General features: G+C 40.4%; 4 protein-coding genes across 10 annotated transcripts; 1 reads left to right on the top strand and 3 right to left on the bottom strand.

Annotated features, from left to right (window-relative positions):
• The first annotated feature begins 8,986 nt into the window (after positions 1-8,986).
• PNRC2 (proline rich nuclear receptor coactivator 2) lies at positions 8,987-13,516 on the top strand. Its single transcript, XM_082494005.1, has 3 exons — positions 8,987-9,129; positions 10,179-10,383; positions 11,153-13,516. Exon 3 carries the CDS (start codon positions 11,171-11,173, stop codon positions 11,591-11,593), a length of 423 nt encoding a protein of 140 aa, XP_082350131.1. The 5' UTR covers positions 8,987-9,129; positions 10,179-10,383; positions 11,153-11,170; the 3' UTR covers positions 11,594-13,516.
• A 470-nt stretch (positions 13,517-13,986) lies between these two features.
• On the bottom strand, positions 13,987-25,058 carry SRSF10 (serine and arginine rich splicing factor 10). 7 transcript variants are annotated; one of them, XM_082494016.1, is made up of 7 exons: positions 24,876-25,058; positions 22,618-22,722; positions 20,769-20,872; positions 18,936-19,098; positions 18,593-18,646; positions 18,313-18,414; positions 13,987-15,206 (listed from the first exon to the last, which is right to left on the bottom strand). In XM_082494016.1, the coding sequence occupies exons 1-7, from the start codon at positions 24,938-24,940 to the stop codon at positions 15,188-15,190; spliced, it is 612 nt and encodes a 203-aa protein (XP_082350142.1). In that variant the 5' UTR covers positions 24,941-25,058; the 3' UTR covers positions 13,987-15,187. The 7 variants fall into 7 exon arrangements, with proteins under 7 accessions (XP_082350142.1, XP_082350145.1, XP_082350146.1 ...); XM_082494019.1 differs by having other exon boundaries at positions 13,987-18,414; positions 20,769-20,864; positions 22,592-22,722; XM_082494020.1 differs by having other exon boundaries at positions 13,987-18,414; positions 18,593-18,643; positions 20,769-20,864; positions 22,592-22,722.
• A 3,483-nt stretch (positions 25,059-28,541) lies between these two features.
• Positions 28,542-31,539, bottom strand: LOC309680611 (fatty acid-binding protein, liver; the record flags this gene model as incomplete). Its single annotated transcript, XM_082494270.1, has 4 exons — positions 28,542-28,652; positions 29,728-29,817; positions 30,106-30,278; positions 31,407-31,539. The coding sequence occupies 4 exons, from the start codon at positions 31,537-31,539 to the stop codon at positions 28,602-28,604; spliced, it is 447 nt and encodes a 148-aa protein (XP_082350396.1). The 3' UTR covers positions 28,542-28,601.
• A 1,864-nt stretch (positions 31,540-33,403) lies between these two features.
• On the bottom strand, positions 33,404-60,717 carry MYOM3 (myomesin 3). The gene is made up of 36 exons (XM_082494197.1): positions 60,591-60,717; positions 60,364-60,438; positions 59,530-59,689; positions 59,129-59,286; positions 57,910-58,005; positions 57,170-57,258; positions 54,168-54,212; positions 53,815-53,955; positions 52,653-52,814; positions 52,220-52,361; positions 51,928-52,127; positions 51,549-51,602; positions 51,113-51,240; positions 50,094-50,277; positions 49,045-49,219; positions 48,295-48,416; positions 47,446-47,633; positions 47,146-47,272; positions 46,486-46,664; positions 46,295-46,409; positions 45,864-46,020; positions 45,366-45,475; positions 44,823-44,867; positions 44,555-44,691; positions 42,812-42,956; positions 41,507-41,566; positions 40,467-40,534; positions 40,072-40,182; positions 38,931-39,018; positions 37,808-37,846; positions 37,173-37,278; positions 36,190-36,353; positions 35,514-35,550; positions 35,376-35,398; positions 35,230-35,285; positions 33,404-34,501 (listed from the first exon to the last, which is right to left on the bottom strand). Exons 1-36 carry the CDS (start codon positions 60,695-60,697, stop codon positions 34,202-34,204), a joined length of 4,293 nt encoding a protein of 1,430 aa, XP_082350323.1. The 5' UTR covers positions 60,698-60,717; the 3' UTR covers positions 33,404-34,201.
• Between the last annotated feature and the right edge of the window lie 7,282 nt (positions 60,718-67,999).

Here is a 67,999-nt window from a genome sequence, read left to right as displayed (position 1 = left end):
CGGGTCCCTGGGAGCCGCAGGAGCTGAGCGGGGATTTCCTGGGCCTCTGCACAGGATTAACTCTCCTCCCAGCACAGCAAAGCGTCTCCTGCCAGAAGGATCTCCCAGGGTGGGGAATATTCTGCAAAATAAAGCAATGGAAACCCTGTCTCTTGCAATGGAGAAACCCCCAGACAGTGCCAATAACAACAGTCCCAGGAGGCAGAAATGGAAGCAACACACTGGATGAAAAAGCAGCCCAGCTCTTAGGAACAAAATGCGGATAAGACATTTTGGGAATGCAATATAGTTCTGATACAACCTCACTGACTGCAAAGTCTACTCAGAAGCAGCAGAGAAACCTTTCCCCTGTTAGATCTGCTTGTAAGCCCACTCACTCCAGCCTAATAACTCTGCTGGCTTTGGCTGAAATTAAATCTACAAGTGAAAAAGTCCTTTTCCATTGCAGTGCATTGCTGCGATTGATTTCAGCTGTCAGACTTACGCTGCCTTGAACGCAGCAGCACCATTTCTGATATCACTTGGGATGCTTTCTTCATTTACAGGGACATCTCAGAATCCTTGTGATTAATAAGTCAACATACCGGTTGCTTAGATAACGTAAAATTAAATTTTCCTGCTGCAATCAGCCAGTGCAATGTGCCTGCAGCACTCTGAAAGCGCTGATCTTTAATATTTTTGCCATCAGAATTTCTGGGATATTTGATCTTTACAATAAAATAAAATGTCTTAAATCATCACCTAGTATCAACAAATGAAGTTACTTATGCAAAAATTGTCATTAATGCTTGCAAATTTCACTTGCTGAAAAAGCAAAATATCTTTTGCTTTACAAATATTTCAGTTTGTACATGATTTCTTGTTCTAGTTGCAAGAGAAGTTTTGCCATTATTTTGGAAATAGCTGTTTATCCCAGTTTGTCCCTCTGACTATATTAAATAATGCTGAGCAGAGTTGCCTCCCTGCTGCAAGAACTGTCTGTCACAAATGCCACACTGAAGATTATACGCTTTATTTCTATTCAGAGTCCAGTTCTGTTCATGTGTGACTGCTCGGGGTGACAGCGTTTGAAGTACAGAGGTGTGTGGGTGCAGAGCAGCACTGCGAATGACAGTTTGGGTGCAAAGAATGGCAAAACAGAGCTTCTCTCACTCCACCAAAACCACCACAGTTGGAGTGATAATACACACCAACTCGTGCAGAACACTCAGCCTGAGAGCTCAGTATCGTACTCATGCTTGCGAGACATTTGGAAATACCTCTGACATATCCAACGTTAGTATTTCCTAAAATCAGCTGTAAAGAGTTAGTCCCCAGTCTGCTACTTAAACGCTTACCTTCTGTGTTCTCCTTAAGGAAGCATTCATCCTAAAAACAATTTTCCCACCCTTTGTTACATATTGCGTTGCAGTTTATCCTCAATAACGCCGGGAATCTCCTCATGACAAACCCTGCATGGCAGAGTCTCCCCAGTCTGCCTGAATGCATGTCAGCACCGTGGGCTCAAAGGTACGATGTGTTTTACTGCGAGAAAAAGGATCCTTGGCTGCAGGATCTCCCCATGGATTAGCAAACACAAACCACTCACCTCCTCTGGCTCGTGCCGCGGGCTGGGGACGCCTGGGGGCTTCCCATCCCTCCAGCTCTCAGGGCAGTTCGTGCAGCTGCAGACGGCGCCTGCTTCCCTCTGCTTTCACATCACTTCTGGTTTCATCTGGGTTTCTCGTACCATTCTGTTTTATTCCCCTGGGCTGGAAATTCATCAGTGCAGATTCTTCCTCTGGTTTCTTGCTCTCTTATGCATTCTTTTGGTGAATGTTTGTCAGGTTTTCTTTCTTTCTCCACTTCCCCTCTGGGTCTTGTGTTCTCCTTCTGGCTGCTAGTGCCACATCTCACAACCAACCTAACCCTCCGACTCGCTGAAATAATTTGCTCAGTCCCTCTGATTACTCCACTCACCTGCAGTGTTTGAGGCAAGAGACATTCAGAGTCTCTTCCTGGTTTCTCTGGGGAAGTGGAAGAGGAGGGGAAGGAAAAGAGCTAGAAGGTAGACATGGAAAAATCTGGATATACCTAGCTGTGTGCAGGTCTAAGGACAAGCTCAGAAATCTGCTATCTCTGTGCTTGCCTGACACCATTAGCAGCAAGAACCTCACCTGTCTGTGCCCTAGAAAGTGAGCAAGCCACTTCTCTGGACACAAATGTGCTCTGCTAATGCCTGAAGAGTAAGATGATTTTTTCTTTGCAAGTGGAAAGGAAAGGAAATGGCTTAAAGTCTGAAGTTACACAATCACACCCCTGTGGTCATGATGGCCCAGGGCTGCAGAGGCTGAGATCTCTGCTCTACCTGCTCTCAGCTATCCTCTTCCTCTCGGCTCGGCAGCAGCAGTCTGTTGATGGTTATTTGCAGGTTGTGCTGTTGCTGCTGGAAAGCAGGGACACCTGGCAGGTGACACCAGAGCACTGTGGTGGGAGAGTATCTCCTGTTACTCGAGGCTCCATGTCGGTGTGTAGAGTCAAGTTTGCCCCACATCCCAAAGGAACTGGCCACATTATGGTTGGGTAAAGACCATACAACCTGTACTGGGGAGCACATGCTGTGCTGGCTGCAAAGGAAATGCTGTGCTGCTTAGCCCCCAGATGCACCCTGCTCCACAGCACGTCCCGCTCTCCCATCCTACAGAGCAGCTGCAACCTCCTCCCAGCACCATCAACCTATCTTCTCCCGAGCAAGAACTCAACCTTCCCTCCTGCTGGGATCCCAGTTCCCTCCATTCGGTGGACTCATGGTGGTTTTGAACAGCAGGTACATCTCCTGCTCTCCAAACCTTTGCTTCACATATTTCCCCTCTGCCATTATTTATGGCTCAGGAGTTTCCCAGCAGCTGCTGGAGCTCAGCTGTGCGCCCGCGTTCAGCAATGCTCGGCTGCCCTCTCCAGGGGAGCCTATGACACTCGCGAGGACATCAGCCTGCAGATGCTTGAGAAATAGGCAGAATTGGGAACCCAGCGCTTTTCCTCTGGGACCTGTCTGACCCTTTTGATGCTGCTCAGGGCTGGGTGTTTTTGAAAGCCTGGTGCATAACGGGTCCTTTTCTATACCTCTCTGGATCACATTGTGGTTTGGAAACCACAATAAAGATGAAAGGCATCACAGACTATTATATAAGCAAATGGGAACAGGCAGTTTATCAGCTCTGTCTCAAATAATGCCTTCCATTTCAGCTCCTGACAAATTTTCCTTTGCAAGAACAAATCTGAGACTGTAAAGAGCTTGCGAAAAGCAGAAAGATACTTTATACTAGTCCTGAGTTAGAAAAGCAGCACTCAGCCCCAAACTATTCCCTGCTTTGTCACAGCTTCATGTCCAGCAGGAGCCAGTGAAATATAGGGCCAAGTTTTCTCTATCTGCAATGAGAGCTGCTGTTCTGTCAAAGGAGCGTGTGCTATAAAGAAAGAAACATTACTAGCGTAGCACAGCTACAGGCTTGTAATTTGGTTTCTGGATACTCTTTTGTAGCAAAATTGTCCTGCCAGCATAAAAGGAAACTCTTAAAAGCTGACTTCTGTAATGTAAGGATTTTTTGTTCCCCTCTAGCTTGGATTTTTCCCTTTTTCGGCTGCAGCTAATGCAGCTGTTAATAGCCCAGCTTTGGGAAACCCCCCATACCCAGGGCCAACAGCTGGGAGCAACGATCAGTGGTATATTCACATAAAGGTCATGTTCTGCTTTTGTCTTTTTGCCCACTGAGCAGAAGTAGTCAAGTCAGGAATACCAGGAACTAAAGGAGCACCATCACTCTAAGAGACTGCCTTGGCTGGGTGGGCTTTAAATGCTCCCTCCCCTCTCAATTGGGTGGGGTTGTGTGAATTCAGTGCACCTGATTTTATGGTATTTAAGCCAGAAGCATAATAAAGTACAACTATAGTGGTGCAGGATTTTGGTGAGCTCTTCAGAACAGCCACGGCCGTTTGCATTTCTTGCTTTCCCACATCTCTCTAAGTGAGTGAGGCTGAGCAGAACTGGCAAGCTGGGGAGATGACCTTGGAAGGGATGCTTTCCCTGCAGCCCTCGCACAGGTACTAGCTCTGGCTGTGGAGGTGGCTGGCGGGCACCTCAGCTTGCTGGGGCTGGGTGAGCTGCTAGCTCTGGTCCTGCAGTATGCTGGAGGCAGGGCTCAAAGAAAAGCTGTGTGGGCAATGTGGAAAATGGCTTATGAGCTTGGTCATAGAATTATAGAACGGTTAGAGTTGGAAGGAACTTTAAAGCTCATCCGGTTCCACCCCCCTGCCCTGGGCAGGGACGCCTCCCACCAGACCAGGTTGCTCCAAGCCCTGTCTAACCTGGCCTTGAACACCTCCAGGGATGGGGCACCCACAGACAGTGCCTCACCACCCTCACAGTCAAGAACTTCTTCCTAATATCTCATCTAAATGTCCCCTCTTTCAGTTTGAAGCCATTACCCCTTGTTCTGCTCAGTAGTAGTCTCTCTGTCCCTGGAGCAGTAGGGAACAACCCCTGGGGCTGCTATTAGGACATAGCTCATGTGATGAGGCACTTAGTCACCAGCACTTGCAGAAAGCCTGGCTGTGCTTTGTGGGAAGACAGTGACTTGCTTGTATTTCTCTGACTTTGGTGTGTGCTGGAGCTAAATTTGAAAACTGAGTGGCCCAGACAGTGCAGAGGGTGGAGGCACTATTCATGTTGATAAGGTGAGAATCAAAGAGAGGCAGTGTGACTTTATACTGCACTCTTTGAGGAAACACTCAGAAAAAACACCCTTATTTTTTCCCGTGTAGCATAGCTCAGGTCACTGGAACAGGGCTCATCTGAGGAGTTTGCCCTCTGTCCTTGTAAGGCAGTGCCTGTGCCCTGGGTGAGCTGTCCTGCTGGAGAACCACCTCTGCTCACTCTCCTGTTGTGAGGTGGGTTGCAGGTGGAAATGCTTTTCCTGTTGATATGAACCAGGCACATTGATTTGGACAGGCTGGCGGTTCCTGCATGCTTTTGTGACTCAGCGCTGGTGTGGATTTGAACAGGGAGCTGTTGAGACAGAAAACCTACAGGGTGTGACTTGGGAGTCACACCTGGGTGTGCTTTTACTTACACAGTTCAGACATCAGCTGTAATGAAGCTGCTTCAGCACCGGCCTTTTAAAGCCCCTTCCTGAGCTGTGAGGTTCAGGGCTTGGATAACTGATTTTCCATTAGCTGTGTGTGTCCATGGTGTTTTCACTGAGTTTGGTTGTTCTGTGCATATGTGTGCACACACCAATGTGCATGCTGTGGTTACACGTAGGAAATGTGTTCTCAGAGACACTCCTGAGCATGTAACTGGCTTCAGCAGCGCAGAGGAGGAAACTTATTCTGGAGATGATGCAACTTGGTGGACACTGACTTAATTCATCTCTATGGGTTATATAGAAAGTGTTGTTAGGGATCCTGCCTCTGCTTTATTTAACAACAAACTTAGGAGCTTTAAGCAATTAAAGTACACTGTTCTGTTGAACTGCTGGGGTGCTTGCCTTGTACCTCTTCTCTGTTTACTCTGGAGAGATTCAAATACCCAGCTAGTTCCTGTAGATCACTGCTGTGGATTTCCTGAGCTTTACTTGATTGAGACACAGGGGTCCTCTGCCAAACAGAATAAAGGAGATTCTAAATGTTACTGTATATTCAGTGGGGTATAGAGATTGGAGTATGCAGATTTTTAAGAAAATACAACTTCAACACCTCTCCCACACAAGGAAAACTTACGTAGATTGCTACCCTGGTTAATGTTTGGCTCAGATGGAAACATCTAACCAGTTTCAAGTGTGTCATGGGACTCTTAGTAACCCCAAGGCATTTACTTTTTATGGCTGTAAGACTCAAGTACCTCCGGAGGCTCCGTCACCTGTGGAATAAAACTGGGGCAATGGTTCACTATTGACTTAACAAATGATTCATCTGTGCTGCTTACTTCCTGCAGCATCCATCAGTGGGTATTTCCACTGAAATGCTCTGGCATGAATGTGTCCATCTCGATCACAGCTGGAAGCATCTCAGTTTGGGGCTAATGAAGCTCTGAGGACTTTGTCTTCACTAGAACTTCTATGCAAATCACTAGTTGTTGCAGTGCCAGCACAGATGGAGCTGCTTCCCTGAGTTGGTATTAACACTTGCTTTGAGAGGGAATGGAGATGCTGAACAGAAAATAATAGTGGCTAGGGAAAACCTCGAGTTGTTGTCACTGCGACAGCACAAGGATGCTCGAGGGCCAAGAGGAGGATTTGAGTAATGTAGATTGTACTGAAGAAACTGGCTCGCAGGGAACGTGAGGAAACTCAGTAATTATTGCAGTCAGCCTCATTACCTGGAGGAAGCAGAATAATCCAGACTGAGCAGACACTTGCACAATAAAAAAAAAACCCACGTACAATAGGTTACAAGAATATGTAGCAAAGGTGTACTGGAGCTGAGGTCACTGAGTCTGTGTTGCCACGTGGCAATGCACAGCAAAGCCAGGTTTGGAGGTTCAAGCAGCGTGTTGGAGGGCACTGCCCCTTGGACCTGGTCTTTAGCAGATGGAGGGCTGTATGGCATGAGTGCTCCTGGAGGCAGCTTACATCCCACTGCAACCCAGACAGTCTGCACGAGTAACTGAGGTGCATACAGTGCCATACGCTTTGGAACAGCAAGTCTAGTGTTGGTGCCATGGACAAAGAGGGTTTAAAACCCCTTATTTTAGGGAGTGGAGCAGCTTCTCTTGAAGGGACCTCAGATCTTGGTAATAAGGGATCAAATACTGAGCCCTGGGACTGAGTCTGTGCTGTGTTTTCAGGATACGGCAGGCACTTGAGGCGCTTTTGTATGCGTTAGGGTTTCCATAGCTCTGGAAATATCTCCTTGTCTTCTGCTGCAGGAGAGGGGATCAGCCCAAGGTTTTAGCAGCTCAAGTATGAAGCATGAGTAACTTTCTCTTTGCTTGCAAGTTGGGCATTGTGGTGTTTTGGATATTCTGGATGACCTTCCCTTTTGATGTAAAAATACCCCTTGTGTTCCTGCCTGAACTCTGAATGGCACAATTTACTGTAGCATTCAGTTGTTTTCTGGGTGTGCTTCAGTGAGTTTCTGCACAAGTACAGGATTGGTTTATCAGGGATATTTCCTGCTTTCCTGTAGCTCTGGCTAAATGTGTCAGCCTGACCCCAAAACCAATTCTGAAAGACAAGATGTATTTTGAAATATCAGGAAAAACTGCCAGACCTTGTGTCATCCTTGATCTGGATTGAAAAGTACATGGCTGTTCTGTTCCCCAGACAAGAGAGCACATGTGCAGCCAGTAAAATGCTATTTCTAAATAGCAGTGACATGTCCTGACTTAAAAGCATCTGCACACTGAGATAAGATGATGTCTTAGAAGATATAAATAGACTAAAGATAGAACAAAAGCAAAAATCTGCTGCTGTGTGCTGGAAGAGAGTTGTTTTAAGATAACTGGTGGAATTTCAAGGCTTAAGTGTTTGGTTACAGCAGATACTGTTGTCTTCTATCTAAATAAAAGCTACTAGAAGGATCTTGGACATAACATTAAGTGCCAAGAAATACAGAGCAAAGGGATGAAAACAAATTAATTTCAGCTTGGTTTGTGCAAACATACAATAAAGAACATAAACAAATGTCTGGGCTTGATTATGTCAACACATTTTGTATATTAAAACATAGCATGGGGTTGTTTTTTCAGTAACACTGCATATTGAAATACAAACTTCTTAAAGGTGCAGCAGGAGTATTTACATTTGTCTCATTAATGCCTGAAGACCCTGTGATGGGCACAGCCCTGAAAAAAACAGGTGCTAGTCAGTAAGAAAACATCTCCTTTATCTGTAAACCACTTAAAAAAGAGGAAAGACTAATTTTTCCATTTTGTAGCTATAAATGTGAAGTACCTCAGTGAACTCTTCAAGGTATCTATACCTGAAAAGCAAAACTCTGAATCCTCATGTGGTGTTTATAAATACTTTTCCTCTGCCCCGGAGTTGATTAAACTGCATTAGTTGCTTTCCATTTTCTTTTGAAATTCCCTTTTTCTTTTGGTCCTTCATGCAGCGTGCAGTGCTTGACTGGCCCCTCAGCGGTGACAGGGAGCCGGAGCTCTCTCCAGTGCAGGTTTCCTGTCTTTATGTCATTTCCATTCAGCCTGTACAGGTGAAATCTCGTGGGTTTCAGTGTACACGATCCCTTGAGGCGAAATTTGAGTATGTGAAGATAAACCCAAAGACCAGGCGGGGCCAGGGGCTCGGCAGCTTTCAACCCCTTCCCACAACGGCACTTTAAAACCGTGGAAGCGTTCCCCGTCACGCGTTTCCTTACATTTTGACACTAAAAGTACCTCTAAATTCTTATTTTAGTAATTTAAAATTATTTAATTAAAGTAAATGCAGGTGTGTGGGGCGGGCTCGACGAACCCCTTCCTCGGGGATACTCCTTAAGGCGATGCAAAAGCCGCGGGGGGGTCTCTGCGGGGTTGGCTTTCGCTCTTTGTTGGACGAACGCCCGCTCCCGGGGACTCTCTTAGAGCCGGAGGAGTGTTTATTTGTTAATTATTTTACCTCTTTGAAGCCCCAAGCAGCAGCTGGCGCGGCCACCCCCCTCCTTTTGTTGTGTTAATTCCCGGGGGGAGGGCGTGGGGGGAAGCTAGTTGCGTGGCCGGGGGGTTGAGGAGCGGGGCTCGGGGACCCTCGGGCCGTGCCCGGCAGAATCCCCAGTCCCGGCCCCGGGGCGGCCGCGGTCCCGAGCTGCCCTGCGTTGAGGAGATTCAAACGGCGGCCGGTCTGCCCCGTCCCCACCCGGCAACAGGCGGGGCTTGGCTCGGATTGGCGGAGGGAGCAAGCGGCGCTCTCCTATTGGTTGGAGTAAGGTGGTCTGGGGAGGGGGGAGGAGGAAGAGGGTGTTATACGGCGTAGGGGAGCGGCCGCCATTTTGTGTGGGAGATAGAGGGGCAGCGGCCGGTGTCGGTGGAGCGGTTTGGGCTGTGCTTTGTGGGGGGGGGGTGTCGGAGAGTGACGGCGGAGGAGCAGCGGGGTCGATTCCTAAAGGCACGTGTGCGTGCGTCTGCTTTTGGGCGAAAGAGACGGACAGAAGTCGGTAAGGGAGGAGCGCTGCGGGAAGGGTCGGGCGCTGTCGCCGCCATGTTGTGCTCGCCGGGCTGCTCCATTGTTGGGGAAGTGGGGACGGGGGTTCCCGGCTCGACGAGGGACCGGGGGGGCGTAGGCAACATAAGAAGAGAGAAAGTTTGAAGACGAGGTGACGGAGGGGCTCTGGCAAGCGCCAAGCCTGTGAGGGCCGCTCCGATGGGAGCGAACATCAGCTTGGTTTGTGCTAATGACGTTACCTCGGCCCTTAGTTTTAGTCACAACAAGGCGAAAGCTGGAAATGAAGATGGGCGTCTCTCCCTGGAGCTTTTGGGGAGGGATGGACTGGGGGCGCTGATGACTGTGGAGAGTGACACGTCGATTAGCGGGAGGTGAACAGGTTGGAGTGCCTTAAGATTAAAATCTTAAAAAGGATTTCGGGAGAGGATGGGCTAAACAGGAAATTATTTTAAGAGTTAATAAGTAATTACTTTGCTAACGAAGGGGAAAAAAACAGCTGACATTAGAAATGGAGCTGCGTTGTAATGGCTGGAGGAGAGTTTGGGGTGCGATTGGTTTCGATGGAAGTGTTGGGACACTTGGGGACAGTTCTGTGCACAGTAACTCTGTCTCGGTCCCACCGGGTTAGGCGGGTGAGTTCTCAAGGGATAGTTTTTGGGGAGGGTTTCTTTGTGTTCAGGAGTGATGCACTGGAGCTCTAGTTGCCGAAGAGTTCATCACAAAGTATTTTCCCGTTTTATTTGACTTTTTCACCCCATTAAAAAAGGATAAGGTTTTTGCCTGCTTTCCCTTCATTAAAATATTTGATACATATATGTCGTGATAAAAATGCTCCTCTTTGTGAATTGCTAAGTAGAATTGTGACGTTTGTATAAATACTACCTTTTTTTTGTTTGAAGCATATTGTCATCTTTTGCAAGTACGAGACACAACTGACCTTATGAATTCTCTGAATTATTTCATCTTATTTTGATAAGTTTTTTAGTTTGAGAAGGAAACAATTGTCTCCTTAACCTGAGCTCAAATTTCTCATTTACGTAGTGGGACTTCTCCCTTGGAGCTTCGGTGCCGAGAATCCGATGTTGGGCTCGGCTACTTGGCTGAATACAGCAGATCAGCCCATGAAAACTTCCATTCCTAGCCAAAGGAAGGAGTCCAGCAAAAGGCAGCACCTACTCTTTCAGGCTTGGAAGCAAGAAAGGGGGCAAGAGTTGGAGAGTGTGGAATCTGAGAAGACAACCGAAAGGTAAATGGGGGGGTGGGAGGGGAATCTTGTACTGAAGGAGAGTCGGCATGAAGGTGCCATGTTCCACGTGATAGCATCTGGCTGTCTGCTTTGGAAGTTCAGTTACAAATCGCTGCTTTTCATTTCAGATTGTTTTCAGTTCATGTTCGGTTTATTGGAGTAATTTTTGGACTTACCAGAAAGACTGGGGAGTGGCTTTATCAGTGCAAACTTTGCCCAGATCTTTAGGTGTAACAAGCTTGGTTTAAATGTCTTCAGGATTAAATACTAACACCTTAAACTTGGCACGGTATTTAGTGAGCAACATGTCTCTTACATTCTTCCAGTAACCCATTTTGCTGAGAAGGAAGGAAGTGGCATATTTAGGAGTTGGGCTGCGTGGAGAACCAGCGTTTTCCTAACTAGGCAGACAAAGCTGTGACTTGATGAGGGGGCTAGGGAGGAGTTCCCGAGGGATGGATTGGTATGTGACATGCTGGTCAGCCTGCAGCAGCAGCAGAATTAAGAGAAGCCATTGTAGAGTCCGTAATCTCCCACTCAGAAGATATTCTGCATTATAATTCAGTTCTTGTGAGCATCAGCTAAGTTCTTGGATATTAGTGAAGTGGTGTCCAGTAAAGGAGAAAAAACACTACTTTTAATTGATATAAGTTTTGGTTAGATTGATTTCAGTCCCCTTGCTTAGAACCTAAAAATTCTGATTATTTTTTTTTTTTTAATAAAAAAGGTTGTAATGCAAACTCCACTGACTTTTCTCCCTGTTTTATAGGTGACATTTAAGTTGAAGATGGGTGGTGGAGAAAGATTCAACATTCCAGCTCCCCAATCTAGAAATATCACCAAGAACCATCAACAACTTAAAAACAGGCAGAAGAATAAAGACCAGAATTCACAGATGAAGACCTATATGAAGAAAGAAAGAGGACATGGATGTAACTCATCATCTGGTGCATGGCAGGCCATGCAAAAAGGGGGAAAGAACAATGTTCATTACCCCAGTAATCAAAATTGGAGTCCTACTTTATCGAATCGCAACCTGTTTTTCACACCTCAAACCAATCAGAACTATGCTGGAGCAAAATTTAGTGAGCCGCCGTCACCAAGTGTTCTTCCTAAGCCACCAAGCCACTGGGTACCTGTTTCTTTTAAACCTTCTGATAAAGAAATAATGACATTTCAGCTTAAAACGTTACTTAAAGTCCAGGCTTGAGATGTAACTTTCACGTTTTTAAAGTTATTTAAATTTACAGGGTTTCAAATTTGAGAATTTTTGTCCTTAACTCCAGATGCACAGGTGTACAGAAGTAGATGTCCTTGCTGCACGTAGATAGTCACTTGGAAGAGAAAGGGGTGGAAGTTTACATTCCCCTTATGTTTTACCTCAAGAGTTGTGTGCTGTGTTCACTACACTGTGAAATAGGTATTTTCTCTATAGTCAATCTAATCAAATCCTCAACAGTCACCATGTATGTATTTATTGTAAGAGTAAACAGGACTGTCTCTCCAAATTGGAATTGTGATTACTTTTTGTTACGGTGTTAGAAAGACAGCTTTTACCTAACTTAATGCAGCATTGACAGGAAAAAGATGCACTGCAAGCTTGAGGCAGGTACTTGGCTGCCTTTCAGACCTGCGTAAAATTTTCTTGTTAAATAAAAACTCTGCAGAGCAGACTGGCTGAGCAGAGGAGATCTCCACCTGGGTACGAGGTAGAACACAGATTATTCTCTTGTGAGCTCGATTTGGCGCTCTTGAATTGGTAGGTGAGCGTTTCAAGCCTGTGACTAAAATTTAGAACTAGGATACATCCTGTGTCCTTGCAAGGAGAGAAGCACAGATCAGGCAGATCTGTTGCTGCTCTTCAGCTCTGGGGATACTTTATGGGAATCCCAACAAGTTGCACTGTGCCAACTGATGACACTGTGTTGCCACATGACTGCCAAAAAACTTAAAAAAAAAAAAAAACAAAACCAACCAACCAAAAAAAAAAAAAAACACAAAAAACCCCCCAACTGAAAACCAGCCAACCCCTGTTGTATACCAATTGCACTGATGGGTTCTAAAATAGATTTTTGTACCAGTTTTTAAAATTGTGACAAAAAGGTGGAGTAGCTCCTTAGCCTGGTCTGAAATTGGTTACCCTGTAAGAATTGTTGTAAGTTACAGTAGCTTGTGGCAGGTATTGAAAGGTTTTTGTAGGGAAGACAGAGCCATGTAAATAAATGTAAAACTTTGTAGCATATGTAAATTTATGCTGGGCTTTCCTGCACAGAAGTATTTTTAGTACAAAACTGCTGAATGTATGATGACCATGTTGACTACGTGGCCTGACTTATATTTTGTTAAAAAAAATTGTGGCTGTGCCCTTGCACTTAACGTACAGTGAATATGCACGTTTTACTTGGTTGTGAGCTCATTTATAAAGTAAACTCAGTGCAAAAGAGGCTTATTCAGAATTTTTTAATAAAATAAAAAAAATTAAAAAAAAATTAAAAAAAAGCTGCTCAAGTTTAAGATACTCATGTTCTGAATGTATAGGAGAAGTGCGTATTAAGTGATGAGAAAACACTAAGGTGTTCAAAATCAAATTGGATGTTTCACAAAAAATGCAAATAGCTGAGTTTGGATGTTTAATGAAATATTAAAACTGTGTTTCTGTTTCTAAAATGAATCAATGCTATAATATTATTTTGCCCCAATATTTGCTAAAATCCATCAGGTACGGGGGCAGTTGCCAGTGCGCAGCTTTCAGCACTGTCACAATTCAGTTGATCCTGTAACGGAAACAACTGAATTGTTGTAACAGACTAGATGGTTATTTAAAAATACAGTAATTATTTAAAAAGTGCTTTAACTGGAAAGGGAGTTTTGCAGATTGGGAAATGTTCTTTGAGATGGCTTTCTGTACATTCAAAATGCATTGGCAGCTGGTTGAATGTTTACAAATCTATTGCTCCAAATAAGATGGAATTGGCGGCCTTTAAACTGAATGACTTTGTGACCCGGACCTTCACCAGCAAGTGAGCTGTATCCCAGTTACGACTGTGTATCCTCGACTTCAAATTGTCAATTACTAACTGTATATGTACAAATTGGAAACAACAAAAATTTAAATAAACTCAACTTTTCACCCCCCAAAGCATCTATTTATTTTAAGATGGTAATGGAGAAAAGTGGGATTTTTTTGGCAGCTCAGAGAGTCCAAGATAAAGCTCTTGATACTTCAGTGTACTGACTGATGTATTTAGGTATCCCCCTTCCTATCCTTAACGGGCAAGGAACTCTACAATTAGCTTTTTCTGCTAAGAGTCATCAGCCTGAGAGCCCCGTGTGTGTTGTGTGTGTCTCTTGAGGCCGAGTGTCAGAACAAGCTGGATGCAGGAGTTTCTTCAACTACAGGCCTTTGTGAACGCAGGGCTTGACAATGAACGCCAGCGTCCCTCGCCAGACAAAAGGAAGCCTACTGGGGGGGTCTGCACTGTGATGGGGCTCTGCTGGCCAAGCGCTCTGGGCTTAGAAGGACCCTCCTGGGGCGGTTTGGGGCTCAATCTCCAACAGGCTACAGCTGCAGTAATTAACTCAGAAGGTGCTCTCAAGTTATAGTCAAAACTTGTACATTTTATTCCCAATTCACAGGGTTATTTGCACAGATGGAACACAAAACTCAAGAAGAAAGGATGTGTATGAATAAAACATTAGCATCTTTTGATCAAACACACTACAGGGTACATAGTCTTCCCTTCCTAGAATAGTCTCATCAGTAAGAGCATCTTTAGACAAATATTATAGCAATGGACTACAGACTTTTTAAGCAAGTTACAAGATAAATGGAGAAAACCAGCAATTATTAATGGGTGATTATGTCCTAAAAATGTGTCAATTTATCCCTTTGTACTTCAAAACGTTAATCTGCAACATCCCTGTCAAAAAAATCAAGTAGCAGTGCTGCGATGTGTAGCAATCCAATTGCCCTTCTCTGAACATATTTCAAGCTGTTACCCCAGACTAAACAGTAAAGAAAAAAAAAAGCTCTTTCCAAGAAGAGAGCTCAAAATAACATTTGAATTGAAAATTTCCACTTTGAATAAAGCCATTATACTGTACATTTAAACATCTTTAAAAGACATAGAAAGGATAACATTGCGCTTTCAGAGACCAGTCTATTATAGTCCCTAATTTAAACACCCAGCTACTTAACCACTAAATTTAAGATTTATAATTATCAGTTGGGTGCATGGACTTTTGGTGAAAAAGAAGTTCCAATAGAGCCTTCTATTACTGCTGAGATAAATCAATACGCTGCAGATATTGTGGAGCACAGCCGTTACTTTCAGCAGAATTTTTAACACACTACTTCAATTCTACAAATTTTGCAGGAATGACAAAATCTAGTTTTACCACAGAAAAACATAATTCCCACCGTTCTTGAGACTCCAAAAGAAAGATGCCTATACATGATCTTTTGTAGCCTGCGTATGTTCTTGCATTCCAGCTGTGCATAACCTGCAGGTAGCTTGCGCAAGACAGGCTACTGCTTTTTTTTAGAGCAGGACTGGGACACCTGCATCAAGGAAGGGAGATGTTATCTAGATGGGCTGTGGCTTGACTTGCATGAATGCGTAAACATTCCCTGCCCTTTTGGCCACATCCTGCTAACTCGTCCCCAACTGAAAGGCCCACAGAACAGCTTCTTCACAATTTTTCCATGGGAGCAAGAACTAGGACAACATCTTTATTCATGCACTCTTGAAACATCGTGGGTTTGTGTTCGGCTTTTCTGGCTTGTTCATATACACAAGTCAAGTCAAAGTTTAGTCCTACCTCTGGGAGAGAAAGAAAGAACCATCAGAACTGTCAGATACTACATTATACTTGCAATGAATTGGATTTTCAAAACAAAAAAAAAATTAAACTGTGCTATACATAAATGTTGAGGCACAAAATATAAGGACATGCTGACAACACAGTTAAGGTATAGTTACTGTTACTCTGCAGTCTCACATTAGAACCTCAGCCTGGACACAGAGATGTTCTCCTCCCTCCTCCCCACCCATCCAGCTAGAGCTCTGGCTGGACTAACGTGAACATTAACGCCAGCAACGCCTGGCAGGCTGCCGACAAAAACATATAACTGCACCTTCCCACGACAGAGTCAGGTGGACGCTTGTAAGCGGGATTTTAGTCTTGAAGACTATATTCATTTAAGCAAGCTGAGAAAGTGTGGGCTTTTCTGCTCTTACAAGCCATTTTTATGGACAGCTACAAGATAATCACAGCTCCAACTTACAAAGTATAAGAGTGAGTTTATCAAAGCAATTAAGTGCTTTTCAGAGTTGGTTTTGTTCAGTGGCAGAAGAAGAACCAGTTGTAAATACCATGAGTGCCAGGAGGCAGCTCGAATTCTGAACATAGCCAGCAAAGTTTTACCACCTTCTAGAGAACCACTGCTGGCACAATTTTTGATATGGCAAATATAAAATGGTAAGATGATCCTAGAAATTTGGTTCTCTAGAAATTTTCAATTGATGATTTCAAGTAGCTTATAACCTTGATAATAATATCCAAACTATAACCATAGGGCAGTCCGTCCAGCAATAATGAAAGTTAATGGAAAAGAAATGTCAATATATTAAACTAAAACATATGCTTGTCATTCTTATTTTGTCTAGTACCCCTTTAAAAATGTGAAATGATACTTATTCAGACATTAAATGATAAATTCCTGACTTTACTGAAATACCATAGTAAGGATTTTACTCCATAAGGGATGCATAGCTCTACTCCTAACCATGCTCTGGAGTCAAATTCTAAAGCTACAATAATTCCAGTGGATCAGTATTTCCTTCATTTTTTTATTACAGCATGTGTGCTAAATTTACAGCAAGCAGAAAATAAGCTGGGTCTTTAGTTATTTTGATCAAAACATTGATGTTTTAAAGGTAGTACACAATATTCGTTAAAAAGAACATATAAAAATACCTTTTTAGAAGCCTCTATAAGAAAGGAAATACAAAGTTTAATCCCACAACTTTCCTCTGCTAGAGCTGCACGCTACTGCTACAGTTTTAAATAGACTTTTTGCTGTTTTTAAACTATACATCCAGGAAAGTCTACAAAATTAAAGGAACGTGCATATAAATGATTGCATAGCAGAACATGAACATTAACTGCAAACAGTAAAGAAAAAGTTAGAAATACTATCAAATGTACAAAGATTCTAGAATCAACCCCCTAAGCACGTTCCACCGCCAGTATTTAAAAGCCATCTGGGTTTCTTCAAAGGCCCTGCTGAAAACACTAAAACCAAAACCTAAAATATTTCTCTAAAAAGGAACTTTGTGAAATCAATGTCTTTATACGCTACTACATAAGACAGCAAGGAACACTAGGTGTTTGAGGCTGGCTTTGGAAGGTAAATAGAAAAAACAACGCCAAAAGCCATTTTCATAACAAAGTATCTTGCCTTCTAGAGAAATACTGGTAAGATTACACACTGGTTTTGTTATTTTTCACATTCAATTTACTAAATATACTGTATTAGTGATAAACTAAATAGCTAGAGATGCAGCTCTTGTTCATATCCAACTTCAAACACTTGTTCTTAAGTAAAATGAAATCTTGTAACCGAACCACTATCCATTCTGAGGAAGCAGTGATTCAGACTTGCTTGACCAAATACTTTTTGATGTGTAAAAGCAAGCCTTTGTTACTCAGGAAGAGAGATGGCTACAGTTTTACACCTATGAATACACCAACTAACCACAGGAGTCATTGGCATAAAAGTTTAGTTCTTATATACTGTACACACACAACTCGAAACAATCTACTTGTATCTAACAGCAGGAAAACTAAGCAATTTTATGGTTAACTGCTCACTAAAATTTAGAATAGATACAAAAACTGCATAAAATGTACACACAACCTAATATTTAGTTGCTCTGACATTTGCTGAAATCGAAATTTAATTTTCCATTTCAATGTGGTTTTCTTTCCTTGCACATTTAGTACTAGCAGCCAGGTCAAAAGCTGTGAAGCCTCTATCCTGACAGGTCACGACACTGCACAGTCTGTGACTGAGCTTCCAAGACCAACTCTCTCCCCATGTAGTACATGCAATGTTAGTACCATCCCTCCAGATGGCAGGGTTAAAGAGAAATCTCAAAACCATCTCTCCATCGAGCTCCATTTACCAACCTACTTGTGTCAGTGGGCATGGAGAACACGGAAACCTGCCTTTGAACAATGGAAACATAGAATTGCCAGTCTGCATTTCACAGCAGTCAGTGTTGCGCTACAGCTGTCCAGTTTTCCGTTTTATCACAAAGTCTAGCCTTAAAGAACAAGTTAAACAGTTGGTTTAACTGTTCAGCACAAACTGATACCAATTTCTCTATGGGTGTGACATTTTTTAATAGGACAATGTTGCAAGTTACGATCAATCAAGTCATCACCAATATCTAAGCATTAAAAATGCAAATCTTTACAAAAATATACATAGAGACACCACAACCAAATCAGTAGCTGCCCATGACATTTAACCAAGTGGACACACTCTCTCTCTCTCTCTCAGTGGCTTCTCAACACTGTTTTAATTTTAACCATTGTCGGCTACAGGGAAAACTGACAAAGAAATATTTTTTAGCACTGTTGCAACATCATATTCCTGATAATTTAAGTAAACTGAACTGTGTGTAAATGAATCTTACATGCCTAAAAACAACATGGATACACTGTTAGTGGCCACTGGACTTGGGACTAGTCCACGACCTTGATCTGGATTTTGACCTAGATCTAGAGTGTGATCTTGACTGTGATTTGGATCTAGCTGGTTCTTTTTTTCTCGACTCCTTTTCATATCTTGAGCTGGACTTATAGTGTGTTTTAGAATCTGTTTTAGAGGTGCCTCTAGATTTGGTGTGAGATGCAGACCTAGACCGTGATTTAGCCTTCATTTCTTTCTTGGGCTGTGACTTGGATCGTGATCTTGAATTGGACTTAGATCTTGAAAAAGATCGATTGCGGTGTTTGAACCTATCAGAATAAAGGGGAGAGAGGAGATTTGAATGTAAAAACACTATTCTTAGACATCTAGTACATTAAAATTGTTTACCGTTTTTTTTTTTTTTTCAGGAGAAACTTTTTTTAAACCTATAGTTAAAGGAATACAGTCATCTAGTTTTCAATTTAAAGGGTGTAAAAAGTAGTTTACCTATCATTGTCCGAATGGCTTCTGCTACGACGAGGTCTTCCAGTAGGTCTACTGCTAAAAAGGTATATCAGAAAAAGTGAACGGTGACAAATACCTATGTATACAAATGCTTAATAAATTATTTTTTAAGCTGTGCATTTGCTTTTAGTTATTTTTCAAAGCAGCACAGAATCATTTCAATATTGCCGACCTGATGTAGCATGCAAGATACGTAACTCCCGCAAGTAATTACAAAGTGAATATAGAAAAAGATTATTCAAAATTTAAAACAATTAAAGTCAATGTGGTGTTCTTCCTCCCACAGACTGCTGTGCAGTTGAAGCCAAACACACACTACACTTACTTTCTCGGACTATACGATCTTCTATAGCTGTAATCAAAAGAACGACTTCTAGACCGTCTCCTTTCGTAACTCCGACTTCTAGATCGCCTATATCTGTCATAGTCATCGTAACGAGAAGAACTGTATAAGTTTCTCCCTTCCTTGGCTTTCATTTGATTTGGTGCTGTAAAAAATAGCAATATTTAATGTTTTAAGTTAAAAAAGACACCCCACTTTTCTTTCAGTGACACTACAAATCCATATACTTGATACTGAGCAGAAAGCCTAATTCATGATTCTTGCAGAGATGTTTATGAAAAGGACAGGTGAGAGATTGCTGTGTGCCATTTGCTTTTTGCTGCTTTAACCACTGAACAAAAATTAACGAAGTCTTGTGAACATTACAAATCTAGGGGAAAAAAAACAAACCAAAACAACCCCACAAAAACAGTAAGAAAGGACTAATGCTCCACACAACCAGAACAGAGAACTGGCTAAGGTGATTTCAGGCCACCTGGCAGCTGGTGTGACAGGCCAAACCCATGACTGAAACGTTCTAACATTCCTGAATTTACTCTGACAGTGAAAGCTAACAGGGAATTAATTCAACACCCACTTTCTTGACTACACAGCGCCGTGCATTACATCCGATCCACAGTCATCTTTAATGATTAAAAGACAACATGCTTATACAGAGGCAGCAATGGATGCCGCACAAAGAGAAGTTTGATTCTGAAAGTACTCCCCCTGTCAGTACAACATTGCACATTCATTCTGTAGCTTAGTTATCAAAATAATTAAGAATGATGAATGAAATTATTAGTCTTCTGTTGTATTTTCACTAAGCAGCACAGCTATCTTTCCTTTACATTAAATCCCATTCTCATTCAAACCCAAAGACCATGCTCAAAGTATTTTAAATATATTGTGCTGTGATGAACACTACCTGTCCTGAACAGCTACAATTTTTATGTTTTAAGAGCTGTTGTTTACAACACTAAGGTAGATTTAGTTAATTTTAGTTCAGAAATTGGAAGAAATCCCAATGTTTATATACAGGACAGAAGCTTGTCCTTCAGAGCGTATAATTTCCGTTAACTTCAGTAAAAGTTAAATGTGCGCATTTGAAGGAAACCTGGACAGTTAGGTTGTTTCTTTTATAGCTTTAACTGCAAGATCTTTAAGGCGCTTTTACTCCCAAGCTGCACATAAGTATTACAGTCACGTTTTAGATCAAGTAGTGTTAGGTTTACCAACTCCATGATTTATTTTTATATCATATCTATATCTAACTATATATTAAGAATATGTATACGGATTACAGATAGAAGAGATGCAAGTTCTCCTTACAATTATCTGTTCAGAAAATAAGACTTCTGTTCCAGGTTGAATCGAGATACCTTGAGATTTACTTTTATCTTGAAGCCAAATTAAAATGAAGACATTACCTCAATCCTGGAAATTGGACTGCACTGGGAAATGTCAACACAGAATCACTAATCCGCTTCCAACACAATATAAACATTGCAATACATTAAAACTGGGCTACTCATTTTGACAGGGGGAATTTTCAACAGTGTGTTTCTGGAAAGAAAGCTTGGTAGAGCTGCACAGAAAGGTCTTAAGAATTTTCAGCTAGCAGCAAGAATCAGATTGTGGTGACTGTTACACTTAGTTATCTGTTTTTAATTAAAATGAGTCATTAATAGTTACTGAATAAAAAACAAAACATCCACATACTATTTATATAAAAGTAAGAACACATCACAACAATTAATAACACATGTAATGTTGCCTGGCACTAAACATTAAGGCTAAAATCATAGTCTGATGAAACATATGCAAGGCACTTACTCTTCCGATCCCCCTGTGCAAACTGGATTTCTATTTGCCGACCACAAATCCACTTTCGATCCAAATTATGGAGAGCATCTTCTGCATCACGGACATCTTCAAATGTGGTGAGTGTTAAGGTACTTGGGAATTTGAGTAGTTTACAGATTTGGTAGTTAAAATAATAAAAAAAAAGAAGTTATTTCCTAATTTTACTTTTTTTTTTTTAAAGTTGTTTTGGTCAAGGTACAGTATACACTAGTAAATTTATTTTTTAAATTAACCACCAGCTATCTGAGAACTCCTATAATAAAATTAAAATCTCATATTATGACTGTGAACTTATCCATCAGCAAGCATTTGCTATGTGATACTCTAACTTTTTCCTTCTCCCACTTGTACTTATGCAAGGAAAAAAAAAAAAAGAGGTATCCTTTTCAAAATACACTTGTTAATGGTCATTCAGTTCTCTTCACTACACTGACTTTACTAAAATTAAACCCTAGTTCTTAAATTATGTTCAGCATACCAACAGTAAATTCAACATGTGTCTATTAATTTTAGAATTGGGATAAAGCTTTCCTTTTTTTCCACCAACTGATTTTAAGTTATATAATGCCATGGACATGTATACAGACCTTCAAAAGCCTGAGATAAAAAGCATACACTAAAACCCCTACGCTCTCAGTCAGGTCAGCTGTTCAGTAACACAGACATTACTAGTTTTAATCTGCGAGATTGACCACCACTGTAATTCACACACCTTCTTTCAGCTATGTGACCTGAAAGAATGAATTGCCTTTCTCCTTGTAGCAACTCAGTTCATCATCAGCACCACCTATGCAGAAAATAAACTATCACGTTGCAGGTATATATCCTGATAAACCAAGAACGAATGCATTTTCATTCAAGACCACAGTTACAGTAGCACTCACAAAAGAAATATTACAGGTTTTGTCAATGGACTAAACCAGAATCATTCATCAAATTACTGCTTACGTGACAAACAGAAGAAAAGCTGTTATTCTGTAGGATACATCAGGTATGACTCCTTTAATCTTGGCCACCATTCAACTTCATCTTGACCTTTAACTCTTTAAGTGCTTGTCAGAAGGACTTGTCATGAGATGCTTGGCCAAAAATGACAGATGGCTTTATCTTTTACTTTGAAAAACAACCTTTTCCCCCTTTTGTAGATAAAGCGAAGCTTTGTCTCCCATTATGGCTTGTCCTTCTTCCAGCTTTTCTTTATTTTTTCTTTTCCCAAACTCTCCCTTCTCTTCAAGCCTGATCCTTAAGAGGTCTTTGGCTTGTCTACTTGCCTTAATTGTTGAACTCTACTCTAAAGGTTCTTTCATGCTTTCTCTTTGGGGTCGCCATTACTGTACAGCTTTACATTCTGAGGCAACAACAGAGGACAGTAAATTAGGGGACAATATTAAAGAAAGAAGTTCACCTCATTTTTTATACAATCTGATTTTGATCAAGTGATTCCAATTTCCGTTTGTTAAATTAACAATGAATACCAGCCACAGTTTGCTAAGCACAAGTTTACTTACAAACCAGTGATAATAAACACGTGCTAGACAATTTTGAGTCAGCGATAAATTTTCATTTAAATCATACAGTATTAATTTCAGTGACATAAGCAAGCTTTTATATTACTAGACTAGATTTAAGTTTTGCAAAAAGGCAAAGAACAATTGAGAGAAGTTAATCTTCAAAAATAATGAAACACCACAATATAAGACACTTATTAGATACAACACAAAAGTAAACTGCTTTTTCATTTAGATTTGTTACCTCTTACACAAACTTGAATTTCAAACTTCAACACCCCTCACTAATCAGCCATCTGAAGAAAGGATATTGAACATAAGCAAATCCTCTGGGACGACGAGTGTAGAAGTCAAGTGGAACGTATACATCAACTATAGGCCCATAACGACCAAATTCACGGCGCAAGTCTTCAGACCTAGAATATTAGAAATATCTTATATGTTTTTTCACTATTTAAGGTGTTAAAAAAAAGTCCACCAAATAAAAATTAATAATAATTTAACAAATTTAAAAATCTACAATCAATACGGCCACCCAACTCTTTGGAAGCAGTTGGTAGAGGATGCATGTAGCAAAACATTTTTGGGAAAAAAAAAAGTGTTTGAGCAGTTCATTGTTAAGCAACACAAGAGGTTTTTCCAAAACACTCAAGACTCAGGATGCTTAAGATATACCCTGACACTTGGAAACCGGTGTTCATCGTATTGTAACTCTACAATAGAAGTGTAAACTGAGAAGTGATGCATATTAGTGAATACAATACAGGATGTACTAGCAAAGGTGTGCAGAAAGTGAAAAGAAAACCCTAAGATATATTGTTATTCAAGTACCTCATGTAACTCTTGACAATGATTTTGCAACACGCAGACATCAACTGTAAGATCCAAATAAACAGTACGAGAATAAACTAGTCACACAAACTCATTTCCATAGAATAATCAATACTTACAACCACATCAAATAGAAGAAAACTTGAGTGAGCAACCATTCATGCCCTTAGGATAGCTTTTCCAAAGAGGTGGCTTTAAGAGAGCTGAGCACAAAAACTGTTGAACAGATCTGTAACTATACTCGGAACAACTACTGTCTCCTCAACAGAGAGGTTTCTTAATCACATCAGCATCTTTACATGTATTTTTGTGTCATTTGAGGACAATAAGCTGTATGAGAAAGACTGATGTAATACCATATTTATGTGGTATGAAAGAGTTACTACTATTCGTTTCTCTTTCTCATCAGTTGAGAATGACAATATGCACTGCAGATTCTGTGACAGCAGAAGGCAACTACGACAACCAACATGAACATCTCACAATGAAACCATCTCCAAGAAGGATGTACTGTCTAATCACAAGCTTATGGTGAAAGCCTGAATAAGACCCATGTTATTTTAAAAAGTTTGGAAGCAACAGTCCTCCCTGACTGTTCTTACAATAAAATAAACTACCAGAAAAAGGCCAGAAAAATTCACACACACACACACACAAATTAATTTGAAGCTATTTACATTTTTGACTACAATAAGGTTCTTAATTCATTCCATTGTGCCAACGGTACTGTTATTTGTTGAACAACTTTGGTGCACGCTGCCCTGGCAGCAAGTTCAAAAAACTCATCCTTGCATTTTATACAACTAGACCTTACAGGGACTTCCATAAAAATTAGACAGTAATTAGCAACATAAGAGTGCTCTAACTCACACACGCATTCTATACCGATATGCTCTATAAGTGTTTCACAGCTGATAAACACAAAACGGACCCGATAAACTGCAAAACCGAAATGAAGAAATCTAGCAGTTTATTAAAAATACCCAAACAATAAGTAAGAACCCGTACAATACCCGCTTTTAAATTATTTCAATTCGCTGTGAAAAGTTACTTCACTAACTTGCTGCGCATATTCAGTCCTTACAGAATTCTGCTACAATACAATTATTAGGGAGAAAAAGCATTGTTTCACACGCACACCCACTCTATAGCGAGTGTCATAAGAGGACACCGTACATAACCGTTAATGCAATAACATTCCACCCGAAGTGGCAGCAATTACCATACTAACGGAACCAACCACACCATGAATTTTGGGGACACCCACAGCAAACGCGCTGTTTTCGCCCTTCTAGTAACAATCGCCGTATTTCAAAAGAGCATTCAACGCTCCAGCGGCCGCCGAGCATCGCTAAGGGGCCCGGGCGGCCATCCCTCAAGCGGGCTGGCAAACCCCGCCTCGATCTCCCGCTGGACAAACTCAAACGCGGGTACGAGAGTTTCTCTTTCTCGCGGCCCAGCTTTGTTCTTTCTGGACGTTGTTTTGAAACCGATCCTCATGCAGAGGAGGGAAAGAGAGCAGCGTGGCGAGGAGGGAGAGGAAAATGGAGAAGGGCGCGGAAGGCAAGGCAGGGAGAAAGGCAAAGCGGCAGAAGGGAGCAAGTCGGCCTCTTCCCCTCCCCTTCCCTGGCTCCGGGAGGGCACCCGCGCCCCTCCGGCGGCAGCCGCCCGCGCGGCCTAGCGAGCCCGCCAAAGCCTGCGCAGCCCCCGCGCCCCGCTGGCGCCCGCCCCCACTCACCGGGTATCGTCGGCCACGTTCCGCACGAAGAGCGAGGTGTTGGGGGGGCGCAGGTAGCGGGACATGGCGGCGGCAGCGGGGGAGGAGGAGGGAGCGAGCAGCAGGCAGGGCCCAGGCACTGCGGGGAGCCGAGCGGCTGAGGCGACCCTCCGGAGCTGCACGCAGCACCACCGCCGCCCGCCCGCTGCCTCTCGCGAGACTTCCCGCGGAGCTTCCGGCGAGAGCTGCGCGCGAGGAGGGAAACGCGGGGGGCGGAGGGGGGAAACTGCCGGCGCCAAAAGCGGCCCTGGCCTCATTGCGCATGCGCACATCACCCGGCGGATAGAGGGCGCATGCGCAGAGCGCGTCAGCCCGTTACAGACCGAGCGGGAGCGTGTTCCCACCAATCCCACCCGCGCATGCGCATGGCTCCGCCCCCGCGGCCGCTGGCTTTTCCCGCCGAAAGAGGTGGAAGCGCGCGAGCGGCGTTCCCCGTGCGGGCAAGATGGAGGCCAGATCGTTGCTGTGAGGAGACGGGGTGCCTCCTGCCTCACGCAGTCGCCTCTGGGCGCTGTGGTTCACTCCTCTGCAGTCGGCCGGCACAACAAAGAGACGCAGGCAGCTGGTTGGGGTGTAGGTCTCGCTGTGCAGGGCCTTTTCCCGTGGCTGGAGGGTTTACTTTTAAGTGGCCTCATCACCAGCAGAGTTTTCATCGGACAGTTGTAAAGCAGCGGTTTTTGTGAAGGACCGGCCCTTTTTTACTAAAGCAATTTGTGTGATGAGAACAATAAAGTGGGTGGGTAGAGAGATAATTTGTTAATGCCTTAATGTGTGACTCACCAACAGGTTTATAGGCAGATAAATGACAGATCTGTGACTGAACAGTTACAGGTGTGTTGATGAAGGGTTTAATAAGGCAGCATGCCTGCATCTTTGCTGGTGTGAGGAATTTTCAGCGAACTGCAGATGGGAGAGAAAGACCTACCTGTTGTCCGTCACTAGTGTTATTTTCACTGTTTCATTTTTAATGGCTGAATATGAATGAAAACTCGCGGGTGGACACTGCTGTTCGTATCCTGGCAATCTCACACTCAGAATTTCCTGACCTACAGGTTTTCAGTGACAGATGAAGTTCGATCACTGGCATGGGAGGTGTATGCCAACTATATATGCTGCTCTTCTGAAAAAAAAAAAAATGATGGTGGTTCTATGCTCAGGGATCTGTGTTCAGGACTCTACAGAAGAGATGGGGCAATGTTTTCTGCATTTAATATTTACAGTTGACGTTATTCTATACTAAGTATGCTAGCAGCAGGTTGACTTTCTTACCTTGTGCAATATACACGCAGATCTGTTTACACAAGTCATGAAAAGAACATGAGAATGAAGCCGAAAGCATATTTGAGACCAAAATTATGGTGGGAGTGCATGACACAAAGCAGCTATGCCAATATGCCAAAGCAGAAAAAAATTCCTTCCATAGACATTCTGAAAAACAATGGAATCACCAAAGAGTGGAGTTTGGTGGCGGATAGAAATACTTGGTGCCAAGATTAGCCTTTCGATACTTTCCAAATTGGAAATGAACTGTTTTAAACAAGATCCAAATAAATAGTCTCATGAAATTCTTTGCAGAAAAATTAACTTGTTTTTTTGGAAGAGTGAATCCAGTACTATCATCCAAACCTGTAAGAGGTTGTAATCCAGAAATGATCGATTGCTTTAAGCAATGGGGTAAGGTTCGGAATCCGATCAAAATCCTTCAGGTTTTGACTGCTTCATGTAAGGAACTGCACTGAATATTTCACCGAAATCTGAGATGCCATGTGGCAGAAGAATGTTGCCATTGGATTGAAAAAATTGACACGGTTGTTGGAAATACTAAATCACCACAATCATGAAGTAAGGTGAACTATTCTTTTAAGATTTTTTAGTGCTTTCAAATTATAATGGTTTAACATCAGTTTAAGTTCTATTTAGGATTAGTGTGGTTTTAGTATGTGGTAACTACAATCTAAAACTTAAACTGCCTTTGTATACCAGTTGTCATGTATTGGGGTTGAACTTTGTTAAGGGGTTGAATAGGGAAGAAGAGAGTGCAAGGCAGACTTTGTCAAGTGAGCTGGGAATATTTGAGTAGTCATTGAACCAAAGACCTTCATGTTTCTTTTAAAAGCAAACAAATCCATATGCATTTTGCTTTAATATCAGTCCCACTTTATGTCACAATGTAGCAATTGTTTTTTAACAGGCTTTAAAAGTGTAGTGTTCAGAGTAATGAATGATCTCTGCATTAGTTTAGAAATAAACCTGAAGCGTCTCATATTTTGTATCCTACAACTTAGTGATGATGCATTTGGTCATTGAAGACTTGCAGTGTTCTGCAAATTTACTGTTGGAAAATTACGCTCCGTTTTGTAGTGTTTCATTGTGTAGTTAGCAGCAGTTACCCAGCAACTTCCAAACAGAAGTGTTTGAAGCTCTTATATGGCTTTTTGCAGTGCGGATGCTTTAAAGCAGCCTTCTCCCCGAGTTTTACCAGTGTCTTGATTTCTGTTCTGTTGATCTTATTTATGTGTAACTCACATAGAATTTAATTTAGTCTGCAAAAGTGTAGTTAGCATTAGAAGTGCCTGGGAAGCAAAATGAACACAATGATACTTGCACGGTTATGCCAGTAAAACTCCCCATGAGGAACAGTCTTGCCCCAGAATAAGAATACATTTCCCAGATTGCTTAGATCATGTTGCAAGTGTTATTAACTAAAACACAACCTCCTCCCTCACAAACCACCCATTTCCTAGGGTAGGAAGATATAGACTCAGCACTCTTAATTGGAATAAAACATCCTTATGAAGATTTTAAGTGGCATGATGAGTCCAGCAACTGTTTTTCATGGAGGTCTTACACCCAAGACCAATTCTAACAAATCTGCAGTGACTTAAATAAGTGTGGCATAGGACTGCTAATATAATAGTAGGATCTAATCAGCAGTGAACAGAGAAATGGTTATAGGCATGGGTCCTGTGCATTTTAAACTTCAGTAGAGACAAATAATGTGAACATAAATGGTGTAGTTGAGCTTCACAAACTTGCACTGTGACAAGCAGATATTGCGAGCACGTTGCAAACTGGAAGGATATTTAATTCCCTTTTCTGTTGTAGTGCCTCATTTTTGTTTAATTGTACCCTTGTGTACTTCGGTTTAAGAGCAGTCATTCCTATTATTACTTTGTAATTGCTTATGACTGTTAAATACTTCATAGCTTTTAAAGTATTATTTTTTCCTATTCCTGTTACAGACACGTGGTGCAGATCAGCTAAATAAATGTCTAATTGTTCTTTGCTGGCTAAGTTGTAGAGAAAGGGTTTTTAGTAGAAGCCCAGACTTTATTAGACAAAGGAACTAAAGCTGAATATGTTCACTGATTACATAAGAAATCAAGAAACATTTATGTCAGCTTTTGTCTGCTCCCAAGGATTATTATGATAAAATCATAATGTTTCAGTTAATATCTGGGTTTGGTTGTCTGGGAGGCAGAATTCTGTCACTTTGAGTATAGAAGGGATCTGGAAGTGTACTTAGAGAAAACACAGTCTTATAATAATGGGAAGTGATGCATGCGTGAAAGGAGAGTAGAAATCATAATTATCCTCTGTATTGTTTTTTCAGACAAAGATCACACCTTGTGGAAACTGCACTTTATTTTAGGTATGTAAGGACGTCACAAAGAACATGATCTGTCTTTAAATTCTCTTGCTTCTTCTGACAAGTGTTACTCCACCAAAAGTCATAGTCTGTAGAAAACAAATATGCATAATGTGATTTTCATTTAGACTTTAGGAAATCTATTTGTAGCTAAATGGCTAGAAGTTTGTGTAATTCCATGTATAAATCCATCTCATTCCACAAGAAAATTCATTTACAGTACCTGCCTTTAAATGTGTATAACATGCATACCAAGGAAAACTTTTTTACAGAACTAGCTCTGAAGATGGAAAATCTAAATATAAATGCAATCATCAACTACATTTAATCACTCTGTTTTAAAGGCTATCATAGATACTACAAGAAAAATAGGCTTCCTGTATTAGAAATCCACTGTCCCAAATCGTAATGGATTCTTTTGGCTGGTGTTTTGCTAACTTACTGTTAGAAAAGTAGTTTGAGATACTCAAAATGATCGTAGGAAATTCTATGTCCAAACCATATAACGTTAATGTAGTTAGCGGTCACTCCCGTAGTAGTCTTTACCCAAGAGGACACTTCTTAGAAGCCAAATGAGCTTAACTCTATAGAGAAAAGCTCTTTGTCAGTACCAAACAATTTAGAAATAAAGAACTTTGAAGAATTTTAAGTGGAACGAGCGTATTGTAAATTTTCACGTTTGACTCAGACTTTATTTCTTGTCAGAGCCAATGTTGTGGGTAAAGCTAAGGGTGGAAACACTGCTATAGTAATCTAGAGGAATTTATAAGGAGTCTTTCTGCAGCGTGCTCAGCAGCTAAAGCCCTTCACACTTCAGTGCCTAGAATTGGCCCCACGGTAGTAATTAATAAAATGATTTGTTGAGCAGGCTGCCTTAAATATATGAGCAATGTTTAAAGGAGAGTCATCTAAGGCAATTGGGTTTAATAAGAAACAGGAATAATAAAGGGCAGTAATAGTATTTTCCACAAACTGTGCTTAGTTTGAAATACTAAAATTCTGTATCTGCAGATTTAATCACCTGTAAGGAATTCTGCAAGTAACGTAGTAATTTTGGGGCCAGGATTTTTTTTAAAGTATTGGGACTACACTAAGAGCTAATCAACACAGAACATTTTTTCCTTCAGCATTTTTCTTAATGTGCCATTATTTTCTAACACTTACCTCTACCATTTCACTTCCTTTAATTTCTTGCTCATGGGAGAATTTTTCTGATTTGCATACAAGCTTCCCATTTACCATGTTCACAGTACACTGTTGAAGCAGATTTAAAAATAAAAAAATTTAGATTTTGGAATTCAATTCGAATAAGTAGAGGACTGCATAAATAGGAAATAAATTATACCAACGTTTCATAATCACATCTGCTAAATTAAGCTGGAGACCACAGCATTTTAGTAAGAGTTGTAGAAGAAACATTCCTGTTTGTTGAAATGATAGAAATGTATGCTCATGGAAATGGTACAAACAAGTTTCACTCATACACAGAAACTGAAGTAGAAAGATGAATAAAGAGATGTACCCATTCCTGAAATATATTACCTTTAGCTTTCTGCCATCCATAGTAGTAATGTCAGCCTCTTTTCCAAGCGTAAATGAGTTAGTTACAGACTGCTTGGGTGTTTTTGATGTCACAACAAAGTCATCTCCTTTTTGTTGTATTTCAACAACAGGCTTAATATCTTTGGCAAGTTTGATAAGGTCATCTGGCAATGCTGTAAAAAAGGCAAAAAGGGACTTTTTCTCTAATGAAGTAGCGTGTTGATATAAAATAGCAAATTCCCTTCTCTGATAAACATGCAAAAGATACAAACCAATAATAGAAAGTGGTGTCCAAGTTAAAAGACAAATCCTGTTTTGGATTCCTCACTTCTCTATGGGCATATTGTTCCATTCCATCTAGTCTGTATAGATTTTGATATTATATTCGTTAATTTTGTGTCAGTGTATGTGTTGTTTCTTTCTGTAATGGCTTGCCATGTGATGACGTTTCTTCATGACAAAAAACATGTGTATTATTTTGTTTCCCTCACCTCTTCCCAGGGAGACTGGAGGTGAGGGTTATGTGTCTTGTCAGAGCTGCAGCAGTGCAAGTAGCCTCAAATTACCGTATCAGGGTGTTTCCAGTATGCTTTGAGACTATCATCTTTAGCAGTAGAGGGATTGATTCAGGCATCATACTGTCACACTAGGCTTTTCAACTGTAACTGAATTTTTTTCTGCTGAATATCTCTTATATACTCTTAAAAAACCCACTGTGAATGTTTTTTCATGATTATCAAGAGGGTAAGTGCATTTTTATTAATGTAGACATCTACTAAGTCATAACCACCAAGTCTGTTCATAGAATTATCTAGGTTGGAAGGAACCTTTAAGATCACCAAGTCCAACTGTCAACCTACACTGCCAAAACCACAACTAAACCATGTCCCTTACAGATTACTAAGCATCTATCATATATTTTAATCACTAGTGCTGTAGAAAGTGCCTGCACTACTAATAGCACATTGGAAATCCATATGCATCATTGACAACTTGTTTCTAGTTAAAAGTATTTATGAAATTATGGGTTAGACAAAACAAGTTGATTTCTGATGTGCCTCTTCTTTCACGAGGGACTCATCTAATGTTAAGGTAGGGATTTGGGGCTTATCTGTAACCTTTATTTGTACAATTTTCAGCTTCTTTTCATTTCCAAATTAGACATGACAGACTTACCTGGCAGAGGTAGTTTGTCATACAAACGAAAGATAAAAAACAACAGAAATACGGTAATAAGAAGTGTCACATAAAATGTGTGTTGCAATCTGAGCAAATTATTTCAAAAGTAACTAGACACTTACCAAGAGCTTTCAGAAATGCTTCGTAGTTCTCTTGAGCATAGACCTGCCAGGTTCCATTGAATGCCATTATGGATGTTATAAGGCAGTTTAGGGTGGTGATGCTAGCAGGAAAGTGAGGGCTCTCCCTGGCCATTCAGATGCTATTTATGGAAAGAGAAAGGCCAGCCCAAATTGTGAGATGACTGGCTAATTATTAACCATGGAGTAACAATTATTAATCATTTATTTGTTCTTAATGATCATAACCTCTCGTTCATTCTGCTTTATAGAATGTCTTACCTTGACCAGCTGGTTTGGGATGTTATGTTTGTTGTGGGGTACTGAACTTGGGTAATTATTCGTAATTGTTGTAAAGTGTTGCATGGATTAATTGGTTTCCTTTTTGTTTGCCACTTCTATGTTTAATACATTTTCTGTGTTTTGGACAGAATTCTTCAGATAAAATGGCATAATTTACAATAGATGTGAGGTAATCACTGTCTTGCAGCAGGAACTCCCTAATTATCACAATATTCTCTACTATGGGCACTTGGACCTTAAATGGTGGGAATAAAATCCACAGCTATTTCTTCCAAAATTGTGGGCCTCCAATTGCTCGAGGACAGGGAGTATCATTAGAGTGGGACAGTCAGTTACGACTTTATCCAGTAGATGTCAGGAATGTGCATCTAAATCTGTATTAAATTCAGGTTATTATTATTTTTTTAATAATCACTGCATACATAGAAGATTAAAGGTAAAATGTAACATGGAACATTGCTTGGAGACTGAAATGGAAGAAGTAAATGGGATGTATTATTTTTTTTCTCACCAATTGCACAAAGAATTCCGCACTCATTATAGCTATTGAGTGATATTCTTTGCTGTCTGTGCAAGCATGACTGTTGATTTTGGAGGACATTCATTAGGTTATGTGTCTTGCAATTATATTGCTTAATTCAAATAGAGCCTGTATCCCAGGGGTAGATGACCTTTCTAAGTTAACTTTTATTACTTCATACCAGTAGAAAACCAATCCTGAACTTTTTCTTAAAAATTCACAACTTTCTTTTTCAATATGTAATTTTAAAGAAAATTCACACACATAGAGCCAATTTTGTAATTATATTTACAAATGATAATACCCAAGTAGCAAGGATGAGGTACTGATAATGAATAAGGCTGCATTTATGTGTGGGGTGTAACACACATGACTCTAAAATGTGCGTGTTTATACTGGAGCTATTCTAGGACATGATTCATCTTCTTTTTACCATAGAGTAATGTTAATGATGCTGTCAGAAGGGCCTGCTTTTCTTCATTCACTGTAAGGTGAATCTAGGCAATTAGCTAAGCTCTCACTTTTTAATACTAAATTTAGTCATATAAATTATATACATTTAATTTAAGTAATGTCTGAAATGTAACTGCCTTTAGTGAAATGATTGGCGATCCTATACAGAATTGCTCTGCTCATTTACATTGACACTGGAACAGCAGTGTGCCTCAAATAACTGGAAAAAATACTGCTATTGTGAGGACAGTTTACACTGGTTTGTGGAGTAAGGTGAGATGATATTTTGCTGAATAAATGTGTTTAGCTGGATGGCTGTATTAGGAATACAATCACTTTTTATCTCTCACCGACACAGTTTTACTGGTAGAAGCTGGGAGTATAGCTGTGGCTTCAGAGCAGTTGAGAGGCCACACTTTGTTCTATATCCAGAATAATCTAACATAACTACTAAACCTAAAAATCTCTTTAATTCTAAAAACTATAGGTGTGTTCGGTAGGATGGAAGGATCTGGGTCCACCTTTGTAGACACTCACTCAACCCTTTTGTGTAAATGTATTACTGCATGTCACTACATACAGAAGCTGAATCTGTTACTTTGTAAAGAAGCAAGCCTTGAAAATGTCACTGCCTTGTTTTCTTCCCATGTGGGTTAGGTTTGGAAAGGTGCATACTTCAAGGCCCTGATTCAGCACAGTATTTAGGAAAAGTCCTAACTTCCCACACACTGACCAAGTGATTTCAAGATGGATGTACTTGACAATGGTGCTGAGGTGCCACCAAGAGTATAAGTTTAATAATTCACACACAAACAAACATTTGTCAGCTACAAGATAATCAGTAACACGTGGTGATTTAATGCAAAAAACTCCACTGAAAGCCTGGTTCTCATATGTGAATTCTCTGGTATTTCCCACACAGATTTACTAGAAGTTTCTCTGTAAGGTGACCATGCGTGTCTACACATAGAATCATAGAATTGTTTAGGTTGGAAGTGACCTTGAAGATCATTGAGTTCCAACCCCCTAGCATGGGCAGGGACACCTCCCGCTAGACCAGGTTTCCCAAGGCCACATCCAAGCCTGGCCTTAAACACCTCCAGGGATGGGGCAGCTTCTCTGGGCAACGTGTTCCAGTGCCTTACCACCCTCAAAGTGAAAAATTTCTTCCTAGTATCTAATCTAAATCCCCTCTTCCAGTTTAAAGCCATTCCCCCTCGTCCTATCACTACATGCCCTTGTAAAAAGTCCCTCCCCAGCTTTCCTGTAGGCCCCCTTTAGGTACTGGAAGGACGCTATAAGGTCTCCCCAGAGCCTTCTCTTCTCTAGGCTGAACAACCCCAACTCTCTCACACACACAGAGAGACACGAGAATTGCTTTCTAACAACTACCAAAATAAAAATACTAAAATATTACTAAAATAAAAGTAGAGACATGAGCCTGAATTTTAGGGCAGAGTCACTGAAAGGAATCTGGAGCAGTTAAATTCCTTTTAAATTCAATGAGACATAATTGACTAATTCATTTAGGCTTTTTCATTATAACCCCATCCGAGACTTCCTCTTCTTCCATTCCTATTGGTATTTCTCCATGCTTGTAGACACTGATAGTAACCTGCCCTGTTTCAGAACCATACTTATTCTTTACATAGATGCTGTATTTTCCTGTGTCTTCATTGCAGACTTTCTCTATAGTAATTGTGACAACTGTCCCCTTCACATCCATTTTGTAACGATCTTTAAAGACGATAACCTTCTCATTTTTGAACCAAGTGATTTCTGGGTAAGGGTCTCCAGATACACAGCAGGTTAAACACAGGGTCTATGGTAAAACAGATAGCAGAAATAAATTATGAAGGTATAAATGAGCAAGGAAATTCAGCTGATGAGAAATTAAGATAATAAAAATCAGTTCTCTTAGCTTTTCAATGAGTGAGATTCCAGGACTGTCTACTCCTTTTACTGATATCCTCCAGTATAATCAGGATTAACCTGACTGAATTCACTGAGCCTAACTCATATTTGTGTTACTATCTTTTTATAGCTTTCTTACATTGTAAAGTGATACTTAAATAGGCACATGGTGAATTTGCAATTACTTTACAGGATTTTTATTCTGCCTGTGTACCAGTAAAGGGGAATGTGACTCAGAAATGTAAGCAGCCAGTTCATATGATGGGAAAATCAGGTCCAGCAGTCCAGCACTTAAAGGCCTTAGACTAATCCTATGAAATGGGAAGACAATAGAAAGGATCTGGCTGTGAAACAGACCTAGGAAGCAGTAACATCCGAAACCTGCAAGAAGGAGGTTCTGTGCCACAAAGAGCATCTATATGTGCAGAAGCACATACATGTTTGGAAGCTGCATCAACAATATAGGGGGCTGATACGAGTATTGTGTGGGGTACCACTTCACACCTTTGGCAAATGCAGTAGCTCAGAAAAGCTGCTGGGAACACACAGGAGGGGAAAACAAATAGTTTTCTCCCCATCATCTTCTATGTCTGTGGTTATCAAGGGCCAATTATATGAACAGTTACTCAACATTACCTTGTCCTCCATGATGGTGGCAACATCTGGCAGACCTTGAACAACTCTGGCACGACCTGGGAATGAACAAATACGACCTTTTAATTTAACTTATCAGCATACTACTTGACTCTGTTTCATAGAAGGAAGGAAATTAATTTACTTACACTTCTCTGCTACCGCTGCTTCCCTGAAAGTGAGAGAGATACAATTATAGTGGTTTTATTTATTAGGCATTGTATTCTCAATAGAGAATATGACACTCAAAATAGATTTAGCTGTGAAAATATTAAGGCAGAACTTACTTTAGCCTTCTGTGCTCAGCCAGGGCATTTTCAAAGGCTGCAACGAATGAAAAGGTTTTAGGGAAAGTTGCCGTTTATTTCATTTAACTTAGTAGATTTACCGTAATGCATCGGTGTTGGAATTACAGGTATTTGTGCACACAGATATGTATAATTACCATCTAACCAGTATCTATATCTGCCTTAAGGAAATACGACTCTATTTATATACTACTGACATACGTGGGATCTAGTACTCCCTTTCCAAAGAGAAGTCCAGAGGAGGGAAAAAACCCCAACTTTGAACAGTTTGGAAAAGTCTTTGTAAACCTGGAGCCACATTCTCCTTTCCAAGATGCCACCTGTAAGGTCTGTTTGTCTATGGAGGAATCAGACACATCCCAGGGGCAGCTGCTCATCCCATTTGTCCTTTCCTCAGAAGTGCCTTATGCTATGGCAGCAAGGCCCTGTAAAGGCTTCAATCTTTCTGCTGCACATTTTTCCTCTCCCTGTGATTCCTCCGACTTCTGTGGGCACTTCACTGTCCTTCTTAACCTAATTTCATAGCGTGCTGTCATGGAAGTGTGGCTCCAGCTCAAATAAGGGAGAGAGGAATCACTGCTCAGGATTTGAAGAATCTTGGAAAGCCACTCAGGTGTATCTCATTCCTATGACAGTATTGTTAGACTCCGCTTGCCTTGTCCGGACAAGTCGGTTGACAGTTTGCGAGAGTTGTTCCCATCAAATAACTCCAGGGTGTATTTTCCCTTATCTGCATCTGTTGGGTTCAGTATGTGAAGCCAGATCTGGTTCATTGTGCTCCCAGCTTTCAGTCTGTCACGGCTTTCCAGTTGTTTCTCCCTAAGTAAACAAATGATACAATTTCAACAGTATTTAGCAGAACTGTATAAATAATAGTGCTAACTTTTTTTAGACCTATACTGCTTAGAATAAGAGAGTGGGAGTCCCGACCTCACTGTTAATTTCACGGAGACTTATGTACTCAGTCACTTTTGAAAATCTCATGGGGCATCTAGCAGTGCTTTTAGGCAGTTTGCCAAAGCTCTAAAAACTCTACAAAAGACCTCTTAGTTCTTATTTAGGAGATTAAATAGTATTTAGATGTTGAATATTTATACGCATTTAGCCCTTAAACAGTATTAAAAATTGGCCTCCTTATGTAGATGTGTAGGTGGTATCTAATAAAACACCATTTCTCTATTCTGTGAAGATATTATGAGGCTAAATTATCTAGTGTTTGGAAAGAAATTTATAATGTTTGGGAATATCTGTTATTCAGAGTGGGGTAATAGGGTGGTTTAAGAAAGTACAAAGTAGTAGAAATAAAGAATTTGAAAAAATGAACAATTTCTTTTCCTGTCTGTTAACCAAGGTGGCTGTAACTGAGCAGTACTTTCAATGCATCATTGTTATTCCAGTAAAGATGATCACTTATAAATATTTCTGTGGTGCTAAGATAAAAATAACATGACTGCTTATTTTGGAATTCCCAGACATGTTTCAGGATGCAAAGTGAATTGTGTTTTTCAACCCTTACTCAGACAAATCTACCATTGCCTTAAAAAGCTACAGGCTCAGGGCTAACATTTTAATTTTGATGATAAACAATTACAAGCAACAGGACTCCAGAAGCCTTCCAAATATCTTTTGAGGACTTACTTGTGATACCAGGTTGTTTTCATGTAGTCTGTGTAGTACTTCACATCTGTGTAGATTTTGATGCCTTCTTCAGTAGGCTGAATCTTCAGAGGTGTAGCAGAAAGAGCTAATAGTGTAATTGAAAGACTGAAATTGAGGAGGACATTCAAGAATGCACAATATTGCATGTTACACAAACAAAATCCCAAGTGACCTGTTAACATTTCTCTCTGGAGAATGTGGCTAGCTGAAAGCTGGATGGTATTGTACTTCTTGACTACCCTGGATCTTTTAGCCAGCAGCCAGTAGAAGAGTGTCAGCATCTCTTCTAGAGACCTGTGTCTGGAATACACACATCGCAGATAGAAATAGTAAAACTTGCCCAAATTCACATAACAAGTGATGTCACAAGGCACAGGCTGCTGGCACGGAAAGGTCACAGAATTAATTTGTAAGAGCAGAGGGTTTGATGTCCCTAGGTTTATTTACTGACCCTCCTCCTTGACAGTTTGAAGATACTTCTAACACTAAAGGACTAGTAAGTGGGTGGTGGTGTACTCGATCCAAATCCAGGGACAGCAGTTTGCTCTGATCGTGGCACCCCACCTTTCTCCCCTTCTGTTATTACTGTGTCAGCTGATGAGAAAATGACATACCACTGATCCTACACAGCTCCTTGAGAAGGTCTTCAAAGGCTGTAAAGACATAAAGATTTAAGTGTCTATAAGTACAATATTTAACAAATCACATCTGATCTACCAACTTAATTTCATTATGTTTAGGATATATTATATCTAGTAGTTATTCGTTGTCTTCTTCTGTTGCAAAGCTTACTCAGAATGGAATTTTTGCCACTAACTCATTTATTTTTAGATGCTGGGCATTTCTTACTAAATTTAGATGCTTCTATCTTCCTTAGCGCTCAACATATGCAACAGACTGCCTCACAGAAAGCAGATTTATGTATCAGGTTTAAATGATAGATTCCAGATGTCAGGATAGGATTTAATCTTGGGAAGCAGAAACTTGTGATTGATGCTGAGTTGAAGTGACTGAAACATTACTGAGCTTTTAACTGTGGTGCTTGACAGAATTTATAATGCAGTCATAGCTTGATAAATGACTATATATGTAAATGACATTAGAATGTCAGAACTGCATATTTATTTTTCAATTTCCAGAGCATATTCAGAACACTGAAAAGTGAAGCAGGAATCTGCAGCAGCATGTGATTGTTTTTCCACTTGATGTTGACTTTAACAACTATTCTGTTGTTGTAATTCAGCCTAGAATTTTTCTTGCTGGTGGGGGATGCAGAGTGGAAATGGAAGTTTGTTATCCTGATGCTTTGGAGGACTGCTTAACTTCCAGGAGTGAAAAGTTGTCTGTGGATTACCAAATAAAGTACAGTATGGACAGATGAAAAAAAAGTTCTGAGATCAGCTGCAAAGGATACTTTTATTCTGCTGATTGGGCTCTGTATAACTCTTGCAGAGTAAAAAACTGTTTTACATAGTGTATTTTATGACTGCAATCTCACATGAAACACTTGTGATTTTTAAAATGATCAGCATATATATATATGCTATAGTAGATCAGGAAACTCTTTAAATTTGACCAGTAACTTTTTTTTTTGCAGGTTTTAATCCCTATAAAAGCGTGTAGGTACTATAGTAATTAACAATGTGGTAGAAAGTTATGAAATTTGTTTTTAAATCCAAATTGAATCCCAGACAGGGGTGTGAATATGTATTATTGCCTGATACAATGTTCTGTTACCTGCTTTTGTGAGATCAAGTTGGGTGTAGTCCTCTCCTCTGTCGTCTGAAACAAGTGCTTTGTATTGGCCCTCATCTGCTTTGGTTATCTAGCAAATATATATGTACATATGTAATATTTATTAAAAAAAAAACCAAAACAAACACATGCACACATCCCCCCCCCAACAGAACTATCACGTATCATTGAAACCCAGCAGGATTTGGAAAAGGGAGAAAAGCTGAGATTTTCTTTTTCCTTCCCAATGAATTGGGATGGATGGATCAGAAAGCAGGGAAAAAAAGGCAATTCACCCCAGAATCTCCTTTGAAAGGTTAGAGGCACCCCTGGTTCGTTATGAACTGATATGTAGTCAATTATGGGGAGCCAGTATCTCAGCTTTTGCCCTCAGTCACACTGTACCACTGCGTGTCCTTAGTGGTGGTATGTCTGCGACTCAGTGATGCTGAATGTCCATTGCTCCATAAATTTTCGTCATTTTGCTTTGCCAATGCTCTTGAATTCCAGCCGGCAGTGTTCCTGCTGGTCCTTAGACTTGTGTGAGCAGGGATTCCTGTTCACATATGTTTATATCTACTTGTTTTCTATAGCTGATTTGGCTGTTATAAATTAAGATGAAAAATCAAATCCAAACAAGATTCGTATTAGCCATGCAGAGATTGCGCTAAAACTCTAACTGCACCATCAAGTTCCCTTTCTTCAGCTGTATCTTCTCTGAGGCAGTTAAGATTCCAAGGGGCATTATATTCTCTTGTCTGGCCTTCTCTGTCAATCAAGCCATAACATTTCATTCAGTTACTTCTGTAATGAGCTCAGTGACTTTTTTTTTTTTGTTACTAAAGTTCATCTCCAGAATAGGCAATCGGTCCTGATCAGAAAACCTGAAAAGCCCACACTTTTCTTTTTAGCCAGTCAAGACATGTTAAACTTTTAACAGCCACTCACTGTTAAAAACATCTCAGTTCTAATTCAGATCTGACTGTAATGTTAAATCGTTTCTTCTTTTGTGCTTTTCTCAGCATTTGTTCAATTTCTTTCATTTAGTGGGCACTACGCAAAACACACATTCAGTGTTAATAAGATCGACCCATATTTTTTGCATCTTCATGTGATCACCAAAGTCTGAGTTTATTTTTTTCACCTTTTTAATATGAATAGTTCCAATCCCAGTCTGTGGATCAAACACACCACCTGCTCGTGCTTTCTTATTGAAGAACCATTGGAAGCTGGTGTCCTTTCTCAGATTTGTTGCCTGTTTGAAGTCAACGTTTAGAAGTCAGGGTTCCAAATGCATTTTATTTCTGAATGCCTTCTAATATGAAACGTAACTTGTATTAGAGAATTGCTCCAGAATCTTAGAAACTTCATTTTTTATTAAAATTTCTGTCCAAGATATGCTGTCTCTTAACTTTCATTGGTCTGTAGATAAGCAAGTATTTGGATGAGCACTGTTCATACCCTTCCTTAAAATTCACATCTAAAATTTAATGCGAAAGAAATTCAAACTGTGCAGTTTCATTACATAGCTGTATGTACCTTGCAGGTAAGGAGTACTTCACAGTTCTCAGTAACCTTCCATTTTAAGTTCTCTATAAAATGTGGACCTAGAAAAGAAAAGAAATGTCTTTTGTTATGCATTTCCGCAGCTCTCAAGTGTTACCTACAGAAATGCCTCCATCCAGTGGTGAATCCCCGCAGTGCGGTCTGTAGGGAATGCTTCACGCTACTGAGTTTTGCATGCAATAGGCACCACAGTTCAGAGCATATAATTATTGCTGGTTTTGTATTGTCCTTAGTAAAGTATCTTTGTTGAGGAATCCTATCTTAAAATGTAGTTAATGACGCTGCCTAACCAGTGATGACTCTATTATGACTCTACTATGCATCAAGTCAATGTAGGAGTTGATAGATATTTCCCAGGTGAATTACAATAGAATAGAAAAGCCATATACTTTCTGATTTTCCTCCCAATTCTGGGAGGGTAAGCTGGGGGACAGATTACTTTATATACATTTTCACCCTATGCTAAGCATCTCTGAACACAGGAGACTGGACCTATAATCTAGTGTGGTACCACAGTTATTAAGTGAATATTTTTATACCTGCTAGAAGGGCATCATCACCTTTCCAATTGTAGTATTTTTCTCTGAAAATGTTTTATAAACTTCCTTAGTCATTAATATAACATGAAAGTGGAATGCACTTTTTTTTAAACTTATCTACAGAATCCTGTTTTCTACAAGGAAAGTGAGTGGATCTTAATTACATATATTCAGATTGGACAGTTTTCAGAATTCAAAAATGTTCAGTGTTACAGCACTGATGCAGAAGATCTGTACTGAGGATTGTGGCTAGCATGGCTAAAACTATTTAAATAAATTAGTTTGATTTTTAAGAGCATGGCAGTGTATCTTAAAATAAGGAATCTTAGACTAGTTTATTAATCAGCTTAAATAATGCACTTTAAAAAGATGATAAAGAAGAGTATTTGGAGCGCTCAGTGAAATAGCTTTGCTCAGGTTTTGCCATCCTGTTGGCATAGTTCTGGCAAGTCATTAACCTTCAGCTTATCTTACCCTGCTTTTTCTTCCATTCTCTCCGTTTTGCATCAGCCTCCTCTGCAACTTTAGCAAAACCTGTGAGAACAGCAATGGTCAAAGTCAACAACCCCCCCACTATTTCTCAGTGCAACACTTTAGAAATTTCTGATCACGAAAGGTGTTATCATTAGAGCTGTGATACTTGTTTATAAGACATCCCTAATGCATGAGTTACCTCTGGTCTGCACTGAGAACCCTAAACAGATTACTACCATCATTCTTTAATTGTCCTGGTTGCTCAGAACCAGAATTTGTTTTCATTAGAACAAAAGAGTCTCTGAAGACCTGAGCATTATGCATTTAGGAAGTGAAATAGGAGTTTTGACCATACAAAAAGGTAGGCTAGAAACCCTGAAATTGAAATGTTTAAGAAGTAAGAAACACAGAAGGCGGCAGAGAGCATAGAATTTACCACTGTTTTAGACAACCACATGTAACTTCAGTTATCTCTACTTCCTTCATTGTCAGTAAAGAAAAATGGGCACTTTTAGTGCACAATTCATCAAACTTATTTTATATCCTGAACTTAGCATGTGCTGAATCACTCAGTAAAACCCTATTTCTCTCCACCAGTTGTAAAGGGAGTCAAGTAGACTTGACATTTTATAGACACTTTCCATTCAAAACGTTTGGAAGCTTTAGAAGGTCACTTGAAAGCAAACTGTTTGCAAGAACTGAAAATAGAGATAGACAGTCTATGGGGAAGTATTTGAATGAGAATCTTATTACTTTCTATTTTTAATTAATTTAAAAAGGCTCTCTGTTCCAGCATATACAAGGACCCTTTATGTTTCAAGTTCAGCTTGCTTTGTTGCTTGGACTCGTCCTCGAGTACAGTTGACACTGGTTTCTTTATTACATTCAGTTTAATGCAATTAACCAGCCGTTAAATACACTGAATTTTCAACCTGATCCTGTTCTGAGATAAGTGAGTACATGTCATACAGTTTACTGCCAAGGCACAGACAGTTTGCCGTAGCAAGATAATATGTAAAACATTTGAAAAAGATCACTAAGCATTCCACTGGATATTTTGCTTTAGCAGACTGTTTTATCATCAGGATCCTATTTATAAGACCAAAAGCTTCAATTTATGTTAAAGAGAAATTCAGATAATTTCTTACATAATTCCTGGACTTTAAATGTGTGCTAAAATAAACATTTGTTCTCCCGATTCCCAGTGTGCCATTATAACTGTTGGAAATACTTTGAGGCCTTAAGTGCCTGGAAAACTTTCCACTGAGCATGGCAGTCTATATTTGATCCTGAATTTCCACTTACATTCATCCACAAGAACTAGGGTGAATTGGTTTTTAGCTTTTCCATCTTGCAGCTGGGCTGTGTACATCCCTTTATCGTCATCACAGAAATTCTGGATTATCAGTTCTACAAGACCTTTTCCTTTGACAAAGTTTATTTTATGTGTCTGTCAAAAACAAAGGAAATGCAGTAAACTGAATAGTTTTTCCACAGTGGAACTGTTCCAAGGTCAGACCCTGGCATAGCATCTTCTGCAACATGTAGACATTACAGTCCTTTTATATATGTATCCTTCTGTACTTCCCTAATCTTACAGGAGTAATGAAGCCGATGCACTCTGATACTCTGTATACTGGGATTCATCTATTATTTGTTTACCTATAGGAGAATTGTTTGCATCAGAACTTTTCTCTGGGAGAAAGCTTCTGTTAAAACCACATAACACAATACATTCTTACTTGTTGGATATTACAGACCTTTCAGCTTACTAGAATCTGCACGAATTTTAGTATAATTGAAGTGTTGCACTTAATTACACATCTGTGGCATGTAACTGCATATTCAGGCAATGATGAGTAACACTGCCACCCTCTTGACATCATGCAAGCACTACTGAACCTTTTATACATACACCCTGAAACCTGCCAGATGCTCAAGCATAAATATCGTCATTATGCCTTTCCACCTTGTTTGCTCTAAGCAAATATTATCATTACAAAGAGCTTGACAAACACTTGGTAATTGTGCATGACCCATGTCAGTTCTCCATTGCAGAAAAGATAGTTCTGAGAATAGACAAAGCCTTCAATAAATTTGGTACACATTCCTTTAAAAAACCCCAACATTGCCGTAACAGCTCTGAAATTCTTTGGCCTAGTCCTATCCCTTTGATATATCTGGTCTTTTTGTTATCCTGGCATTGCTACACTGCATTTAACTGACAGGCGAAATGATTTATATTGTTCTTCATTCTCAACTGTTCTCCCCTCTGGTCCTGTCATTCCAAATACTTTTTAAATGTTATAATATTAACTTGATATGGGAAGAGGCTAGAACTTTTTAAAATGTATCAGAATGTTGGAGTGCACTGTAACACATGATGCAGTGTTAACTCCAATGCCTCAGACTGAGAAATAAATCACTTTCATCTGCTCTTAGAATTCATAAGATTTATCTGTATTAATTCAAGGAGATAGGGTGGAAAGCTTGCAGCTTTGCTTGGTAAAGCAGAAGAAAAATATCCTGCCTCATTGTGAGAGATGGTATTTCTTTAGCATCCACTGAAATGAGTCGAGTATGTTCATCCAAGATAAAGCTCTCTTTCCTGCACAGGTGCGTTTTAATATCAGATGAATAACACATGGCTGAGGTTTGTTGTCAGAAAATTCCTTTATAAAAAGGAATTCTCTGCTGCGGTAAGATTGTCAGCAGCAGCCTCTCAAGAGGGGGAAATAAAAGGAAAGCTGGATAAGGAGGGGATGTTCTCCAAGTGTTACCACTGAAGGCTTTGCTGGCCATAGCACTGAAGAATATTACACTGTATTAACTAACAGTGTCAATGCTGCAGCTTTGCTTGATACTAGGACTGGACAGTTTGGCTTTCTGTTTATACGCAGTGGAAAACCAAGCCCCAGAGTCTTCCAAAAACACATAAAAATACCCGATGGGCATTTAGAGAACTGTGAATGTACCCATTTGCTCTATCTCCCTGTTCAGCAGGGGGAAAGTAAGTCAGAATTAAAAATGAAACAAACCAGAACATACTGGAGTACTTGTAAGCTCCTTGTCATTGAAGACTAAATGCAACTCTGCATTTGGTGACAGCTTTTCGACCTCCAACCATAGCCGCACTTCTCCTTTCTCCAGAACATCGATGTTCCATCCAGATATCAGCTTGATCACTGGAAAACAAAGCGAACCACAGAGGGGAATTCATAGGCAAACCACAGAATTTGCCTCAGCCAGGGTTATGCCAGGGTTCCCCTTTCAGAGTCTATACAGTTGGTAGTGGCTTCTCACTGGTTCAACTTACACGGGTTCCTGATTTCATGGCTACGTTTCAATAACTTGTCCAGATCTGAAATGCAAAGAATAATAAGTCATTTAGATTAGTACAACTAGGCCAAAACAAATTCATTGTATTAATTTAATTTAATTTGTTAATGAGCTTTATTTATGTCAAGAAGAAGATAATAAGTACAAACATTCGATAGCAGGAAGGATTAGAAAAGGTTGTGAAGGTAATTCTTAGTTATGTTTGAATAAAATGTTGGTTGTATCAATTCAAGAAACATGTTAAAGAAGCCTTAAATCACTGTGATAGTGTAGCTGTCTGTGAAATCTGAACGGTAATGGAAAAATGACCTTCCAGGAGCATGGAATCTTTTTGTAGGGGACTGTAAAAGAACCTGCCCTTGAGCCTTCACGGAATGGGAAACATCTTTCTAATGATGTCACTATCATTAAGTGACGTCAGTCACTTACTGTTGCTATACAAGAAACTTTCCTATAAATATCTAATATTAGAAAATCATGACATGGTAGATTTTTGTTCTTGTCAATTATTAGTTTTTACCTTCTTTTGTTAAAGTGCAACTGGCGGAGATATCGTCATCTACATCGGTGACCTCCACTGAATATATACCGAGATCCTTTTCTGATGGGTTTTTCAGTATAAGCTTAGATCTTAGAAATAATAATAAAAAAAAATAATTGTATTTTCCTCAAAAATCATGCCTTCTGTAACAGAATGCAATACATTTGATACACCCAGAACATCAAATATAGTACTCATTGTCATTTATATGTGACACTGAGGAGCAAGGCCAAAATGTTAGCAATATGATGACCGATGCTTCCCTTTTGTGACCTGAAGATTTCACTGAATGGCCCATTTCATGGACACCTGAGCTGACAAGCAGGGACAGAGATTTGCAGTTCAGTAGTGTATGTGTATTTTAGCTGAATATTGGAAAGAGAGGGAAACATTTGTCTTCACATTTTTCTCAGTGTTTAATGGGCTCTTTATTTGACAGTCCACAAATAATGTTCTCAACGTGCATTATATACTCACTTATTGCCTTTCTCTTCAATCTGAACTCTGTCAGCATCTGGTGGTCCTTCATAGTCCTTTGACCAAATAAATTCAGAGGAGTCATTCTTTTCAGGAGCTTCAAAAGCCATATAAATTAAACCCTCTTCATCAACCCCAAGTTCAATTTCATTTGTGCCTGTATAAGCAAAAAACCCACAAAACATTCCTTACCAAAACAGATCAGGGTTTAGCTTCTGGACATCTAGCTTAAAAAAAAAAACCCAAACCAATAAAAACTCCAGAGTGTACAGCTAGAGTAAATTAATTTTGGCAGTTTGATTTGCTAATCTTTATTTTGACTGAGGATCTTTCTTGCTATGAGACGCGTAGCTGATGTTTCATAAAACTTTTTTTTACCAGAATCATTGTATTTACAGACTCACACAATCTCATCACTTTTAGTTTCATACCAGCTTTGGTTTTAGCCACCACAGGATCAGAGGGGAGTGAAGGGGGTCCAATTCCAGCCTTGTTCAGTGCCCTTACTCGGAAAATATAGCATTTCCCCGTCTCCAGATCTGAAACCTGCAGGTAACAATAACAGGAATTAACATAAGAATAAATGAGAAGCAACACTTGGGTACTAAGTGCATATACAGACCTTCATATGGGTCGTGGCTATGGACTGCTTATTTATTTGATTCCATTCATCTGACCCCTCTTCACAGATGTCTACATAATACCCTGTGACTGGACCTGCTCCTGTGTACAGCGGTGCTTCCCAGCATAGCTTCAGGGATGAGTCTCTTACTTCAGTGCACTTCACATCATAGGGAGGGCCTGTTCAAAGAAGGGGAGGCTGTCAAACAGTAACAGTAAGAAATGAAATCAGGTGCACTTTGTTTGAGTTTGAGATCAGAAAGCAGAGAGTTTTAAGATAACAAGTGAATAGTGGATCCATAGGAGATGCTTTCTATGCTAATTACCTGTAGAGGTAGGTTCTAGAAAAAGCATACATCAGCTGGTTTAACGTTATTTGCTTTGGTGTAACATACAAAGATGTTAAGATATTAGATCCAGATTCTTCATTCTCTGGAAACATTATTAAAAATACCTGGGTCCTGTATCTGTGTAATGCAGAAATAATACCCTACGTCTGAATCGGAACTTCCCTAGAAGTGTTCGTGTGCTTTTCTGTACTGGGAGCCACTCTTCTACAGATCTATAATTTTCAGAAGTCCCTTGGATTCACAGAAGAGTGAGGAGATAACTAGTATGCCCGGTAATATTTTTCTGTCTGTTGTTTTTACATGGGAGATACCTGGTTCTGGCATTGTCCATTCCTCACATCTGAACAAGTCGCTGGGTTCAGACACTTCCCCGACACCAGCCATGTTCATTGCACAAGCACGGAATTCGTACAGGCGACCTTCCTCAAGGTTGTTGACCTTTGGGTTCAGAAGTGCGAACAGATTGTTAGTTCAGCCCTGCATGGTCGTAGTCTTGTGAGGGTAGGAACAGAGTTCTAGACTAGAGGAAGCAGAGGAAAAACAGCTCAACCCTTGTTATAGCTACGGTTCCCCCTGGGCTTAAAGGACAGTATTATATCTGAAATTAATACCGTGTAAACTCGTTGAGGAATTGGGTGAATATTGACTTCATGCCATTCTAGTTCAGATGTATCATGCTGATCTAGGAAATAACCCAGAATCTTTGTTCCTCCCTTGTGCTTCGGGGGTTTCCAGCAGATGGTCATGTCAGCCTTCCCACAGTTTAGAAGAACAAACCCGTGTGGTGCAGATGGACAAGCTGTGCAGCAAAGGGAGAGAGAAACCCGGGTATTGTTGGGTGCAGGTTTGGGATCTAGGGATCAGGAAAAGAGGTGTAGGTACAGGATAAACTGGGCTGAGGAAATCCCTGTGTGCTGATACCATATGTGATTCTATTTGTGTTAAGGCCTCCTAATACCACTTTTGCAATGTGAAAGTATTTGAAAATGACCAGATTCTTATTTGGAAGTCACAGCAAAAGTCACGGATGTGTCTCAGGATGTTTCTTGCATGTTACTTTTTGGGTTGTCTGACAGAAAAGATGGAAGCAGTGGGTCGATAAAATGGCAAAGATGGAGGGTCAAATACTGGCTAATGTGGTTGGTAGGATTTTGTAATTGCCCTGGAGAAATTCACAATTCTGATTTCCAGATACCAGCATAATTGAGCACTTAAAATGGTTACTTGTACGAGTGCCAAATACGAATGCCAAGTCAAAATGCTAATTAACTCAGTCCACCCTTGACAAATGTAATTGATGGTAGAAGCAGCAGGGTACAAGAAAATCAGTTCCCCGTTCCTTTGCTTTGCTTATCTGTTCAACATTATTACCACTACATGCAATAACAGCTATGCATGATAGATACATTTTGGGGGGATTTAATTTTTGTGTGTATGTGCATGTATAAGTTACTGCTTACCAATAGCTGGCCTTACGATGATAGGATCTGTTTCTGGTGAGCTTTCACTCAGTCCTGCCTCACTGACGGATTTCACACAAAAGACATATTCTTTTCCAGGCTGCAGCCCAGGAACAGTAAATCTAGGAGAGCAAATTAATATGTTTGTGTTTGACTGTTCAAAGTACAGGTAAACAGTCTTTTGAACAGACAGTGATAAATTTTAATAAGGCACTGTTACTTAAAAAAATCATTATTTGCCATTACAAATTAAAGTGCACAGTGTCACATAAAATGGCTCCCAATAAATCAGACTGTAAGTATAGATCAGATAGAGAGGTGTCACGCTGCTGGCTGGCATTATTGGTAGAATAAATAGGACTTTTTAATGGACTTTTTCTGCTTGACACGTGACCACCACAGCTAGAGAGGTATTCTAGATCTATGTGTGAGTGACACCAACTTACTCTACTGGAAAGCAAGCACAAAAAAGGAATGTGGTTCTGCTGGTGCCACAAGGTCTATCTACCTTCTGCAGATCCAGAGTCTATGAAGATACACACAGACTTTGCTGTCAGTATGGCTTTGGATGTAAAAGTGAGGCTTTGAGCAATAGTTAATTCTAAAAGAGGACATGGTATTTGTGTGCATACAAGCCTATGTGGGCGCAGTGAAGGAAATTTTTTATGTGAAATATGACTCCAGCCATAAACAGAAGAATCCAAGTTGGCAGCCTGTCTTCTCTCAGCAGAATATAATAGCTGAACTCACTCATTACATGTCACGGGCTTATTATTGACAGTTTGCCATTCTTCTGTCCCAGTCTCCCGACAATATATGTAGTAACCAAGAGGCTCCAGACCATCCTTTAACTTATCCCATTGCAAAACAACAGATGTCTTGGTGTCTCTGAAAGCTAAAACCTGAGATGGTGGAGGCAGAGTAGCTGAAAAAAGAAAAAAAAAAAACAAAAAACAGAAAAGTAGGGGAGTTTTAAAGTAATGAATTAGAAAAAACATAAGTGAGTGAGTTTGATTTATTCACCTTTTCTGGACCATCGTGCTCAAATTAGAGCAAAATACCATGGACATTGTCCCAGTCTACAGCCTATATTTTTATGTTTGCGTTTGCCATATCTTATGTTCCTCTCCCTTTACAGCCCATTGATTCTGCAGAGTTACACCTACTTAACATTCTCTGAGTAGAGGAGAAATGAGACTCATATAGTAACTGTCATGTAACTCCACTGGGAAATGGGACCTGCTTCACTCTTGAGAAATAAGGACAGTATGAATGAACACTAGGGCAGCTTTAATATGGGAGAATATAACAAAATAAAAGGAAGAGTGAGTGCTCATCTCTCTGCATAGTGGAAACAGGGGCGTGAGTCTTTGCATCTGTTACTGTTGTCAGCTCAGTCTGGGAAGAAAACAAACCAAATCAGGACTGTGAAGACCGCCGTTCTGCTCGAAGCCCCCAGAAACAGGCTGCTTCAGCAGTCGTATCATTCCTTCCAACACTGATCTGTGTAATGGCTCTCTTACATGGTGCTGGATTAAACACTGGCTTCAACTGTTTCTTATTTTATTAAATGTAATTCTCCCATCGTTGCTTGGTTAGATTTGCACTGCACTGACCAACTGCAAAGTAATTAAAGAAGGATTTAAGGCTTTAAGAGATTTCCTGATATCAAAGCAACTGCTGTAATCATATACTGTGAAGTTTAAAGGAAAGGTGGGGCAGGGGAACCCACATGTTACTTTCATAGTACATCTCCTCTTCCATATCATTAATGTAGAGCATAGTAGTGGAATAATTACCCAGTTTTGCTCCAGCTGTTACAGGCTTACTGGGCAGGGATGGCTCACTGATTCCATACTTGTTAACAGATCGCACGCGGAAACAGTATGATTTTCCTTTAACAAGATCAAAGAGTGCAAATCTTGGGGAATTAACTGGCATATCCAGATTAACCATTTGCCAGGAGTTGCTGCCTACAATTGACTGTAATGAAAAAGGTGATGATTTACAACTCATGCTGTAACTCAAGCTTAAAACCCTCAATAACAAAGAGCAATAACAAAGCTGATCTTTACCAGAAAGTAGTTTTAAAAAAAACAACAACAACAAACAAACAAAAAAGTCAAACAAAAAACATAAATTATGTATTTGGTGTTGATGATATACTCAAACTTTTCTTCCTTGGCAACAGAGGGCCCCTTTGCAGCAGAAATAGTACAGCAGGTGGGAAATGTAGGAAAAGGAGATGGGTAGAAGATAATAATTAACTAGTAGAATGACTAGTGCGGAACAGGAAAGTGAACTATTGTGCAGTTCTTCACAGCTTTTCCACACTTAAGGGCCCACAGGGTAGAAACAGTCTTCCTGCTAAAACTCTGCTACTCTTCTGTCCTGTAAAACTTACTTCACGGAATCACGGAGCTTTCAGAGTTGGACGGGACCTCTAGAGATCATGTAGTCCAACTCCCCTGCTAAAGCAGGATTGCCCAGAGCACATTACTCAGGACTGCATCCAGGCGGGTCTTGAAAATCTCCAGAGAAGGGGACTCCACAACCTCCCTGGGCAGCCTGGGCCAGTGCTCTGTCACCCTCACCGTACGTGTTTAGCTTTACTGATCATTACTACTTGAGTTGGTGTCAAGAGTCAGGATCATAGCTCAAGTAAATTGTGGAGCTGGAGAGAGGCTGAGGAAGCCATTTTTGAGGCTGTAGTTTTCCAGTTTTCAACACAGTGAATAGCCTTGCCTGTGCTATAGACCATCAGAGAAATAAATGATTCTGTTCTGCAATTTCCCTTCTATGTGATATTTTTTCTTACCTTTTCCACATAATAATTCAGTGGCTCTCTGCCTCTTGGATCTGGTTCATCCCAAGCCAAAGCCACGTAATCTTCTGTGACCTCACTTGCATGAACATTGGTGGGTGGCAAGGGGATTTTAATATGTCCTATGGGAAGTCAGAATAGGCTATGCTTTAGTGGCAGGAAAAAATAGTTCTTTTACAATGGATTATGTTTTCCCACTGTACAGTAAGATTCTTCAATATAAAGGAGGAGACTTAAATGCTTTGGAGACATACAGGCAAACCAAGATTATTATAAAAGGATAGTTTCTGATCCTTATGTAGCTTGCAATGAGGTTTCACCATATATTTTCCTAAGTGTGTTTTCTCCAGACTCATGTTATTACAGATCTCATTGTTGTATAACAATCATTTCTCTCTGAGAGAATGACTCAGTATAAATTTGAACTTACCTTCTAGGTCATCCTTGAAAATTTCTATTGTCCTGCCTTCGTCAAATGGAACAACTGTAACATCAAACAGGGCCATGTTATCTACTAAGAGAAGATGCTTGGGGCTTGTCAAAAAAGACAGAGCCCAGGACCATGTCATTTTGTTATATGCATAATTATATACATTTAATTACACATACAATGAAATGTCCTAACTGGTATTTTGATCTTTTTCCATTCAGGCTAGTATTAAGGTGGGTTCAGCAAATGCACAGTGTGGCAATTATATTGGTGCAATTATATTTGTGAGAATGAGGAGAATCTGGACAAACTGCATTCAGTTATACCTGCAGCCTCACATTGTACCTAAGGAGCACATTTTCCTGTTTTTAGTACAAACCTGTCACTCTCTTGTCCTTGCTGGGGTCATATGTTGTAACTGGATCACTGATTTTTGAAGGATGACTGATGCCCTCTTTATTGACAGCCTTTACTTGGAACTGGTACGTCTGTCCTTCAGCAAGGCCCAAGACAGGGTATTTGCAGGTCTTCACAGGCTTGTCATTGCATGGGACCCAATCCTCTGACCCAGCAACACACCTGGAATGAAACACAGCCCACGGAGTTCCTTTGTGTTTTTTCCACAACATGATCTTGAACTTTTTTTGCTCAAAGATGACTAACATACAGACCTTTCAATATAGTATCCCAGGATTGGGCTTCCTCCATTATCACTGGGTGCTACCCAAGAAAGAATCAAGCAGTCTTTATTTACATCGTGGCATTTCACATTGAGTGGGGATCCAGGTGCACCAGCTGTTTCTGCTGCAGCATCTATAGATAGACAAAGTGATACAAGTGATACTGGCTAAGATTTTTCTTCTCTGTACCAAAATTTTCATTTAACATCTTAATTTTAAGTGTGTAAGGGCCAACATCCCAGTAATATGAGTCATATTTTCTAATACCTAAATCAGTACTGAAAATGAGATTTAGACATTTTGATAATTGCATCCATGCACAAAACTGGGAGACATTTTCTTGTGAATGAGGTTCTGAATTCCTTTATGCCAAGGTATTAGGAAAGGAACTTTTGTTCTAAATAGGATAGAATCCTGCTTGTACCTCTAACAAACACATAAGTGGTCTGCTCTTTATATCCATCCACTGAGGGGACACGGATAGTGTAGAATCCCTCATCTTCTTTGTAAGCACATGACACCGTGAGAGAAGCCTCCTTGTCTCGGTGCTTTAGTTCCTGATGTTCAGAGTTTTGCAGCAACTCACCTGCGAAGCATGAGAAGGGGTAAAGGAACTCCACCTGAACTGGCTGAGTCAGGAGTGGCATATTTCCAAATGCAAAACAACACACAGAGCAAGATGAGGGATCTGGAAGACACTCCTGGTATTATTATTATGTCTCCAAGTTACAGTCATGACTCTGATCCTACTTTGTTGCTATGCCTCTCTGTTTCCTTTGTACACAAATGCAGAGCAAAAGGCATGTTCTTTGTCTGGAAGAGCTTGCAGTCCAAGCAAAAAAGAGTAATAAAATGTGGCTTCAAATGAATTAGTGAGTAAAAGGTACTCTTCACACCAGGTAGCTGAATGCTCTGAAGTCTGCCAAATATTATGCCAGCTCTAACTGAGGATACATTACTGCTCAGCATCTAGGATCTTTTGTCCGAATGGTGCTCAAAACCAAGAAAATGGAGCAGCGCATACTGTGCATTTTGTGTACAGTTATCAGATCTGAGATACAAACTCTACCCAAATTATCCTCAAATCACTAAAACTCAATAGGTCCTGCTGTTTTCACAGCTGATTCTGGCAGAAGTGCTGGAACGGCAAGAGCAGTCTTACTGCATTGCTTCTGCTTTCCAAAAATTAATAGCACATAACGATTACCAGTTTGGTTAAGCTCAACATCCTTGATTGCCACCAGAACAACACAGAACATCCAAAAGGGTTTCTTCACTAGAGAACCACTGGCTTTTCGGTGAATTAACGAACACTTGGAGCTTTCACTAAATAGAACTAAAGCTCTTAAACTATTCTTATGAGCAGAAATATGTCATTACCTCCAAAATATATTAGTGGTACCATTCTTTTACAAATGAGGAAAACAGACAAGTTAAATAATAACATCAGTAGCTTGAGAAGAGTTGAGAGCAGCTCAAGAATCCTGAATTCTAATTCTCTTCTGTGAACATTAGATCACAGCTATGAATTCGAATGGTATATTCACATAGGTAAAAGTATATAAACTTATCTGTTGCATACAAACCATCTCTGAACCAGGTAATGTCTCGTTGGTGTTCAAGTAAATCAGAAGAGAAGTAACAGGAGAGGGTGAAAGGCTCCTTTTCTCTTGAAAATAAAGGTTTCAGTGGAAAAGCAAAATCTGCTTCTCTGGCCATAAGGGATCCTGTGAAATAAGAGTCAGCACGATAAAGAGACTTCCCAGAGCCTTCCTCCTTGTAGTATTTTTATTACCGTATATTTAGAGTGGTACCTGAGCCTTGCACTTTTCACATACAGTCAGGCTAATAGGAAAAGCTATAGATCAGAAAAAGAGAATCAAATTGCTTCAGGTTATAAAAATGAAAAACCCAATAATAACAACAATCATTTACTTACTTCTGTATATTTCTGAATCAAATCCTGACTCCTTTCCATAATATTCTATAAGACAAGAAGAAAATACATTTAGCAACTGTCATGCCAGTGTGTATCTTCCCCTCAAAAACATACAGTGATACTCAGCAAACTCTATTTTCCCCTCAAACCAGCTCTTAATGTGAACCGTCAAAGTGTCATCATGTGGTAAAACATTAATTCAGCTGATGACCTTCACAAACAACTGAGGATGGGTCTACATAGTACTTATACCAGTATAAGTAATACTGCTTTAAATGCTGATGTGCACACAGTTAAGGAGATATATATATTTTTTTTTTCAGTTTGGCTTCTGTCATTTTAAGCTGCACTAGGAAAGTTATGCTGACTAAAAGCATGCATACAAAGAGCTACAGTTTCTGTCATATGAGTGTACCAATATGGTACTGTCCAAATTAGAAGTGTGACAATCTAGGGTCACCCATAACTGAAATGCTTCAATTATGTCCCTGTTTGGAGACAGAGCATGACAGCTACTCATTGCCACATACAGCATGGAAAAGGAAAGAAAAAAGTGTCGGTGCCTTAATCATTACCGAAAGTGGAATTTGGCCAAGCCCCTGGGTTTAAGCAGCATTCCCAGAGGATGATGTGGGATTCTTGACAACTACCAGTGACTGGGACTTTAAGCTTTAACCAAAAGAAAGGGTATCTGTCCTGAGACACTGAGGTAATTCCTGGAGCCAAGGGAAATGTGTTCCCTACCAAATCATTTGTTTCGTGGATTCTTTGGAGGCATCATATGTGAATACTAGCCTGCTTCGTCTGATCCAGCCTGTGAGAACTGCTGGCATCACAGCACAAAATGAAATTATTTGGAGCTGAAATCTAAGAACTGATGCACTTAACACAACATGAAATTGAGATATTTTCTTATCTTCATAAGCCTCAAGAAAAGCACATGAAATAACGCCTATTTTTTCAGTGAATGAAGCTTGGCATTAGCAGAGCTCACTCATAAGCAAAAGATCAGGACTGAGGGTTCATGGCTGAAGAGGAAAGCAATAGAGAGCACAAGAGGCAAAGCACAGCCTCATCCTAAGTCCTGTGAGACCCCCAGTGATGTCTCTAGGGAAAGTGAACTTCTGCTGCAGGAACTACAGATCCTGGAGACCCTCCCCTGGCATCAAGGGCATTCCAGACAGCATGGGGCCAGGAGAAGAGATGCCATCTGCCTGCCTGGGGGATGAGGAATGTTTCCAGTGGAGGCAGGATTAAGGCCTTGGCGTAGTCTCTATTTTCAGAATGTGAAATGCAAATAGCAAAAGGAAGAATCATGTTACTGCGATGGCATTAGACAGGGTCAAGGGAGAAGGAACTGTGTGCGCTGCTTACCCGCAATCACAAGGAACAATGTTTGCAAACTGTTGGAAATGCTGATCAGGCCTGATGAAGGACAGTTTAATCAGGCACTTAGAGGTGAAGAGAACAGTGCCACCCAAGGTTTTCTGTGATAGACCACAGCTCTTATTCTACCATCGTGCCTGCTCTGATCCTAAAGATGCTGACGGGAATTGGGAGGAGTATGTGATTATTGCCATGGATTTTTTTTCAGGCAGCTGCTTCTGCTCTATGGCAAAGGCCCAGTTCCTGAGTTCTGGAAGTGCTATAAGAACCTTTATAGAAGAGAAGCTTTGCACACCTGGTAGCTTTTCTGTATTTCTGTGTAAGGGCAGGGGGATTTTAGGAATCTGGGAAGGCTCGCAAGTGAAGGTTTTCTGAGCTGTTATACGTGTCCCTTTGGAATTGGTGTGTGCTGCATATTTCAGATATGCTGAATTTTGACATTGTTTAATTAAAGGATTTGAAAGATATCATAAATAATACACTTCTATTACAATTCTGGAGTCACATTCTTCTGTACACATATGTATCCCCAAACATTATTCAGATGTGATCAAAATATGGCATGCAAAGACTAAGGATGATAATAACGTAACCCATGACAGAACCAAGAATATATTAAAGCACTAACAATAAATATACTATCTAAAAGACAGATAACTCCTTCTGTCTGAAAAAATAGTTCAAACCGGCTTTGCAATTCAATCAGTCAAAGGAACACATCTCTGTGACCAGTAAGATGTCCAAAGCAAATGAGTTCCCTTCCTATTCATCTGTTACTGTTTGAATTACTCCCTGGACTCTGTCAGTCCCACTGAAGCATTTAGTTGTCTACAGTCCTGTGGGTCTATTCTGTTCAGGCTTTTTACAACAAAATTATTATTTTTATATATATGTATATATATATGAAATGTGAACAGCTAAACTATGATCCTATGATACTGCACTGCATGTTTCTTAAAGCTTGATATAATTTCCCTTTTTAAGTACTGGTAGTTTACTTTCTTCACTATGTGCCTGGATTTGGCTTGTGCAGAGTGTGTATCTACGGAATCTGTGCCAGTTATTTTAAGAACAACACAGATCCAAAGAAGAAAATCTTGTATTTGCTTTTGGTAGTTTTGAGAGATAAATAGGTTATTCTATGCAATATTTCAGTGAGAAATCTCCTTGAAAGCCACAGAACTTGTTAACCAACTACTTGCTTATCTTTAGAAATGCAGCAGACTCTTTCAAAGCCTGTTATATATTTAACTGGATGGCTGTTTCGTATCAGTCCAAAAGAAATAAGTACCTAAATTTACTACAATTTTAGCACAGTGGCAGCACAGCTGTGTCTGTATGGAATCTGAAAGATTTTGCCTGAGTCCAGAACTGACTGAGAAAGTGAAAGCTGTTATATCAGCCATATACATATGGTATACACTCTCAGTTGTGTTTTTCCCTCACTAATAACTGAGAGAAATTCTCCTTTCCTATTAACAGAGTGCTCACTTCTTTCTCTGTTTATTTTTCCAGAGTGCTTGTATGTTCCTATGATATAATGTGTAGCATTGAAAGTATTTTGAATAATCTAAAGAATTTGTACAATTAAAATGAAAGGAATATTTTCTACTTACTCCTGACAAGCACTGTAGCAAATGAATAAGCCTCGCCATATTGATTCTTAACTTCAACACTGTACTCAGCAGAATCTTCCATGGAGCATCTGGAAAAAAAACGTTTCCCCTCTATTTAGGTTTCAGTTATTGTTCATACTTCACAGGACAAATTCAAAGGGGTTCCCCTTTAATCCCATAAGTTAAAAGTAGATGTTTGTTTTTCATCAAGAAGCTGCTTTTCCTTTCGATTACAAGGATTTCTTCTACTTAGTGGTCAATTTTTTTCTCTTTGTACACAGAAACAAACCATTTCAAGTAATGAACAAGTGAAAGACCTGTGGAACAGTTGGTTCCAGTGAAGATATGCATGTATTTTTATCACATGTATAATTCACAGAGTTGAACTAATGGCATTGTGATTACATTGATCCATCCTAAATCACATTGATGCTTGTGAAGTGCTCTTAATGTGCATGGCCTTACCCTGAATGAGAGAATTTTGGCCATGCCTAAAAAGAGACTAAAAAGGGACCAAATAAGACTCTAAGTTTTTTTAAAAGATTTTTTAAACCTCATGTACTGCTGTTGAGATTGCTTCCTAATGGCAAAGGTGTAGCTCAGACGCAACGCGCTAAAGTCAAGCAGGGTCAGATTCCAGAAGAATACTCTTTTTTGTTGAGCATAGACAAACTGGGAGTTTCAGGAAAGCAGTTCTTACTCATCTGAAAAAACAACTCAGACAAGAGCACGTACATTACCTGCTGATATGCAGGGTCAGCATCCCAAACTTGTTTTTTATGTGGTATTTTCCTGCTGGTGCTAGGCGAGGATCAATACGGACTCCATTTTTATACCTAGTTGAACGCAAAGGAAACATGCTTTTTAGGAAAGGATGGAGAAATTGACGGGTAAAACACTTTATTTTAAAATTAACCGTGTCAAACACAACAGAGGCAGAACAGAACAGAGGAGTAGACACAATTCCCTCTTTTACAGGTCTCCTGCATCAATCCAAAACAGCCTTGCGATCCCCTCCCATAGTCCTGCGTGTGCTTCTTCCCTAGGGCTGCTCGCAGACTGCCTACGGGCAGCTTAGCGTTGGCTTGTTGCTTCCTCCTCAGTTTACACTCCCTACTTTGCAGGTTGTGTGAGGGAGTTTGAGCAGGTGTCTCTTGCTTCTTTGTGTTCACTGGGAATCTGTGGGAGGTTCATATTCTCTTTGCTCTTTGAATAATTCAAAGAGGTTGTTCTGGAAGGACACAGGACATCAGGAGCTCTGACAGTAGTGGAGTTAGCTGCCTACAAAGTCATTAGTAATCCAAATGTTTGCATACTTCAAACCTTCCATGGGAGGAATGGTCAATTACTTTAACAAACTGATCAAAGTACACTCTGCAAATTGTTTTTTGTGGTGATCTTTCATTTATTTCTGTCCCTCTGTTATTAATGGTAAATGCTGCAGTCAGGCCCAGTGCATAACACTTCCTTTTCTGTCATTTGGTAAATATGCAAAGCTGAGTAAATGAAAGAGTTTGTTTGTATTTTACAAATTGTAGAAGCAATAGCAGTTTAAGGCTAAAACTTGCATGGTATCCAAGGTGCCCAAGCCTTGATGGTGTGTATGTGTGCGGTGATTTAGTGCTGGCAATAGATGGTGCTTTCTGAGACTTAAACCCGAGTTTGCCTGCAGGAGGGAGGACAGCACCAAGGGAAGCAGGAATATCTACATGAATGTCAGTCCTATCCCAGAAGGAGTCCCAAAGGACTGTCTGCTGCCTCCACGGCCCACTGAACCTTAATGTCTTTTCTGGTCCTAACAGTGGAACTGGAGAATTGAAAGTGTTTTCTGTGATTTCTGAAACTCTCCCTTCCTTCTTTCTAGCAGGACACAGATGTTACTCCTTTGGTTGCTTCCTGAAATGCACACAGACTGTTAGCCACATGGGCAGCGTGAGTCATTGCTATCAACTGACGTACCACGTAACCTGTGGCGGTGGGGAAGCCAGGACTGTACATGCCAGCTTCACTTCCATCCTTTCCCAGACTGCATGTACTCTGAGGGGGATCCAGAACATAGGTGGTCGCCCTGAACGCAGCTCAATGTATTCCTTCTCCACGCGTGCTTTTTCTAGAGCCTATGACAAGGATAGACTAAATAAAGGCAGTAGAAATGGATTGTGTTCTAACTACACAAATTCTTTTACAAAGGGACATGCATGACAATGCTTTGGTGACAGGAGTATAAGACCTTATTTCTAATGGGTTTGAGGTTGTCCTAACACCTGATTAGGTTTAGTATCCTCTCCAGAATGCTAGTTAGTCTTGGCAATTTTAATCCTGTTGGTGTTTCTGCTACCAATAGAGATGTCTGATCTGACCTTCCTCCGAAGGGCCTTCCGGTCAGCTCTCACACGCAGCAGTCTGCAGTTCCGAATAACCTCCTTTTCCAACTTTTCCATGTCATTTCCAAACCAAACTCTCTTTTGCCCCCTCTGTTCTAACTCTAGGATGGCAGCCTCTCTTCTTATCTTGTAATCCCTGCAACAGAGGATAATAAAAGCCAGCAAAAGTTAGGATAATGCTTTTTATTTTGTTTTGGTCTTTTTTGCTGTTCTATAGCGCATATTTTTGATTAAATCAGAACAAATGCTAAGGACAGAAATATCAGTTTGCATGCAGTATGCATATGAATGTCAGGCAATCATACCTCATAGGAGCCAGCTATGCTACCGTGAGATATAACACTTCAACGGCACAAAAAGGAGATCCACTGTATGAATACTTCTAATCCCAGGCGGGGAGCTGGGAGTAGGATTAAAGGGAGGAGGGATGTTGGTAACTACTCAGGTTTTTCAGCCATCACAGAAGGACGGACAGCAAGATCATTGTCAAGATTTTCTAGGAAAGACGGGGAGTTCCGTCTGTTACCATTAATTTATTAATCTGACTCTGTTTTCCTATGAAACCTGGTTTCTCTTAAGCCCTTGCTTGTGAGGAGGGCCATATTAGTCATTATCACAGGTACCAAGGCGATATAATTTCATTTCCTGCATTTTAGTTGAGGTCTGATGTTTTTCTTTTTAAAGAAAGAACATCTTGATTGACCTGCTCATTTTGATTCCAAGGAAATGAGTTGAAACCTGTGACCCCTATATACAAAGGCGATGTCGCATACAATGGTTATATTGGAGTTACAGTGATTTCTGACTTACTGTGGTATTTCAGAGGTCAAGGCAAGGGCAGCTGCTATCGATAACTCTGAAAGGCTGAAAGTCTCTTCTTCCTCACTTCCAGAGGCAGATGCACATAAAAGAATCCAGACAAAGTTCCATAATGTCATAAACTCAAAATTCAACAAATCTGTGAATGCTCAGTGCCGAGTGTAGAAAGTCCTGTCTGGACATGATTTACTCGGCCTGTCCCTAACTTTGTGGCTTACCTGGTTTTGAACTTTTTCTTTCTAGTTGTGGAGGTCATTTGCAAGCTCTGTTGCCTCTCCTCCTTTTGCTCCTCCTCTCTGTGGTGGAAGAAGGTTCGAGTTCCCATGCTGGGAAGTCAAAAATGAACTTTCTTGCTGGAAAAAAAGAACATAAAGTGGCTTTCAAATAAAGACACCTTAACAGAATCTCTTTAAGTTACCATTACGTCCTTGCTTTGCTTTGATGATCAAGGGCCGTGAATGAAAGTTCATATAATACTATCTTCTGCCATTCAAACTATGAAAGGGGTTTGCTCCTGTGAGAAATGAAATCAGATGAAGAAATTAATAAATCTTTAAAGGCAGCTGAAGCTGTAACAGAACAGTCGGTAGGCAGCATTTTGTGCGTAGATCTGTTTTCCTAGGAATGATCTTATGCTCTAAATCTGGTGGATATTCTTCCAGGGAGTTCCATTAGATCAGACCCCCAATATAGCATGCAGACAAATGAGGAGCATCATGGAAAGGGAGATCAGAGGGACATGGAAGATTAGGGACAAAATAAGGTATGGAACATCAGATAGTGAGATAAGGAGAAAAAGTTTAGAAAATAAGCATTCTGGAAACTGTATTGCAGGGATAGCTATGATGCCAAATAGCCCGTGACCTGCCACCCAGATTGTGATTGCGCCATGTTCTGCCCCTGCCTGCATGTGCCTGGGGTTAGATAAGGCAATGCTGCCGAACAAAACACACAGGCTGCTGTGCAGGAATCACTTGGTGTCAGTGGTCGTTGGAAAATCCAAGTGGATTTTCTGGAACTAACCAATTCCACTTGCAGTTGCCGAAGCAGAGCACTTCTTCAGCTTGTACTCCCATCTGCGTATCTAGGCTGCTGACAAGAACAGTTATAGTTCAATCCTTTAGGAGGATAATGCTTTATCCAGTCCTTTAAGTGCATCCTGAGAGATCAGTTGTTTATTCTTAGGTCTTAGAAAAAGGTTGATAAAAACATAGCATCCTTCAAAACATTAGCCTTAAAGGAGTGGCTCAGTAAACAGCAGGATTTTCCCTAGAGTGACCAGAGGAACCTGCCCAGAGCTATCCTTCTCCTACAGGTGAAACACGGGGAGCAAACATCAGTGCTCTTGGCTCCCATCCATCTCCTGCATTAGCTGCCGAAGGACTAGGCTGTTGCTGCAGCCTCTCCGTTGGGAACAAGCAGCATGCTGCTTTTAGGCACTGACTAATGAGCGATCATTAAACAAAAGTAAATTTTAAAACTATATCCCTCCATACCTCATTCTGTCCTGCAGTTTGTTCAGAAACGCACAGCACAATCCTTAAACTGTTCAGATTTCAAGTTGTAGGAGCTTAGGTTGCTTTTTAAAAACAGCTTTGGAAGTGTAATTGTTGCTGAATAATATTTGTTAAAACATACTTGTAAATCTTTCCCTAGCTCATGCTCCATTATTGAAATTTTTCCTTGGCAAATTTTGCACCTGGATTTTAGTTTTACTGCTTTCTAATCCTAAAATACAACCCCCTCAGCTTTTACTAGTAGTACAATTTTCTGTTAATGTAAACAAATATATTAAAAACAGTCCATGGAAAAACCCGCTTGTATGGAAGAGCAGAGTTGTGGTAAATGCAAAATATCCCAAAATGCAAATGAAAATACAGAATTATCATGATAATATTTCCTCAGTAGATGGAAGAAAGCAATAAATGTTGGCAAGTGTAAGAAAAAGAAAATAAATCAGGCTTTTATAGAAAAAGTATCCTTGTAATTTCATAGAATACTACTCTCTTCAGGATTATTTCAGCTGCAGAATGACTACTGGGCATCAGACCTTTGTTTCCAAATGGAAACAACATGCACAGTTCCCGATCCAGGTTAATTTTTGCTGTATAATGTTTTTTTATTTTTCCCTGGAAAATTTTCAGTGCTTTATAATCTGGTGTTTATTGTAAACATATAGAGTTCTGGTCTACTTTTCAATCCAAGTATTTTTTTTTTTTCTAAACAGACCCGTAAACAAGAATAGATTCTTGTGAGAAGACATGAAGAAAAACAGTATTTTCATAAGAACAGCACTGGAAAAACAATAATGACACTTTTAAGTAGATATACAATCACAAAGCACAGTCTATTTCTGAAGTGCAATTCAAATAAAGCAATCATACAAAATAGCTGATGCTGCTCTGAAGATCTTACAAAATTTTGCTATAAACAGTAGTTTATTTACAGATAAACCAAACTCACCCTGTGAAGACTACAGTGAGAGTGCCTGTCCTCATGAAAGAGAAATGACAAAGGAGCGTTTCCTTCTCCCTGTCGATGACACTAAGAATGACTCTCCCCAAAAGAATGTTCCCCATGTTTGAGTGCCCATCCTGGAGTCTTAAATATAGCATCCTACCATGCCATCGCAATGACAATGGGGAGACCCATGCCGGGGTTACGCAGTTGGAGCTGTTTACTGCAGTGGCAACTAATCACAAACTCTTTTTCAGATCAGGCAAATTATTGCCTTTGCCAAATGATATAGGGACAGACAGGTGCCTCCAAAATTCAGGCATCAGAGTATTGGATTATCCTCTGCTCATTTAGAATAGAAGCTCACAAAGCATCTAAAATGAATTATGAATATTTTAATCTCCTCCAGGAATTTCCCTTGGGTTAACATTGCCATTGCTGCATAGTAGAGTGAAATCATTTACTTTGACATCTCTTTAGTGAATGCCAATTCCAGCCAAATTATGTCAGTGTATAATTAGATCAGGAGCTAACAGCAGCGCTTATGTTTTGGTTGGCTGCCACTGTTGCACGTTCCTTATTACAGACAAACGAAGGCTTGCTGCCACAGTAGCAGGTGAGCTTACATATCCAGCTGGCAATGGTGGTATCTAAGAGTCTGGGGTAGGGTAAAAGTATGGAGCCTGCTGTTTTTCCATTTATTTGAGACAGGCTTGCAGTTTCAGCATTTGGGATGAACCCTTCCCAGCAATGTGAGAAGTGGGTGGTATTTTTTGTGGCGTCAGAAGGAGAAACGAAGGTTTTGAAGTAGCGAAGCTCTGAGGCTGCAATACCGGTTTGTGAGCCAGATGGTTTTCAGCTACATTTTATTAGTTGAGGAGTCCACGCATCAGTAGTGGGCTTCTCAGAGCTGCTAGAAGTCTGTAAAGAGGGTATGTAAGAACATAAAATTGCCATACTGGATGAAGCTGAAGGTCTGTTCAGCCCACTATCCTGTCTCTTGAGAGTGGCTTTTAGCTTTTCCTGAGCTGGAGTTAATGCTTTATTGTCACTAATAGTCCTATCCCTGTTAAATTGCCTAATTCCTTTTTGAACGCTGTCTAATTCTGGCCTCCGCAAGGCCTTGTGGAAATGAATTCCACCATCAAATTTGGCACAGCTTGAGTCAACCTGCCTGTATCAGTAGGATCCATTTCTAAGAAACTTTGTTTGTTTCACCATCCAAATAAAACAAAACTGAAACCCAGCAGGATCAGCACTAGAACCACTAGGACTTCTGTGTTTTAAGTTTATTTAGTGCCTGTGTTTCAGACATTCCTAAGAAAGCCATAAACAGGTACTACTGGGCAGCCATGACTGAATACATTTTGGTATAAGCTGAGCTGTCAAAGTGAAGGAACACTTTTATTTCATTGGTTTTGAACAATTGCATGGCTATTTGAGTGTTTTCCTGAATTTTTTATTATGAGAAGTGATGAGTAATTACCATCTGTTCTGCTTAATAATAATAATTTCATTAATCTCTGTCATATCGACCCTCTGTTGTATGCTTAACTTACTGAGTCTTAACTTACGCTCTCCCCATATAGATGCTGACTATTTTTGTCACCTGTTTCTTACAAATATCTTATAATCATGTCTCACAGCTCTCATTATCTCAGTCTGAGAAGAAAGAAGATATACATGGACATGTTAGATCCTCTGACCAAGCAAGTGTAAGGCCACTGCTTAGCACTGAGATTCAGCTGCTGTATCATACCTCCCCATCACTAACAGCAATACTCTTAGGCCAATGTGATGCCAGAGCTAAGATATAAAGTCTATTTTATCAGGGTCCCTAATACTTTCAGAGCTGCCCCTCAACTCTGCTTCATTCTGCCTCCAGAATTCGGAGCTTTTAATTTGTTCCTTGAGTAAGATTTTCTCAAAGGACTTGTTAAAAAAATCATCGGTGATTTTTTATTGTCTTCAAACAAGGCACCTTTCAATGCCAAAACAAATAACGAGGGAGAACTTGAGCCTCAGTCTGCAGCAATGTGTTCATCCCTGCGCAAGGATCCCTGGTGAACTGTGAGCAGGGCTGCTGGTGTGGGGAGTGGCTAAGTGACAGCTCCCCGATTTAGCTGAGAAGACAAAGAGTAATACTTTGCTCTAGGGTTACAGCTGCCACCTGCTATGCTGATATCCTTGTGACAACTGGAACTGCAATGCTCACCTGTCATCGTCATGACATCTGCCTAGGAACAAGCACGGTCTTCGTGGCAAGGCGCTTCTAGTTTTTATTATCTAGAGCTATCAAAACTGTTACCTCGAAAAGTCAAGATAAATGAGGAACAGTCTGTTGTTAGATACAGATGGCTTGCATGGGAAGACCTTTGAAACAGTGTTGAAATCCTGCTGTTTATCTGAAAATGCCCTTACGCAGAATGAGAACAAGATAATTAGATGCTACGGTAGCTGTTTGCGGTAATGCATTTTTGAAACACACAAGCCTATCAATTTGATTATGAAAAGCAATGAAGCGGAAGGCAATAAGGTCAGCACGTGTTGATGGGGGATGGATGAGCACTTTCCTTGCACAGCTACAGTAAAGCTCAGTAGCGTCAACATCTGTTTCCAAGCTTTTCCAAAAAGAAATAGTTTTAGAAGGGATAATCTTCCTGTTAAATTTAAGAGGTGCCTCATGAGACAAGAATTGATCTCCTCCTGCTTAGTATATCAAGGCCTAAAAGATAAATATTGACTTAGCCACGATCAGAGCAGGAAGCTGAGAACATCGCTGTCAATCACCTCCTTAAGACATAGCTTACTGAGTCTCTCTCTTGACTGCGTTCAAGTTCATTACAGTTGCTGGTGTTAGGGGTAGAACAGATGAGGACAGGATGGGGCAATAGCTGGGTTGTAAGCCTTTAAGATCACTCCTGCCAACTCAGCCTTTGAGTCCAGTCAGAGGCAGTGTAGCTTTTAAGATGCCTGAAGGAGAGATCGACATCCCAGCTGTGGGACACTTTGGGTCTTCAGGCACCTACATACATTCTAAAAATCTGGTCCTAGGCTTTCTGTGCCTCTGTTGCCATCTCTCCTCCTGGGGCACCAAGGTGATAGCTCTATTAAGGGCTGGACAGGATCAGACTCTGTGGCAGGGTGTCTGCAGACGGATTTGAAAAGGCTTTTAAATAGGAAACACTGTATTTTTTAGCAGCATCTAAAGCTCTCCGAAGGCCGCCTTCCCTTCCACACTATGGTGTCCATACTGAGCCTCTGCTGAGGGTTATGTTTCATAACATGAGCCAAAATGTTGACATTTTGGCATTTGATTATTGCCTGAGTAGCATCACTGGGAATGTTGTTGACACAAGATACGCAACCCACAGGCAACTCTGAATAAGGTAATTGCCATCCCTGGCTTGAAATGCAGCCTCGGGGGAGGTGGTGGGGCAGAATGTTACCCCTGGGGTCTCACACTCCTTGGAAACAACACAGCTGGGCTGCTGCAACTCCTGTAACTGCAGTGCTTGTGTGAGTGTTAGTTTTCATGTTACAGTTTGGGCAAAGGGTACATGAAACAGCTCAAACAACATTCCACAAAACCTTTGATACTGAATGGTATGAAGAGAAGCTCGCACAATGGAAACGAAACGTTCTTCCGGATTGCTGCCCAGACCGTGCACATATTCATACCTTTCATACCCTGTGCCATGACACCTCTTCACCACATCTGGCATTTTGACCTTTTGGCCTCACATAACATGGCCACAGTGCTTTGTTCATTATCGATGCCGGAGTTAAGAGCTGAACCTTTTCCTGTAAAGTTTCTAAGACTATTCCTTTAATCCTGGGTTGAATCATCAAACCCTTTACTTCATAAGTCTATGGTTTATTTGCAAAATCACACCAAAGCAAGTGGTATTTAGCCTAAATCAGCCTACCTGGACTGAGAAAACACCTAAGTGTGCTCATGGTGAGAACAGCTGAGTTTTGCTTCTGGCCGGCCTTTCTCTGGAGGTGCTCTTCAAGTGAGTACTTCCCCATACCATTCAAAGCCTTGCCTATTCCTATAAATGGTTTCAGTTCTCCTCGAAAAATACTGTCATCAAACACTCACACTTTTTCACCGCAACAGTGGAAATCAACAGGCTGAACTATGCTTTCCTCATAATGAAAAATAATTTCCCCCTCTGTCCCCTAAATAAACACCATTTCGCTTGCTTTTTGTAAAAGTGCAGTGGTAAAGGAATTTGGCTTTCAGTTTATATTGGTTTTGGTTCATTCCAGCCCTGGAGGTGAGTGTGCCGGTAATGGGCTCTGCAATCATAGGCTTCTCTCTATCATGCAAATGGAGCATGTTCCTCATTGCCAGTGTCAGTGAAGGGTGGGAGGAAGCAGTTCATAGTTTCTTTAGTAGATTATTGAGTGCATGAAGTGAGATTAGTGTAAATTGAGCTTGAGGGTTGAACTGAGGTTAGTGTAAATCCTCACATTCCTGCCTACGTGGAATGTGATCCTAGCTGCTTCTTCCCTGGGGATTTGAAGGGAAGAAGAGAATGTGTGACTACTTCAGGGAAAGAAATGAGCAGTAGCTGAGAATTATGTCAGAACTGGGCCAAGGCTGCATTAATCTGTTGCAGATATGAAAAAGGCTTTATCTTTCTACAATCATTAAAGAGCCCAGCAGGATAGGGGACATGTAGTTTCACAGAATTGCTGCATCAGGAGCTGTTACCACGGTTTCAATGACTGCTCTAAAGGCAAAGTCTATTTCATGGAAGAAGCCTATTGTTTCGCACATATCATATATCCAAGGGTAGAACACCAATATATACTTAATTCTTTTACTGTGCCATAATATATTTAATTCAACTTTCCATACATCTGCACTTGAATTTCTTCAAAGGATATATCTTGGACGTGGATCTTTGGTGTTGGTAAATTCTGTTGTTGTGTCTGTTGAAAATTTTGCTAAATTTTCAGTAAGCTGAATCTGGAATTTGAATTTGAATCTTAACTCAGGTTTTAAAGTAGTCCAAGTCATAATAAATTTGAAGTATATGCAAAAAATAAAGGCCTATTATTTAAGTGCAAAGATGCAGTACTGCAGTGTACTAAGACGTAATTATATCAGTATGACTGACATAATTACAGTTTTGTCCATGACAGAACAATAGCTGAA

This window comes from Vanellus vanellus (assembly GCF_965231255.1).
Source record: "Vanellus vanellus genome assembly, chromosome: 22".
Taxonomy (NCBI): domain Eukaryota; kingdom Metazoa; phylum Chordata; class Aves; order Charadriiformes; family Charadriidae; genus Vanellus; species Vanellus vanellus.
This window is presented reverse-complemented; position numbering and strand designations above follow the sequence as displayed.

Bases quoted from the DNA above. Each gene is read 5' to 3' on its own strand.
- MYOM3 (XM_082494197.1), bottom strand. From the start codon at position 60,697: ATGGGAACTCGAACCTTCTTCCACCACAGAGAGGAGGAGCAAAAGGAG. The intron at 46,665-47,145 runs GTATCTCCCATG...TTCTTTGAACAG, and splicing joins ATGGACAATGCCAGAACCAG to GCCCTCCCTATGATGTGAAG. The intron at 36,354-37,172 runs GTAAGTCCTCAA...TTGTTTACTTAG, and splicing joins AAAACAACCTGGTATCACAA to GGAGAAACAACTGGAAAGCC.
- PNRC2 (XM_082494005.1), top strand. From the start codon at position 11,171: ATGGGTGGTGGAGAAAGATTCAACATTCCAGCTCCCCAATCTAGAAAT.
- SRSF10 (XM_082494019.1), bottom strand. From the start codon at position 24,940: ATGTCCCGCTACCTGCGCCCCCCCAACACCTCGCTCTTCGTGCGGAAC. The intron at 18,647-18,935 runs GTAAGTGTAGTG...ATACCTTTTTAG, and splicing joins AGATCGTATAGTCCGAGAAA to CAGTAGACCTACTGGAAGAC. The intron at 18,415-18,592 runs GTAAACTACTTT...TTATTCTGATAG, and splicing joins AGCCATTCGGACAATGATAG to GTTCAAACACCGCAATCGAT.